Below are 71,675 nucleotides of genomic sequence, written 5' to 3'. Positions count from 1 at the left end.
TGGCCGAGGACACACTGTGTTTTGGCGCCCACCGTGTATGAATCCGGGTGAGAGGCGGTTACGTCATGTTTGGGTGAAATTACAAACCTACCCCTAACGAAACCTATAGAAATCCAGCATATAGGCTTTGCATGGCAAGGATAGGCAGTAGTGATTTCCATATCGCGGATTTTGGTTTCGGGCGGTTACTGCGACTTTCCCCGCTTTGTTCAAATTTTGCAGAGTGCATGTTTACCGTGCCAACTCAATTCGAATCCCGTTTGTATTCTATTTTTCTCCGGGCAGGATCCATTTTCAATTGGAATTACATTCTATATACATCATTTTATATATATATATATACTTTCAAAAGCACAACAAAGAATTCTGCTCCTTTATATGTATAATATGATTTACAAATACAACGATCTCGAAATCTTAAGGTTGAATTCGAAAAAAATAACCAAATTTTGTTCTACTAAAATGTATGGATCAGTAATATCTACATATTAAATAACATAGATGTGTGTGAATTCATATGAGTATGCATGTTTGATAGATCAATTTTGGTTCGAGTATGGATTACATGTATCATCATCTCGAATTCAAATATTTGAATCCCTTTTTTGTTCACTCCTTTCACGCCCATCTCTCTCGCATGCATGCTCCTTTAGGTAGCTATCACTCTCTTTTCTCCAGCTCACCCGCACGCTCACTTCATGTTGCTCCTATCCTCGCAAACATGGTCTCTCGACGTCTCCCTTGAGAAGTGTCACACTCTCCCTATTATTATAAATTACACGGTTTTCATTATCTCTCACGTCTCTACTGTTCTCTGGTATCACTCGGTACCTAAGCTTTATTTTTCACCGCCGAACACACAGTCTCCACTCGTCTTTCACTTTGTCTTTCTCTCTATGGGATTCTCTCACACACCCTATATGTCTCTACATATGACTCATACCACTAAAATTACTCTCTCTATCTCTCTTGTAGACACAACATTTGTTGCGGTCTCCTTTTTGTCTCCATCCCAGACTGATATTATTCATTTGTTTACCGATCAGACAACCCCGACTACCGTCTCCTCTCTCTCTCTCTCACAAACACACACGCACAACTCCTACCACTAAAATGTGAATGGAAAACGAGATTTTGTTATACCAAAACAAAAAAGGACTGGAGGGAGTGATTGCTCTGACACGGACGCGACCTCTCATAGCACAGGCATTGAACCGGCGCGCCGACCAAGAGGGCCGCACTCGCTGCAGGCCCGGCTGAGCACGCCTCCTCGCTGCGTGCAACCAGCTTAAGACTGCCCCACCTGCCTTCATTGAATCTGCGCGTGTGCCGGCAACACGTCCTTCCGCGAGCTGGCAGACATTTTAGAACACAAAAAATGACTACAATATAATTAATTTAAGCATGGTCTTGACTTGTTGTGCTCGCACTGGTAGCAGGAACTAGTAGAGGATTTTCTTTATTTATAACTCTCCTCACATTTTTTGGCTTTGAAGTGAATCATGGTTGTGGACATTATGTATGAATGTGCAGATATCTGTGAACATGAGTTTGATGTGGAAGTTGAACTTGGAATGTCGGGCTTGCGCGTGAACTATACCATGTCCAATGCTTCGTCTGTTATTGTTTGGAAAGTAATTGCTGTTATTACATGACCCGAAAAAAGCATTTTGTGCCACATCAGTAGATGCACGGACATCACAACAGGCATGCTGACTGGATAAACATTTGAACCTAGCTATTATGAAGAAAATTTTGTATTGACAACAGTTTTAGATAGCAGGAGACGCCTAGCCTGCTCTGCCTCTGCTAGCTTATTTCTGGCTTCTTCCATCTCTTCTTTGGCTTGGGTGAAGAGAGCATCTGATTGCTCTTTTCGCTTCTTCAGGAACTCAGGTACATTCTCAAGGGCTGCTGCACGCTTTCTTTCAGTCTTTACTAATGCCACGAGGACACGAACAGCTGAGACTCTACCTGGCTTGTGTGTAATCCAACATCATCTGGGAATTTGCACCTTGTGTCTAATCCAGCATCATTAGGGAACTGGCACCTTGTGTGTAATCTAGCCTCATTTTGGAAACATGATCTCGAGGTTGACCATACTTCCCTCCTCACAGGAACTGCATCCTGACATGAAGTTACTTCTTTTTTAGATCAATACTCAGAGCAACCTAGATCCATTTAGTAGAAGCCAGATAAACAGAACTCGGAGAAGTGAATTCAAAAGGAATAAATAGATAAAAACAGACTACAAGGTGAGAACACCCACTTCCTACATCAAGCTAAAAACGAAAGCATTAGGACGATTAAGACTCTTCTTATTACACATCGAAGAACACCACGCTTAAGAGAAACAGAAACTACAACATATACACATCGAAGAACACGAGGCTACACGAAAGTAATTGAAAGCGTGTTACTTACCAAAGCTCGTTTTACAGGTTCAGTGCAGCTCCTCTTTAACTTGCCACGCTCCTTGAAGATATCCTGAATATCCCGTGTTTGATCTTCATTGCTCCTCTGCATGTTCGCACTCGTGGTTTTAAAATCTCAACATGGCAAGAAAAATATACTACTAGTAATACTCGCGCATCTTGTGGGCAACATTAAAGCACTTGTCTGCCATGTTAGAGCATCTCCAACAAGATAAACTACTCATACAAATGCATCTTGATGCGTGAAATGCATGGGCATTTTGCTAGTTCTAAAAACCTTTCCATCATTTGCCACACTACTGGTTCCCAGATGAAAAACCTACCCAAGCACAGCGCGATACATGAGCGACGCACAATTACAAGCTGATATTCTGTTGGACAATGGAGGCTATAACCAATTACTTTTACGGGAACAATAGCACCCAAGAAATTTGAAGGGTAGGTATGAACAAAATTGGAACTGCACATGTACTGCTAAGTGATTCAATACACACATTACCAATCGAGGAGGAGAACGATGGTCGCGGTGGCCTATGTGAGTCATGGTAGGCAACGGGAGTCAGTTCATTGTCCACGACGGTGGTACTTCTGCGCTTGGCGTCGGCTTCCGAGAAGCAGATACGAGACCGTGGAAGATGATGCCGGGGAAGAGGCTCCATGTACAACGACGATGGTGGACCAGCTCCAGTGCGGCGTACGAGGTCGTCGATTAGGCAGATGCGCTGTGGTGGACGAGTGCGCCGATGTAAAGGGGAGGAGCACGAAGGCTGCGGTGCCGTGGAGAAGTCTATTTTGCGATGGGGATAGAAATTGGGGAGTATTCAGGTGTACTACTCTGGGTGCCGGGGTGAGGTTGGCTGGGTAGGGTGAACCTGAAGTTACGAAAACAGCCCCCTACCAAGCGTCATCCGTAGGCCTGTTCCGAAGGCTATGATGGTAACTTCCCACTGCTCGAATCAGGGTCGTGGGAGATTTTCCCGCCGACCTCAAAATTTTGTGACACTGGACTCCCCGTGTGGCGTGTTGAGTGATTCGGCTAAGCAACTAGCGAGTAGTAGTAGTAAACTCTGCATATTAGGTTTGACCGAAGTCAAACTTCCTAAAGTTTGACCAAGTTTATAGAAAAATATAAATATTTACCATAACAAATATGTATGATGTGAAAGTACATTCAATAATGAATCTAATGGTATTTATTTGTTATTGTATATGTTAATATTTTTGTTATAAGCTTTCTGAGAGTTTACAAAACTTGACTTTGACCAATGCTAATACGCGGACTTAAATAAAAATGGAGGGAGTACACATTTGTTTTCTTAGTTTGTAGTGAACTAATAATTTGTTGAAATTGTGAAATAAATATATTAGGCTATTGACTTCGAATGTAATGGTCTATAAAATTCAATAGTTACAATCATTGTCGAATCCCAAGATGTATACAAGGTCTATAGTACTTCACAACATGCTCAAACTCACATAATCCCAGTCAAATGAGAATCTAAATGCATTTCATAGTTATTACTTTGTAGGATGCAACAAGAACAACCATAACTCTACATCAGCCATTATAAAAGCAACATTTTGACATATCCCAATGTGTGAATGAAACATGCAGAGAGAGCTTTTGAAGATGGAGCAGATAGGGCGGGAAAGATTGTATGTATGTGGACGAGAGAGTAGGAGACAAACCTAACGAGACAGAGAGAGAGAGAGGAAGAAGTTAGGTCAGTGAGAAAGATGCATACATGTAATATACATGAGATGCGTGTGCATCTGGATTCTGTATACGTGGAAGGAGAAGAGACAACATGTTTGATGAGAGAGCAGGAAAAACATGGACGAGAGGGGAAGGATCTCGTGGGTTGAGGGATTGAAAATTTTGTGCGGGGGAGAGAGGGATTGGTAATTTTGTGCAAGAGAGAGAGAGGGTGGGGGAGGAGTCAGTCAGCCGTCGTCACATCACCCTGCTTTCAAATGACCCCGCATTCTCTAGCGCGGTGTGGTCGCCGTCTTCGATCTGCTCGTTGCCCTCTTTGAAGACAGAGGTGTTGTGCATGTTGGGGTGCAAAGAAGTACAAGCGAGAGTGGTCGCCGTATAACCTTGGATGGGGATGAATTGTGTGCTCGGGGGAGTGCTGCGTGTGTCTCTCTGTGTGTATGTGTGTGTGTGCATGTGTGTGTCAAATATTGAGAGAAAACAAACCTAAGGAGAGAAATGGGTATTCACGAAGAGATTGTGCGGGCCTTGAGGTGGGCAGGGGCCGGGTGAGGGTGTCAAAATGTGCGCGTTGATGCATGTGTTGCATGCGGCCGTGCGAGGGACAGACGAATCGAGAGAGATGGTTGTTGCGTTACGGATGCTCCTCTCTATGTCTCTCTCTCTCTCCCTCTCTCTCTCACACACACACAAGTAAACCAGAAGACCGTTCTCTCATGTATACACAACATATCGGCATCTGTCTATGTCTCACTCATGCACTATCATTTGCACATTCACACCTCTCTATGTCTGTATCACATGCACACCGTCTCCATATTGCCCTTCCGCCACAACACACATATGGACACATACACACGTTCTCTCTCAGTCACACACACAAAATCAGTATTGAAAGGATCGAGAAGAGGTGTCTAGAGGGGGGTGATTAGACACTAAGTGCCAAAAGTTACAGTTTTTAATATTCTTAAGTTTAAGTGGAGTTTAAGCACAAGTTTAACAAACACAATACATATCAAGGAAGCATGCAATGAGTATATGAGCAGCGAAAAGTAAAGCATGCAACTTGCAAGAATGTAAAGAGAAGGGTTTGGAGAATTCAAACGCAATTGGAGACACGGATGCTTTTGTCGTGGTTCCGATAGGTGGTGCTATCGTACATCCACGTTGATGGAGACTTCAACCCACGGAGGGTAACGGTTGCGCGAGTCCACAAAGGGCTCCACCCACGAAGGGTCCACGAAGAAGCAACCTTGTCTATTCCATCACGGCCGTCGCCCACGAAGGACTTGCCTCACTAGCGGTAGATCTTCACGAAGTAGGCGATCTCCTTGCCCTTACAAACTCCTTGGTTCAACTCCACAATCTTGTTGGAGGCTCCCAATTGACACCTAGCCAATCTAGGAGACACCACTCTCCAAGAAGTAACAAATGGTGTGTTGATGATGAAGTCCTTGCTCTTGTGCTTCAAATGATAGTCTCCCCAACACTCAACTCTCTCTCACAGGATTTGGATTTGGTGGAAAGAAGATTTGAGTGGAAAGAAACTTGGGGAAGGCTAGAGATCAAGATTCATATGGTTGGAATGGAATATCTTGACCTCAACACAAGTGTAGGTGGTTCTCTCTCAAAAAATGTGTATTGGAAGTGTAGGTATGTTCTGATGGCTCTCCTATCAAATGAAGAGTGGGTGGAGGGGTATATGTAGCCTCCACACAAAATCTAACCGTTACACACAATTTGCCAAACTCGGTGGGACCGAATGGTTAAACTCAGTCGGACCGATTCAGCAAACCTAGTGACCGTTAGGATTTTCGGTGGGACTGAGATGCAACTCGGTAGGACCGATATGGTTAGGGTTAGGGCATAACGTAATCTCGGTGTGACCGATTACACAAACTCGGTGGGACCGATTTTGGTAATAAGCTAACCAGAGAGTTGGTCAGGCAAACTCGGTGAGACCGATTACACAAACTCGGTGGGACTGATTTTGGTAATAAGATAACTAGAGGGTTTGCATTGTAATCTCGGTAGTACCGATTGCTCAAACTCGGTGAGACCGATTTTGGTAATGGACATACATAGAGAGATTACAATCCCATCTCGGTGAGACCGAGATCCCTATCGGTGAAACCTATTTGCTAGGGTTTTTGGCAGTGGCTATGCCATTTGAAACTCGGTGGCGCCGGATAGATAGAATCGGTGGGGCCGAGTTTGACTTTTGGTTTAGGTCATATGTGGATGTGGGAAGGTAGTTGAGGGTTTTGGAGCATATCACTAAGCACTTTGAGCAAGCAAGCCATTAAGCAACACCTCATCCCCTCTTGATAGTATTGGCTTTTCCTATAGACTCAATGTGATCTTGGATCACTAAAATAGAAAATGTAGAGTCTTAATCTTGAAGCTTGAGCCAATCCTTTGTCCTTAGCATCTTGAAAGGGTTCCACATCCTCTAGTCCATGCCACGCCATTGTTGAACTTATCTGAAACATACTAGGTAAAAGTGTTAGTCCAACAAGAGATATGTTGACGTTAATTACCAAAACCACCCAGGGAGCACTTGTGCTTTCAATCTCCCCCTTTTTGGTAATTGATGACAACATACATCAAAGCTTTAGATAAAGATATAGAGAATAGCAAGTAAAGCTTTGGAAAGACATGTAACATGCATAGGCTCCCCCTACATGTATGCAATCATGTGAATATTGAATGTAGGAGCATGTGAATGCGTAAACATGACAGAGTAAGCAATGTGTTACATGTATCTTGGCTATATGCATCAGAGCAAATGATGTGAATGTGAGAAATGTACATTCATGCTCATGAGTCCTTCTTGCAAACAGTATGTACATCAGCAAGAATTTCTCATTCGCATGACTGTGATGCATATACTTACCTTGTGGTCTTGAGTTGGCTTAGGATGGGATGAACCTGCGCAAACAAGGTTAAATAACATAGATACACCTACTGACCAGAGCAAGCAAGAGAAACCACAAGAGAACCAAGACTAGGATGACATGTAGAGTGAGTACTAAGTACCACATTGGATATAGACATGTCCCCAAAGGTAAAGATATGCAATAAAATCAGAGATTTCCTTCCCTTAGATGTCTTGCTCCCCTGAATCTGCATGGGATATTGGGAGAAGATAGGGAACAGAAAATCAGAGCAACAAAAAAGGAAACAACAGAGCTTGAGCTAAAGCAAGCAACCAAACATGTCTTTCCCCTCTTAAACACATGTGACATCTCTCCTCTTGAACACCAAGCATCTAGGGTCTTTGATGATATTACTTTCTCCTAGTTGAGAAACTCTCTCCCCCTGAGTATTCTCTCTTTCTCTCCCTATAGGAAGGATTAAGCTTTGGTGTGATCTCTCTCTCTCCCCCTTTGACATCAATTTCCAAGAAGGGCTCTTCTGGACATGTGATACAAATGGGTTGGTCCTCGAGTCACAAAGCAAAGCAGCATGTCTAATATGATGCTGGTAGAGGACAAGAATCATTGAGTGAAGCTGGAGCAAACAGAAATCAGGAATAAGTGGCAAGTTGGTTTTCCTATGGTGGAATCGGTGACTCCGAGTTGTGTGCTTCGGTTGCACCGAAAGATTTTGGTTGGGCCAAAGAGAACAAACCGGTGTGACCGAGTTCATTAGAGTGAAACCACTTGTCACCTCAGCTCACTAGACAAGTAAAATCTCACAAGGATATGCAAGGAATTTACTGAAAGATTTGCAATGAATTGGATGCAGAAAATGCAAAACAAAAAAGGAAAGAAAAGAAACTAAAAGTTCTAGATGAAGTTTTTTTTTGAAAGGGGAAACAAATATGCAAGAGACAAAAGCACAGAGAGACACACGAGAACTTCATCTAGAGATGGTCGGCGACAAAGTCACCTATGTTAGAGTATATTGACTTAGGAGTCAAGTGAGAGCACTTGATCATAGGTCATACTCATCGTTTAAGTTCAAAATAGGGTTACCATTTTTTGTTTAAGCCTTTTGATGTATTCACATCTTGTCGAGTTGCTTTGACTCATGACTTGGAGTAAAGCTTCTCTAAGATGGAATAACATACCTTGGGTGGTGGTGTTGATCTTGCTCATGTGGTTGAACTTGTGCGGGTTGCTCAAGGTTGATGTAGTTCATCAAGGATTGGGAGCACCACTTGGAGTTTGAGTTCATCTACCTACATGGGTTAGCTTTGCAAGGAAGAGCACTTGTGTATCCAAAATGACAATCATGAGACTCAACATAGAATTTGCCAAAGGATATGTTTGAATGGTTTCGTGCTTCCTTGTCTTCAACCACCATTGTGTAGAGACATGGTGATGTAGAGATTGCTCAAGATGTGAGTGAGTTGCAATCTCATAGATTTAGATTCAACCAAGTACCTACAGGGTTAGATAACATGCAAGGTACAAATATATTCAAGACATATGAATAGCATCATAAGAGAAATATCGAGGATTAGTCATAGGCTCATGCCCCGCATGTATCAAATGGAGTTCCTACTCCAAGTTTGAAGCATCAATGATGTTCAATTCACCTCTCAACCTGCAAAACACTTTCTCATCAAGTGGTTTAGTGAATATATCCGCCAATTGCTTATCGGTGCGAACATGCTTAAAGTTAATGTCCCCTTTTGCAACATGATCTTGAATGAAATGATGACGAACTTCAATATGATTAGTTTGAGAATGTTGCACGGGATTGTGAGCAATCTTAATAGCACTTTCATTGTCACATAGCAATGGAACATGTTTCACATATATTCCATAATCTTTAAGAGTTTGGGTCATCCAAAGTAATTGAGCACAACATGAACCAGCGGCAATGTATTCCGCTTCGGCGGTGGATAAGGATACCGAGTTTTGTTTCTTGGAAGACCAAGATACAAGAGATCTACTAAGGAATTGACAAGTACCCGAAGTGGATTTTCTATCAACCTTGTCTCCGGCATAGTCCGAATCGGAGTAGCCAACAAGATCAAAAGAGGACCTCTTAGGATACCAAATGCAAAAATTTGGTGTATGGATTAGGTATCTCACTATCCTTTTCACAGCCTTAAGATGACACTCTTTAGGAGCATCTTGATATCGTGCACACATGCACACACTTAGCATAATATCGGGATGAGAGGCACATAGACATAACAATGAACCAATCATAGAGCGATAAACCTTTTGATCAATCGGTTCACCATCTTTGGTCAAATCAAGATGTCCACTAGTAGGCATGGGTGTAGTCATACCTTTGCATTCTTGCATATTGAACTTCTTGAATAAGTCCTTGGTGTACTTCGTTTGAGAGACAAAGGTACCTTCCTTAGTTTGATTGATTTGCAAACCGAGAAAGAATTTGAGTTCACTCATCATAGACATCTCAAACTTCTCCAACATTAGCTTTCCAAACTTCTCACTAAAATGAGGGTTAGTTGAACCAAATATGATATCATCAACATAAATTTGGCACACAAATAGTTCTCCATTAACCCTTTTAGTAAAAAGAGTAGAATCAATTTTACCAATTTCAAAGCCTTTTTCAATAAGGAACTTGGTCAAGCATTTATACCATGCTCTAGGAGCTTGTTTAAGACCATAAAGGGCTTTGTGAAGTTTTTAAACATGATTAGGTTTCTTAGGATTGACGAAGCCAGGAGGTTGCTTAACATAAACTTCCTCCTCGATTTTGCCATTTAGAAAAGCACTTTTAATGTCCATTTGGTACAAGGTGATATCATGGTGATTAGCATAAGCAAGTAAGATGCGAATGGACTCAAGTCTAGCAACGGGAGCATATGTCTCACCATAGTCCATACCTTCAACTTGTGTGTAGCCTTGGGCGACGAGACGTGCTTTGTTGCGAACCACTTGTCCATCTTCATCTTGCTTGTTGAGAAATACCCATTTGGTACCAATGATGTTGTGGTTGTTGTCGGGCTTCTCGACCAATGTCCACACTTGATTTCTCTCAAAGTTGTGTAGCTCTTCATGCATAGCATTTATCTAGTCCGGATCCTCCAATGCTTCTTCAACCTTCATAGGTTCAATGCTAGAGATGAATGAGTAATGTTCACAAAAGTTAGCTAAACGAGTTTTAGAGCGAGTGATTCTCCCGGTTTGGATATCATTGTAGATTTGCTCGACGGGATGATCCTTAGCAATTCTTGCTCGAACTCATGAAAGCTTTTGCTTGGGTCGGGGTGGAACATCCTCTTCATCTTGTGCTTCTTCTTGGCCTTCTTCATTGTTGACATTGTCGTTCTCTTGCCGTGGTGGAGAAGGAGGTTGTTGATGTTCATCTTGGTGCGCTTCCTTGTTTTCTTCATCTTGGCGTGTCCCACTTGTGGATGCTTCTGTATCAACTCTTGGTTCACCTTGTCGTGAGGTAGAAGCTTCCACTTGGACGGACGAGGTACTTTTCTTCACTTCCGTTGGACGAATCTTGCCAATGGACAAGTCTTGAATTGCTTCCGAAGGGTCTTTGTCTCCTACATCAATTGGCAATTGCTCTATTTGCGAGCCGTTAGATTCATCAAACTTCACATCTACCGTCTCTTCAACCTTTCGGGTGAAATTGTTGTAGACACGGTAAGTGTGAGAGTTTGAGCCATAACCAAGTAGGAAATCTTCATGAGATTTAGGAGCAAATTTAGAACGACGATGCTTATCAAGAATGTAGCACTTTGAGCCGAATACTCGAAAGTATCCAACTTGGGGTTTGTTACCGGTGAGGAGCTCGTATGCCGTCTTGCCGAGTAGCTTGTGAAGATACAAGCGATTTGTTACATGACAAGCTGTCTCAACCGCTTCCGCCCAAAAGTGCTTTGGCGTTTTGTACTCATCAAGCATCGTTCTTGCCATCTCGATAAGAGTCTAGTTCTTCCTTTCAACAACTCCATTTTGTTGAGGTGTGTACGTAGCCGAGAACTCGTGTGAAATCCCTTCTTCGTCAAGAAAGGTGTCCGCATTTGCGTTCTTGAACTCCGTTCCGTTGTCGCTCCGAACCTTCTTGATCTTCACGTCAAACTGATTTTGGGCCTTCCTAGCGAAGTTTTTGAAGATCTTTTGGACCTACGATTTGTCATCAAGAAAGAACACCCACGTAAATCTTGAAAATCATCAACTATGACTAGACCAAATGAGTTACCACCGAGACTCTTGTAGGCATTTGGACCAAAGAGATCCATGTGAAGTAGCTCGAGTGGTCTTCTTGTGGTCATGATGTTCTTCGCGCGGTGACTTCCTCCAACTTGTTTCCCTGCTTGACAAGCACTACAAAGTCTATCCTTATCAAATATGACATCTTTTATTCCAAGGATATGATCGCCTTTAATAAGCTTATCAAGATTTCGCATACCAACATGACCTAGTCTTCTATGCCACAACCAGCCTTTAGAAGATTTGGTAATTAAGCAAGTTCTAGGTTGAGCCCTTTTAGTGAAATCAACAATGTAAAGATCTCCTCTACGTACACCGGTAAAGACCATTTTATGATTGTCTCTACGAAACACTTGGCAATCTACTTCAGTGAATAAGACATTAAAACCGAAATCCGCAAGTCTAGAAACTGAAAGTAAGTTGTATCCAAGGGATTCAACGAGCATGACATTTTGTATGGAGCTATCATGTGAGATGGCCACCTTACCAAGGCCAACCACCTTACCCTTTGAATTATCACCAAAAGTGACATATTTTCGAGGGCCGTCGTTTTCAGCAAGCACACGGAACATATCTTTATCTCCGGTCATATGATCAGTACATCCACTATCAAGGACCCATTCCTTTCCTCCAGCCATGTAGCCGCGAAGATTTGCCATAAGACCAAAATGCCTCATTGCATCATCAAGATCATAGTCACTATCATTATATTCATCATAGTATCCATGTTCAACATCATCTTGTGATTGATCAATTCCTAGAGAGGGTAATTCATTAGATAAATGATCATCACAATGGTTACCTTTATGAATTCTAATAGCTTCGGATATGATATCGCTAATGATTCCAACATTTCCTTTAGCACGCATGAGATTGGTAAGCTCAAATAGACAATCACCAAAGCTAGGATCACTAGAGTTCATCTTACTCAAGGCAATAGACTTATGGAGAATTTCGTCTAAATTTTTCAAGGAATAATCTGAAAATCGTTCCTCAAGAAATCTCCATATGGTGTAGGCACACTTGAGAGTAGGCAAACATCTAATCAAGTTTCTAGGCAAGCCTCTAATGATGAGCTCAACAGTTCTAAGATTGCGAATCATGTCAATATCTTCATCTAGGGTAGGGTGCAAAGGATCAACATGAGGTAAACAAGGGCTAGTAATGTACTTGTTCAAATGATATTCATTGAAAATCTCAAGCATTTCATTTTTCCACTCATGAAAATACTCTCCATCAAGAATAGGCACTCTATGTCTAGGACTCCCCAAAGTATACACATCCATCTTCCTCCAATGGTGTTTAAACCAAGGCAATGGAGACCAAAGCTCTGATACCAATTGAAAGGATCGAGAAGAGAGGGGGTGATTAGACACTAAGTGCCAAAAGTTGTAGTTTTTAATATTCTTAAGTTTAAGTGGAGTTTAAGCACAAGTTTAACAAACACAATACATATCAAGCAAGCATGCAATGAGTATATGAGCAGCGGAAAGTAAAGCATGCAACTTGCAAGAATGTAAAGAGAAGGGTTTGGAGAATTCAAACGCAATTGGAGACACGGATGTTTTTGTCGTGGTTCCGATAGGTGGTGCTATCGTACATCCATGTTGATGGAGACTTCAACCCACGAAGGGTAACGGTTGTGCGAGTCCACGGAGGGCTCCACTCATGAAGGGTCCACAAAGAAGCAACCTTGTCTATTCCATCACGGTCGTCACCCACGAAGGACTTGCCTCACTAGCGGTAGATCTTCACGAAGTAGGCGATCTCCTTGCCCTTACAAACTCCTTGGTTCAACTCCACAATCTTGTTGGAGGCTCCCAAGTGACACCTAGCCAATCTAGGAGACATCACTCTCCAAGAAGTAACAAATGGTGTGTTGATGATAAAGTCCTTGCTCTTGTGCTTCAAATGATAGTCTCCCCAACACTCAACTCTCTCTCACAGGATTTGGATTTGGTAAAAAGAAGATTTGAGTGGAAAGCAACTTGGGGAAGGCTAGAGATCAAGATTCATATGGTTCGAATGGAATATCTTGACCTCAACACAAGTGTAGGTGGTTCTCTTTCAGAAAATGTGTATTGGAAGTGTAGGTATGTTCTGATGGCTCTCCTATCGAATGAAGAGTGGGTGGAGGGGTATATGTAGCCTCCACACAAAATCTAACCGTTACACACAATTTGCCAAACTCGGTGGGACCTGGTTAAACTCGGTCGGACCGATTCAGCAAACCTAGTGACCGTTAGGAATTTCGGTGGGACTGAGATGCAACTCGGTAGGACCGATATGGTTAGGGTTAGGGCATAACGTAATCTCGGTGTGACCGATTACACAAACTCGGTGGGACCGATTTTGGTAATAAGCTAACCAGAGAGTTGGTCAGGCAAACTCGGTGAGACCGATTACACAAACTCGGTGGGACCGATTTTGGTAATAAGCTAACCAGAGGGTTTGCATTGTAATCTTGGTAGTACCGATTGCTCAAACTCGGTGAGACCGATTTTGGTAATGGACATACACAGAGAGATTACAATCCCATCTCAGTGAGACCGAGATCCCTATCGGTGAAACCGATTTGCTAGGGTTTGTGGCAGTGGCTATGACATTTGAAACTCGGTGGCGCCGGATAGATAGAATCGGCGGGGCCGAGTTTGACTTTTGGTTTAGGTCATATGTGGATGTGGGATGGTAGTTGAGGGTTTTGGAGCATATCACTAAGCACTTTGAGCAAGCAAGCCATTAGGCAACACCTCATCCCCTCTTGATAGTATTGGCTTTTCCTATAGACTCAATGTGATCTTGGATTACTAAAATAGAAAATATAGAGTCTTGATCTTGAAGCTTGAGCCAATCCTTTGTCCTTAGCATCTTGAAAGGGTTCCACATCCTCTAGTCCATGCCACTCCATTGTTGAACTTATCTGAAACATACTAGGTAAAAGTGTTAGTCCAACAAGAGATATGTTGACATTAATTACCAAAACCACCCACGGAGCACTTGTGCTTTCAAGTATTAAAAAAACTAGGGCGCACCTAAAACGTCCAAATCCAAATAAACACGAACTGGAGCTAAATTCAAATATATGGAAATATTGCAGCTTCAAGAACTTTCACAGGAAAAAAAAGTTGAGTAGTATTCGAGGATTGTTTTCACACACACAAAAAGGTTCGGTGGATGTCCTTCGAGCGCGACACGGTGACGCACCGTTCGATCGACCGCGCGGTCGCGGTTCACGTGCTTGCACAGGATTCCGTATCGTGGTCGTGGTACTAAGGCTGGTCACAATGGGCAAGAACATAAGCTAGTAACTAATAAAAGCTCTGCCTAAGTCTAATGTTTACGTGTACTAGTATGGTTTTCTTTTAAGTTTGACCAACCTTATATATAAAACTAAAGTAAGCTCCCACACGCGCACTCATCAATATGCCGCCGCCATTGTGCATGCCGGCACCCGCCTGCTCCAGCCAACAATTTCTCGCCCATCACCGCCGTGTCGCCGCCATCCCTGTGCCATGAAGCCGAAGGCTCGCCCGCTCACGTCGTCTGCAGTCCCTCCTCGCGATGCCACCGCACTTCCAAGCACGCGAGCAGCTGGTGGAGCCGCGTCTATGCACGCAGCGTATGAAGATGAGGACGAGCGCGTGCTCCAGCACACCGGTGAGGAGGAACTAGCGTGTCATTGTCGTCTCCGCCCACGCAGAGGAGGCACGCACGGTGGCTGTCGCGGCGGAAGCCGGTCGTGCGCGCGTCGAGCCCGCAAACCGGGTGCGGACGCGGAATCTACCTTCGAGACCTTGAATGCCACGTGGATCCTGCAATCTGAAGGAGCAATTTGGGTCAGTCGACTCATGTGAGCCGTTTGATGCAACATGGATGGCTAGAAGGGCTTCTTCCACCTCTTCTGCCGTCTTCTTCCTTCGCTCCGTCGAACTTTTTTCACAAATCGACTGACCCAAATTATACTACTAGTACGAACGTATTAAGTACAATAAGAACACGAAGATACGAGCAGTAGTACCAACTGCAAGAAGAACAGTAGTAAGACATAGTGCTAGTACTACTATACGTACTAAAGAGTTCAAATAATGAGAAAGAACATAAACATAGGGGCTGTTTGGTTCCTAGCCACACATTGCCACACTTTGCCACACCTAACCTTAGGCAAGTTCGACCAAGTTAGGTAGGTGTTTGGTTCTAGCCACACTTGAGACAAGGAATTTTTTATGAGCAGTGAACCCCACATGTCATAGACACAAAAAGTGTGGCAAGATTCCCTTAGGCAAGCCAAAGTATGGCTAACAATTTGAGCAACTCAAGTAAGGCAAGTGTGACAAATGTGGCAAAAATCATGTGGCAACATATGGCAAAGATAGTCACAATCCAAACAGCCCATAGTTCCGCTGGGGCCTCAGCACAACACACCCTTGAAAATAAACTAATAAGCAACTAGTCTGCTTGACACTACAGTAGAACCAGCATGAGCGACGGCACTGCCACCTACTTGGAGTCCGAGTCCACGTCCTCGACTTCGTCCTTGTCCCTCTTCCTCTTCCTCTTCGCCGACGCTTCTTTGCTTGAACCAGACACTGGGCTCTGCTTCTTTATCCAACCCTTGTAGATATTTAAACAAAGGTAGGCATCCATTGCTGCGTACAGGATGTGATCTTCATCTAATGTCTTCGACTCCCATGCATGATGAAACTCGTGATGAGGTATCTTCAGTTTAGCGTACGAAGGATCAATCATGGCTGCTGCTAGGGTCAGCATTGAAGGTTGAGAGGAGGACACCAGGCTTGCCTTCTGGAGATCGAAGGGCTGGCCTACAACAAGACCGATCCGACGCAGGACGTCACTGTTGTTCTTAAAGCCTACAGTAACGAATTTCACTCTTTTGTCCTTGAGGAAGTTCTTAAAATCCTGGCACTCAACATCGGCATGGCATATGTGGTAGATCAAGCAAACGTTATGTACGCAAACCTGGATCACGGCAGGCTTCTTCCTCTCTTCGTCCTTTAGATCCTTCTCTCGTCCCAGGACTGTGGTGTACTCAACATCTAGCCCAGCGACCCACTCATCCGTTGAAATGTTGAACATGCATAGGAAGCGAGCAAGCCATGCTTTCACCGTCTCGGATCCACGTGTGTAGATGACGATGAACTGATCGCCGGTGATGGCTCTAACCCGGTACTCAGCGGCGACCATGAAGATTTGGGAGGCCATGGATTTTGGAGGAGGGTTAGGAGAAGTTGAACTGTTGTACCCCGCAAAAAAAACTGGGAGCGAACTAATGTGAAAGGACGGGACGACTAGGAGCGAACTGTTGTAAGGTAGAAGACGGGGACGAGTAGGGCGTGCAAACGGCGTGGGGTTGCTGGCTTGCCCGGTGGATAAACGGCTGCAAGCCCCCAAAGAGTTCTCGAGAACTATGCGGGACCCACTAGATGTCATGTCTACTAGACCCATATCATAGGCCTGATGGTATAGCTTCTGCCTGTTCGCACGCCATGCTGGCGCGTGGAAGTAACTTCACTTAATTCTGTCAAATGTCGCGCCTCCCACGACCTTCGCCTCCCTCGCGCGGTCGCGCCCTTTGAGACTTTGACCGGCTATAAATGAGCTTTTTTTGCCCTTTTTTTAGACAAGCAATTTTTTTGCCTACTCCGCATGCATGATACTCCCTCTGGTCCTTTTTACTCCCGTCAACCGTTTGCAAAGTGTTTAACCAAATTTATACTTTTTTTGAACACCACCTTATATTAATTAACCAGCCACACCAGTACACTCATTCAATACAATATTCACCACACAGGGCGGTACGTTATTTACAAGAATACCATCTAATCTATTGTCAAAGCTATACTTAGCGATTAAGTGTGCCACCTTATTGGCCGAACGGCTAATCTTTGACAATTGAAGATTGTTGATCAACTTCGAGATGCTCAACGCTTTCATCTTCAGGTCACGCATAGCAGACCTGTCAACGCTTTGACAGGCATCAATGAAATCCCATGACCAAATTTATAAAATATCAATATCTACAATACTCCCAAAACACTTAGGCGCGGTGCATTAACTTCTACCTCGTTTCTTGTTTCTTGACATATCAACCAATAGGAGATGTGGGTGTGCATGCTTTTAATGACTTGAGACTACCAAACACGACATGCAGTGGTTAGTTCATTGCATGCAATGCTATTAATTAGCAAATAAACATTAAGATCTCTCGTTTTCCCCTCCTCCTTGGTCACAGTGCACAATCTAAGATGACTTGCTCACCTAGCCGGAGGGAGTACTGATTATAATGAGTGTAAAAATATTGATTTCACATTGTGAATGTTGACACGTTGTGGAATAGTTTTTGAAGTTTGCAAAAGTACTCAACTAGTGCTGTCGTTCTCCATAAAAAAATGTGTTTACCAATGCATGCATGAACTCTAGGTACTCTAACCCCCCTCTCTTCTTTAATTCTTTGCCACATCAGCATGTTTGCTATTCCCGTGTGCATGATACCAGCTAAGATACCATCATTATGGCCAGCCTTAACCATCGCATGCAATAATTTAGTGCACCTTGAAATATGAACATGGGTGGGGCGTGTTTGTTTTTAATGACTTGAGACTATACCTAGCCCGGCATGCAAGATGACTTATTATGCACGGTTCCCCATACCTGCAGGAAGCCCGTTCATCTCCAAAAATTTTCCTCTCCATGTGTGGAAACAATATGCCTGCCAAACTCTCCTTCTCCCTCCGGCGGTCCCACCACTCTACCCCGTGTGAAAAAAATCTGCATGCATGACTCTCCTCCCCGCACGCTCGTCCAATCCGTTGTGACCAGCAATATTTCCACCCCTTCGCTCCCCCGTAATTTACTCCAACAAATATGCCCACGTAGTTGTTACTTAACTGCAGGTGCATTCGGTCACTGACATATGGGCCCAACAGGGGTCTGGCCCATATGCCAGTGACGCAACTGGACCGGCAGTTAAGTCAGTGCAGCTCAGTCCATATCTTACGTAGGTGTGCCATTGCTCGCTATAAATACTGCGCCTCCCACGACATCGTTATCTCCTCCCCCTCACGTTCACGTTCATCGCTATCTCCTCCCCTCCCTCTCACGTCGACCACCATGGCATCGCCCCTCCCAAGCCCTAGGAGCCCCTCGCTGCACCGCGCGGATGGTCACGCGTCGCCGTTCCGTTCCTCGCCGCCACTAGTCGAGGAGGACGCGTCGGTGTTCCGCTCCTCGCCACTACGTGACGCGTCGCCGTTCCGTTCCTCGCCGCCACTAGTCGAGGAGGACGCGTCGGTGTTCCGCTCCTCGCCGCGACGCGTCGAGGTGAACGCGTCGGCATTCCCAATCTCGCCAGCACGCGCACCGGAGGACGCGTCGCCTCCCCGCTACGAGGATAACGCCGCGCCGCCCGCCGAGCCCCCGGCCTTGAGGAGCTTTGGAAAGAAATGGATGTCGCCTTGTGGGAGGCTTTGCCTCCAGCAGAGCGCGCCAAAATAGAGGCGGAGAAGAAGGCCGAGGAAGAGAAGCGCACCGCGGAACAAGCTGCCTGGGAGGCCTATGTCGCGTCCGAGAGAGTCAGGCAATTGGCTCTTTGGCAGAAGGCTCGTGCGAGGGTCGTGAGGGTGGCGGAGGACGCCCGTGGCGACGCCCTGAGTGCAGTCGGGCCCAAGCGCCTCATCTACGCTTGGAGGTACGTGGACCGGGTGCACGCTTCCAGCGAGGAGGAGTACCTGTTGGCGCCGGATCACCACACCGGTGAGATCGCGCTCGCCCGCCGGCAAGCCACCAATCAGCAGCTCGCGAGTTGCGAGGCTGAGGAAGATGCATTGTGTCGGCGCGCTGGGAAACGGCCGCGCACCAGGGCACTCGTGGCGCGCTGCAAGCGCTCCTGCGAGCGTCGTGGCTTTTAGGAGGAGTATAATTTTTGTTTCGTAAGACGATCTCATTAGTTTTGGGACGCAAATGATAAATCCTGAATGTTCAGGAATTTTTAGCGTCCTTAATTAAGTATGTAAAATGGAAAGTTTGGAAACCTTGTGTATTCGTACGCATTTTGCAAGTACGTGCATACAGCACAAACTTTACTATATACTATCGCAGGAAAAGAATTCTATGAGACCAGGTCTCACGCGAGACCCATCCTGATGGATGACACGTGACATTCACAAATCACAAAGCATCCCCCACCCCCACTTAAAAGCCACGTGTCATCCATCAGGACAGGTCTCACCTGCTAACCGTGAGACCTGGTCTCATATACGAGTAATTTTTTTTCCACTATCGCACTACACGTCTCTCTCGATATATGCTTGCAGACTGTGCTACTCCCTCCGTCCAGGTCAATAAGTCATCTTCGATTGTGCACCGTGACCAAGAAGGAGGGAAGACTTATACACCTAGACGGAGGGAGTACTACTATTACTTATGTACGTGCAAATGCACGTTTTAACATTACGATACGGTTTTTGTAAAAGTAGAAAAACAACACTAGTCAAGCTTGTGAAACGATTCAATGCAAAACAAATGCAAAAATGCTTGTTTGATTGTTTACTTTTAGCTTCCTTCTCTGTGGTTATTTCTCTGTCGTACTTTGTACGGAGTATCTCACTGGTTGGAAAGGCATGCAAATTTCCAAACCGCTTCCTACACCCTGTATCTCACTGGTTGCCGGCGTTGACGTTGTCGCCCATGTCATCGAGGATGAGGTTGCCGAGGTCGGGGAAGAAGTCGTCATTCACAACTAATCATGTGGACTAGCATAGTAGTAGGATATAGAGTAGAAACATGAATTTTACCACGATTTCGAACAGGAAGGACAGAAACACATAAGGTGCAACGGGAGCTGCACCGTTGGCGTTGAGGTTGTTGCCCATGTCCAAACACCACGTAGAGACGGTCTTTGAGCACGGTTCGTAGTCGTTCCACGCTTGGGCATTGAAGTTTGTAACTATTTTAGATTAGAATATACTACTCCTCCGGTGCTAGTAGTAGAGCAGAGTCCTACTCTACTACTCTACTCAAGCAAGTTAGGGCATAGCATTGTAGGGAGTACCAGTACTGTGATCACTCAAGCAAGTTGTCTGGCATCGACATGACCCTATGCTGCTGGTATGTGTCTCGTAAGTCAAGCGGCGTGCTGTAGTCATCATCACCTGTCCACTTCCCGCAGCACATATTCGCTTCTCCATCTTTGTCCGCACATAATCTCATCCAATTTTCCATCCCCGCTAAGGCGCCTCCCCCCTTGTCCAAAACCCAAGCACTAACAATGGCAGAACCGAGCAGCGTCCGCCGAAAGAGTGGTTGGAATTCGCTCCCCACAGAGGTAATCAAGCTCATTGTTTCGCGTGTGGACAATCTCAGTACCATGCCGCTCGCCGCGTGCTCGTCGGGGCTGTACCGTTTACTCAAAGCCCTCAGGCCGGAGCTTTTTAAGCCAGCTCCTTACTTGCTGATGCCGCCTGATCTTCAGAAACGGCGTGTCACGCAGCATAACGATCGTAGGGTGGCGAGCATCGACCCCCTTGACTGCGATCCGATCCCCGTCAGCCTCAACTACATTAACGGTATGTACTGGGTCGGCATGAACACGTCTTGGATGGTGCTCGTCGACGGTCGCGGCAGCTGGATGCTCGTGGAGGTCTACACCCGGCGATTGATCCCCCTTCCTTCGATTAACACTGCACTGCTTTGGCACCGCGGCCCAGAATACTCGAAATCTTACAGTAGCCAACATGACACCAAGTTTGATTTGCTTAAGGTTGTAATCTGCCAAGTGCCCACAAGATCTGCGAATTATAAAGACTTCAGGCTAATTGCGTTCTTCAACCGCGGTCTCGCCTATCTAACAGGTCACTACGGTAAGTGGATAAATCTGCACGTCCATCGCAGGATCATACATCCTCCATGGTTCTCTGATGCCATTGAACACAAGGGCTTCATTTACGCTATCGACTCCTTCTATGGCTGGACGTATTGCTGGCCTACTCCAGTCATCGCTACAAACGGCTGTTACAGCAGTATGTTACTTTCCTATGATATCATGATGGCTTGCTTATATTACTGTCAACATTTGCTGAAAAAATATTCATGCTCATAACATGTTGTTCTTAAGATTGACTAAACCAAGAGCCCTTTTTTATTTGACTCCAACTTGATATGATGTTGTAGGCCGCCTGGTGTCCCTACCCTTCCTAATCCCAGAACCTTTCAAAGAAAAGCGGCATGGCAGTTGCAGGTGGTTCCTGGCTCGATTAGACGACGGCGAAATATTGATGATCGTTCGCACGTACCGGACGTGTTGTTTCGCGGAATACAATCACAGTCACTGCAAGGTCTTTGAGCAGGATCCCAGCTTCTTTGGGCCTTCAGGAATTTTTGACTGGAGGCTGGTAAGTAGCCTTGGTACACGCTCTCTGTTTGTCGGACTAAATTATCCGATTAACCAGGAGATAACTGACGACAAGGATCATGATGGCAGCGCGGTTTCGTTCATCAGGCAAAACTGTGTGTACACAGCATACCATGCGTCTCTGCATGCACCATACCCTGATATGTGCCACCACGCTCTGCAGCCCAAAGTAGGAGAGAGGATCGCAAGTATCAGACTTCGACCTGCGGGCTGGAGTTTTCCCCGTCAGGCACCCATCTGGTTCAAGCCGTCAGGCCAATCTTCACAGCTTAATAAATAGTAACGTCTAACTGAGCCAGTTAGTTAGATGCGTACACTTGGTGTAGTAGGATCTTTATTTAGTTTGATGCATACACTTGTTCTTTTTTGGTAGCCTTTTTGTAATGATGGCTGATGTTTGGTTTGGAAAAGAGAGCTGCGTCTTCACTCTCCTGGCCTGCTTACTGCTTCTGTTGCACCCCCAGCCCTGGTTGCTGCTGCTGCTGCTGTTTTCAATGTATAATCAATAGTATATTTCGTCTGTTGGTTGAATAAATATGTTTTTAGAATGACAAACACAATGTTTTGAAAGTCGTTGCACGGTTCAATCCTTTAGTGCCCCGTACCGTACGTAGCGTATACTATTTATCGTACGGAACACATTTTTTTTGAAACTCGAAACACATTTTCCACTTGTTGATAACATGTAGTCCACTGATGAAGGCCCAATAGAGAAGCCCATAATTAACTGGAAGGGAGGCTCTCACATGAATCCGGCCCAGGTACATGCTCATGGTCCCCTAAACATAAATAAGTAAATAAATAAATAAAGCTAAATGCTCATGCACCAGTTCTTTGGGGAAATAGGTAGCCCAGTATTTCTTTTGAAGAATACCCAAACTAGGCCTATTTGTTTTCTCCGAATTACTGGGCTGCAAATCTTTCAAGACGAGGAGGGATGCATTCCGGCCTGGCTTAAGAGTATGATTAATATCTGTTAAAAGTAATATCAAAAGGGGTTGAAAATTTCAAAAAAATTATAGCAAATGGGATATAAGTTTCTTTTTTTGTTATGTTCTTCACTAATATCTTATACGTATTTCATTGGATTTAACATGACATAGTACTAATTTATTTTTTAATTTGTTTTAGTATGGCTATTAATTTTTGGATTAATAATATTTCATTCCCCAGCAAAAATTTACGAATTTTCAAAATTTCCCACATATTTAGTTAATTTTTTGACCCTGGTACTGACCAGAAAATGGCCAGCAGTTCTAAAAATGGAAAATGGGCTGCAATAAATTCCATATGAATTAGAAAATGAGTAAAATTTATAAAAATAATAGCAAATGGGCTGTACACATCACAGATTTCGAGGCTGGCTTGTTTACGCAAGGCTTTGTCAGTGAACACATGATTCTAGCAGCAGTTAGTGTTGGATGTCCATCCAACGGCCGACGTGCTTCTTCAATCTCTGATCTTCCTGCTCCAGCCGCCTAAACTAGCGCTGGCGGGACTGCCTGCTCCCTCCTCTTGTGGCCCGCTGTGATGCCGCGCAAGCTTCCCCGGCCCACCCTACTCCCTCCGCTGGCCTGGCCGCACGCAATCAACTGCCTCCTTATTACGCGAAAAAAATGATTCCTCCCACTGACATCTGGGGCGCACCGGTTGAGAGGCTGCATGTGGGCCTACTAAGTTGACGCGTACGTAGGGCTTGTCAACTTAGTCAACAAACGATTCTAGCAGCAGTAACCATTGCATTTGAATTGAACGGTCCTGCTGCTTCTTCAATCGCTGCTCTTCTTGCACCAGCCGCCCAAACCAGCGCCGGGGAGACCGCCTGCTCCTGCCTCCAGTGGCCGGCTGTGCTGACGATGAGGCCTCATCGCCCCCTACTACTCCCACCGCTAGCCAGGCCCTGCGGCGACGGCAGCCTCACACCACAGCCGAACCAGTGAACCCTCGTACTCCTCTCCGCGTGGGCATCCACTGCCGCGTCTTCCCCGGCTCCGCGTCGTCCCCTTCCTAGGCCTCGCCATCGTCCACCGCCATGATGCTCTCGGCGCGGCGTGGTCAACGTGGTCAACGACATTCCATCGGAAGAGTACTGTACGTGGAGAGGCTGACAGCTGGGTCCACGGCCACAGCCCAGTTTTTTGTGATTTGCCAAGTAAGTCGCTTTGTCAGGCCTGTTGGGCTGCAAATCTTTCAAGACGAGGAGAGTTTTCATTCGGCTGGTCGAGAAAATGACCCATCAGTAATGAGAAATGGGTTGTACATTTTTAAAACACATCAAACCGGCAATTAGTTTCAAATATCTTTTCTTCATTTCGAGATTTGAAATTACATTAATTTTTATGCGTGAAGAATTTGTTGGATTTTATATTGATATACATTTATTTTTAAAATCAGTTTGAATGTGAGTCGAAATTTCAGGATTAAAAACAGTTCAGACCGCACCGAAATATGCAAAATTTCGTATAATTTTTTAACCGTGGCCATAATATGGGCTGTAATGCTAATAAAAAGAATATGGGCTCAAAAAAACCCTTAATAATTAGCAAATGGGCTATAAATTATTAGAAATAATGGCAGATGGGCTGTATGCTGTTTTCCACAGATTTGAGGCTTTCCTAAAAAAAGGTTGACGCATAAGCAGTGACTGTTGGATGGCCATCCAACGACCGTCGTGCTTCTTCAATCTCTGCTCTTCCTGCTCCAGCCGCTCAAACAGGCGCCGGCGGGACTGTCTGCTCCCTCCTCCCCGCGGCCGGCTCTGCTGCCGTGCAAGCCTCACTGCCCCACCGTACTCCCATCGCCGGCCTAGCCATCCCTCTACTCACTCACACCTGCTGTTATTCTCCGGCGACGGCAGACAAACCAGTAAACCCTTGTACAGTCGTACTCCCCTCCGCGTGGGAAACAACTGGCGAGTCTTCCCTGCCTCTGTGTCGTTCCCTTCCTAGGCCTCGTCGTCGTCCACCGCCCTGGTGCTCTCGGCGCGGCCTGCTCAACGTGGTCAACGATCGACATGCATCTGAAGTACTGTACGTGGAAAGGCCGACAGCTGGGTCCACGGCTGCATGCAAGGAAATGCCTTCTTATTACGCGCAAAATAATGATTCCTCCACCTGACATCAGGGACCCATCGAAAGGGCCTCTGTATTTCGCGAAAAAAATGTTACCGCCACTGACAGCTCGGACCCATCAGCTATATCTTCGCACGCAAGGAAGTGCCTCCTTATTATGCTCAAAAAAATGAATACCCCCTGCTAGCCGGGACCCACCTTAGTGGGAGGCTGACTTGTGGGCCTACTAAGTTGACGGGGACGGAGGGCTTTGTCAACTTAGTCGATATGCACGATTATAGCTCCAGTGACCGTACGATGTCCATCCAACGGCCGTAGTGCTTCTTCAACCTCTAGTCTTCGTGCTCCTGCCTCCCGTGGCCGGCTGCGATGCGGCGCAGGCCTCACCGCTCCCTACTACTCCCACTGCTGGCCAGGCCATCCCTCTACTCACCCACACCCCCTGTTATTCTGCGGCGACGGCAACCTCACACCACAGCGAACCAGTGAACCCTCGTACTCCACTACGCGTGGGCATCCACTGCCGCATCTTCCCCGGCTCCGCGTCGTCCCCTTCCTAGGCCTCGTCGTCGTCCACCGCCCTGGTGCTCTCGGCGCGGCGTGGTCAACGTGGTCAAGGAACAATTTCCATCGGACGTGGACTGTACGTGGAAAGGATGACAGCTGGGTCCACGGCCGCAGCAAGGAAGTGCCTCCTTATTACATGCAAAATAATTATTCCTCCACCTGACAGCGGGACCCACCGGACAGGCCACCGTATTTTGCGAAAAAACGTTTCCCCCTGACTGCTGGGACCCACCAGCTATATCTTCGCACGCAAGGAAGTGCGTCCGGGCAAAAAAACGATTCGCCCCCTGACTGCTGGGACCCACCAGCTACATCTTCGCAGGCAAGGAAGTGCCTGACAGTCGGGACCCACCTGGTCGAAGCGTACGTAGCGTTGTCATTCTGGTCACGAACGTGTACGTACATACTGGTCGATGTAGAGGCGTTCACGTGTCGTAGTAGAGACGCGCACGTGTCGTAGTAGAGGCGCGCACGTAGCATTTACGCGTACATATAGCGGCCAGGGTGCAAGAAAGAAAATACGGCCACGTATGTGTACATACGGGCGGGGTCTCAAACACCTACTCGCGCATACGTACGGCCAGGGCTCGTGTACATGGCTGGGTCGGAACGGAGAAACAGCGTCGTCGTCGTGTTCATGGGGAGGCAACGGAATGCGTCGTGTTCATCGGGAGGGCTTGGACGGAACAGGTGATGGAAACGAGGCCTGGCGTACCGCAGAACGGAGGAAACGGCCTTGTGTTCGATCGGCCACGTTCGAAACGGGATCCTGTTCATCGGGAGGGGTCTGGCGTACCGCAAAACGGAGGAAATGGACCTCCTACGGTCGAAACGGGGATCCTGTTAATCGGGAGGGGTGTGGCGTATCGCAAAACAGACAAAACGGACTTGTGTTGAAGCGCTATGGTCGAAACGGGGGTCCTGTTCATTGGGAGGGGTGTGGCGTACCGCAAAACCGGACTCCACGGGATACTGTTCATCTACACCGTCGACCTCCTCCAGCCTCCACGGGCTCCTGTTCATCCAGCCTCCACGGGCTCCTGTTTCACTGCGCGCTACTCCACCGGCTACTGTTCAACCACCCCTCCACCGTCTACTGTTCATCCAGCCCTCCACACCACGGGGTCCTGTTCAACCACCCCTTCACGGGCACCCCTCCACCGTCTACTGTTCATCCAGCCCTCCACACCACGGGGTCCTGTTCAACCACCCCTCCACCGTCTACTATTCATCCAGCCCTCCACACCACGGGGTCCTGTTCATCCACCCCTCCATCGTCTACTGTTCATCCAGCCCTCCACCACACCACAGGGTCATGTTCATCCAAAGGCAACGCCACCGCTCACTGTTCATCCACACCCCCCCCCCCCGCAACGCTCACTGTTCATCCCATCGATCGGCTTCAGTTAGCAGCAGTAGCGAAGGAATCGCACGATCGGGTTCAGTTAACAGCCATCGATAGATCGCTCGGGTTTAGTAACGCGTAGCCTGCACTGCAATCGCTCGGGTTCAGTTAGAGCCCAACGCCTCGCTCGGGTTCAGTTCGAGCCAACGCCTCGCACACACGCACGTACGTGTACGAGAGAAACGTGCATCGCTCGGCCCCCGACCTCCCACCATAACCGGGAACTCCCCGAAATTTTCCTCCCCCTTGCTTCTACCACGGTTTTTTCCGTCATGGACGGCCCAAAGAATGTCATGCAGCTGCGTCTCCGGCCCGCTCAGGATGAAAAGCCCATTTTTTGTCATGATTTTTTGTCATAGAAGTAGGAGCCCACCACATCTATGATGATACCGGGTTTTGTCACAATTATCGTCATAGAAGTGTCATATGTATGACAGAAAAAAATTTCGTTCGGCTCAAAATGTCACGGATGTGTCTTTTTTTTGTAGTGTTTGCAAGGTAATAAAGGGCGCGTAAATAAAAGCTAGGGGGCTGTTTAGATAAAGACACAATTAAATTAGTTTTAGTAAAGAGTGTTTTGTTACGAGAAAGTTATTTGTCCCTAGGCAATCGATAACTAGACCGATAATCACTATTGCAATTTTATTTGAGGGAGAGGTATAAGTTAACATATTTTCTCTACTTGGATCATATGCACTTATGATTGGAACTCTAGCAAGCATCCGCAACTACTACAGATCATTAAGGTAAAACCCAACCATAGCATTAAAGTATCAAGTCCTCTTTATCCCATACGTAAACAACCTACTTACTCGGGTTTGTGTTTCAGTCACTCACGCAACCCACTATAAGCGAATCATGAACGTATTGCAACACCCTACACCGGGGATCCCTCACGCTTACGCGACACGGAGAGCACCATAGGACAGCACCAATAATAAAACATGCAACTCAAACCAATCTTGATCATCAAATAGCCCATAGGACAAAACGGATCTACTCAAACATCATAGGATAGCCATACATCATTGGGAAATAATATATAGCGTTGAGCACCATGTTTAAGTAGAGATTGCAGTGGGTAAGAGAGATGTTACACCACTGCATAGAGGGGGGAAGAGTTGGTGATGATGGCGGTGAAGTTGTTGGTGAAGATTGCGGTGATGATGATGGCCACGGCGGCGTTCCGGTGCCACCGGAAGAGAAGGGGAGAGGGGGCCCCTTCGTCTTCTTCTTCCTTGACCTCCTCCCTAGATGGGAGAAGGGTTTCCCCTCTGGTCCTTGGCCTCCATGGTATGGGAGGGGCGAGAGCCCCTCCGAGATTGGATCTGTCTCTCTGTCTCTCTCTATTTCTGCGTTCTCAGATTCTACCCTTTCACCGTTTTATATATTCCCGGAGATCCGCAACTCTGATTGGGCTGAAATTTTAACACGATCTATCCGGATATTAGATTTCTTGCGGCGAAAGAAGGGCATCAGCCACCTTACGGGGTGGCCACGAGGGTCAGGGGCGCGCCCCCCTGCCTCGTGCCCCCCTCGGGCATCGTCTCGCGTGGATTTTTCTTCCCAAAAATCATATATATTCCGAAAAAATCTCCGTCAGTTTTTATCCCGTTTGGACTCCGTTTGATATGGATATTCTGCGAAACAAAAAACATGCAACAAACAGGAACTGGCACAGGGCACTGGATCAGTATGTTAGTCCCAAAAATAGTATAAAAAGTTGCCAAAAGTATATGAAAGTTGTAGAATATTGGCATGGAACAATTAAAAATTATAGATACGACGGAGACGTATCACTACGGCATGGAGGGGCGATGCAGTAGCATCACACTGGTCTGGCCGACGGCAGGGAAGACCTTAGGGCGGCGGTAGGGACCGCGTGCCACACTCGCTACAACCCAAAGGAGCGACGCAGTGGCAGCGCGAGGGGTGGTGCAACCGCGGGGGCGGCCTGAAACGGCAGCGTGGACCGCGTGCCACGACGCTACGACCCAAAGGGGCAACGCAGCAGCATCGCGCGGGTTGGTGCAACTGCGAGGACGACCTCGGGGTGGTTGTGGACCGGGGCTGTGGCACTACAGCCTGAAGGGGCGATGTAGCGACAACGCGCAGGTCGGAGCAACCGCGGGAACGGCCTCTGGACGACGGAGTGGACAGCAATGTCGCGGTGCTATGGCCCGAAAGGGCGACGCAGGTCGGTGCAGCCGCGTGGATAACCACGGGGCGATGCAGTGGCAGTCTGTTGCTTGATCGGTGGAGGGGTACGTTGTACTCAGGGACAGGGCGGTGATGGCCGGCGTAGAGAGGCGGGCGGGTAGACGCGTGGGCGACTACCATGACGAGCCACCGCGTCGCGTGAGGCTGCCGGGTCGAAGAAGAGGCCGGGTGGTCGCGCCGGTGTCGGAGTAGAGGCGCGGGGGTCGATGATGGCAGCGGGCGATGCAAGCCGATCTTAGATTCCCCCCTCCCCCTCCCCCCGAGGACCAATAAAAACACCGATCAATATGATCAACGGGAGAGAGAAAAACCAGATCATAGGACTGCGAAAAAAGACTCTTTAGAGCAGCCGATCAACGCGATCGTCGGACGAACCCAAAGTACGGGCGCCGTGGCCAGACCCCTGGTGGCGATCATGGAGATCGATGCCCCGAGGGCGGCGTGGTACGGAAGCGGCGACGGCAGCTTAGGGTTGTGGATTAAGTTAGGTTGATACCATGCAGGGCCATTGAAGGCCATGTGCGAGCTGTGCGCTCGCATAGGGCCCCCAAAATCAGGGGGGCAATTAGGGTCCTTATACGTGTATGGACAGTATGAATTTTTTTAGTTTTAGGCTGAAAGTAGTCTCTGTTTGTCGCCTGAAGGCTAAAGCACTCGTCTCGGCCTTTTTGTGGGCTTGGTCCGCTCAAAGGCCTCTAGCCAAACTCTGCCAATCGTCGTCGCTTGGATCGATCCAAGTGCGAACCAATCTGTGGTTGGATGGTTAGAGGGACTATGATATCGCCAACCCACCAGGATTTAAATTCTGATGCTCGCATTTATTCCTGGATTTATTTTAGGATTTTCGGCGATGCGCATTCAGTGGAAGGAGACGTTTCTATCGACGACGAGGTGTCTACGTTGACTTCGTAAATTTCAAGACGATATGCCGGCTTAGTCTTTCGAAGATGCTCATAAAAATAGAGTGTGCGTGTGCGTTTATAGGGATGAGTGTATGCGCGTGTATATAAGCGCTTGTGTCTGTGTTTATGTTAAAAAAAAGATCGATCCGAGTGATCGTAAACGAAACGATAGCCCCAGTGCATTACGTGTACGTACGTTTTCGTGAAATCTGCCGTTCCTTATTCCCTAAATAATCGCTTCGCTTTCCATCTCGCCACTGTGCGATCAATCTTTTCGCTTTGACTGAATCGGCGGCTTGGCAGCAATTTCTTTGCAGCCAGGCGACGGGCGGAAGAAGAGCTAGACTTGCTAGCGTCGGTTGACACTGCCGCGGTGCCGCCGAATAGAAGACGAACCGGTGCCTCCACGTTCCTCCCCTTTCCTCTAATTTTGATACAAACCGCAAAGTTTTATTACGATCTTACTAATATTTTTTGAAACAACTTTTTGTCTAGTTGTTGAAGTTCAGAAGTTGTCAGTCTCACAGATTCAAGATTTTCAATAGTTGCTCGTCACGTCGTCCAAGTCCAAAATCAAGGTTCAATCTGATTCTAACTATCTATGCAAGTCACAAGCCTATAATTGATGTGGGTTCATCAGTCCAAATGCATTGATACTATTTTTGTTTGGTTAAAAAACAAAAACAATTATGCATTCTAGTTCTAGAAGAAAGTGTGATTATGGTGCCTTAAAGCGTAAGAAGAAACAGAAGACACATAAATTAAAAGAAGAGTGGAGAATATAAAGACATTCATGGACTTGAATTGTTTTGTGTGTTTGTTTTCATCCAGGATTTAGTTAAGAAAGCTATGGGCCCTGTTGATATTCTTAGACCTCTACCAATGCAATGGTGCTTAGATGAGGTGCTAAGTGCATTAAATATCTTAGCAACTCAACTCTTCAATGCATAGGTACTTAACTTGTTGTTGCTAAGCACACTTTATTTAATGAGTTAACACCTAAAGTCTTTCATGCATTGGTCAAATTGCTTCATTTAAGTGGTTTGCCTAGATTCTCGCGCTTGGCATTGGTTCTTCCTGGGGTCACCAAAGTGCTCTCTCCCCTATTTAAATGATGTGCCATGTCATTTTTTCGCTTATGTGGCATGCTTAGCACCTGTCCATGATGGAGCACTGGAAAGGGCCTTAGTTGTTGATGAAGCACCCCTTCTATCCTAATGCTATTATGGCGTGCAAGATTTTGTTAACAATTCGTGTAACTGTTGCATATGTGGAAATGAGCTTTTCAAAACTCAAGTTGTTGAATTCTACTATGACACAAGAAAGACCCAATGGTTTTGCAACGATAGCACTTAAAAATGATGCCTTGGAGAACATTAATTATGCAGACATAATTGAAGATATCATTTTAAGGAACACGTGACAAATGGCCCTTTTCAATAGAGCAAGAGGTCAGTTTGTTGGTCTTACTCTTTTGCGTTGCTGCTTGAGAATCTACTATATCTAAATAGAAGCCCCCCACTACTTGATTTCTCTGCGTTCTCATGCATCCACGTCACCATAATTATTTTCGACCATTTAATTCTCCATAGATGGCTCAGATCTGCAGCTCGAATTGATCCCGGTGCTTCACGTGGTCACACCCATTGGGTTGACCCCTCCTTCTTCGACCCCACGGAAGCTGAAGCGCGGAGAAGTGAACCGTCGTCCTCGAGTGGAAACGTCTGTGCAGAATGAATCCCTCGCCGTCTCCCATTCATCATCCCTTTCTCTCCCCAACGACACAAAACCCCATGCGGGGACGGACGCAGCAGAACGCAGTTTCATCTAGGGTTTGCGGCCATTGTCTGGGGTAGAATCGACGGCTACGGCGGCGATGGCGCGGCAAGATCGCAAGGCGGTCGATCTAGAGGATGAGAGGAGCCGTAGTTCAGCCACATCAACAAGCTCATCAACATCCGTGAGGGCAAGCTGGAGCCGCAGTTCAGCTCCGAGTTCTCGTGGTTCTCTACAGGTAAGTTGCCTCTCTCTCTCCTCCCTCTGGCCATGCCTAGGCTGGCCCGATTGGATCTGATCTAGGGTTTGCAGACGCCCCATGTTTATCTCTTTTTGTGGCGCAACATGATATACAAACAGCACCAAGAGCCCTTCATTTTCTTTCTTAAATTTGCCAAGCCAAAGGAGAGGCCACCCTTTGATTCTATCCTTTGGGCCACCCGCTTCTATTTACATTTTCGCTACTTGATTACCAACTAGGAAAGCATCCGCTGCTTCTATGCGATATGTATGGGGATGATTTGTATGCTATGATCAAAGTTTCAATTCGTTTTTTCACATGGCCTTTCCCATATGGAGACTGCATTGAGTGGCAGCGATCTGAATGACTCCCAACCCACGAAGCAGCGTGGATGCCAAGCATCACATGATTGAATGCCCGATGGTCATGGTACGATCTAGTAGGTCCGTGCCCTATCTCGACTCTACTATTATAATTTTTTAGGTTGCTTTTCGGCATATGTTTTTCTTAATATATTATTGTTGGTGCATTTTTATAGAATTGTTTTTTGATCTTGCGGCAAATACTCTATGTTCGGCATGTAGATTACTGGAATCCATTCTCCGTCAATTTGTTACTGATATTATCTCATCAAAAATCTTGCCTATCAGGCCTAATACACAATTCTATCATTTGTTACCCTGTTAAAGGAGAACGTAACTTTCTTGCAAAAGAATCATTTTTTCATGTGCTATCTTCTGAATACACTACTAAGCGAGTTGAGACTAAGTTTTCCCCTCCTAATTATGTGGTTGTGTCTCTTCTCTCCTGTACCCATTTCGCATTTTTTATCCATTCCCTTATTTGTATCGTCTTTATCTCACATTTGTATTCGATAATTTTCATTTTTAGAGAAAAAGCTTGAAGCAAGGGCCCATGTATACCTGAGCATGTGTGTTAACCAAGATGTACATATAATCTTTCAAGCTAGCACAAACTTCATGTGTTTATTTGTTTTATTGAGTTATATATGATGATATATTGATATGAAAATAACCAAATTATGAACATTCTTCGCCATGTTTGCCAGACATGAAACTACTACGGGGTCTGTTGTTATATAATACTAATTCCAGTTACTAACAATTACCCGTTGTTAATGTGTGTTTCATCTGACATTTCATGCTAACATGCTTAGAAAAAGTAATGCTATCCCACACCAATGTTCCGCAGCAACGCGTGGGGCATCATCTAGTTTTCTAAACATTGTACTACTAAATAACTTAAGTTTGAATGGTATAATTAAGTGATTATGCTTGAGTTATATTGGGCCCCATTTTGTTTTTTTTTTTTGCAGCTGGGCCCCGAATTCCTAGAGACGGCCCTGATACCATGTAAAAGGAATAGAGAGAAGATTGACGTAATATGTATTGCTTGAGCCTTGTAGGCATATATATATAAAATACATAATCTATTTAAAATACAAGATAAGATAGAATAAATCATATCCTATCTTTTCTAACTAATCACGATACTCAACAGAAGCTACTACCGCCACAACCAATGATGCATAGCTTGAACAATACTAATCCGAAATTCGTAAAAGGGGATAGTAAACTGCAAACAATATAACACTGCAGGTTGAAATATTTAAAAATTATTAAACCGAAAGCCCTCTTGGCAGTTGGCACGTACCCTTGCTGCCGATGCCAAGGCGTCCGTCCGTGGAGACCGACAAGCCAGCAGCAAAACGCACGGACCAGTTGCTCGCTCCCTCCCGGCAATCACCAGAACGCCACGTACACCCGCTAGCCCCCAAGCCGCTGGGGCCCACATGTCATTAATTTTCAAGTAAAGCGCAAGGAACAGCCAAACAGCGACCGCACAGCGACAGGGGGTGCTCTTTTTCTCGGAACCACGCGGCGCTCCTTCCACGGCCAACGCAGAGTTACCGTTTCGCCCCTCACCCTCCTCTTCCCATACACCAGCCTCATGCACCAGAGACACATCGCGCCGTCGGTACCACGGGCACATTCGCGCCCTCTGGCAGCACCGTCGTAGACCGGGTTCAGTCAAACGTCGGTGCCCCCCGAGGGGAATTACTGCCACTTCACACCGCCGGATATTCTTCCCCTCCCTGCACCCACCGCACAAGCCATACGCCGTATCAACCGTGCACTCAACCTCGTGATGCGCGCGTGTACCGTCCAGTTCATGCACCGTGTCCACGCCGAACCGAGGCGCAGCCTCCGCCTTCCTCCACACTTTGACTCTTGTACCAGCCCCCCACCTCGAGCTCCCCCGACGCATACGCCCACCCGCATCTACTCCCCCTCCGGCTCCGAGCGAACCACGCGCCGACCGGACCTTGACCGCCGCCATGGACCCGCGCTTCCCGCCGCCGGCGCCGTCCTCTGCTGCCGCGGGTGCGCCGCGCGGCCACCGGCGGGCCCACTCCGAGACCTTCATCCGGTTCCCCGACGCGGACCTGCTGCTCGACCCGGACAGCGACTTCTCCTTCTCCGACCTCGACTTCCCCTCCCTCTCCGACGACTCCCCCGCCGTCTCCTCCGACCCCACCCCGCCTCCTCCGCCGCTGCCGCCGCAGCAGCAGGGGGCTGCCGCGTCCCCGGCGCCGGCGCCGCGGCCGCCCGGTGGCGGGGGTGCGCATATGAGGAGCCTCTCGCTCGACGCCGCCTTCTTCGACGGCCTCGCGCTGCAGGGGGGAGGCGGAGGCGGAGCTGGGCATAAGAGGAGCGGCTCCATGGATGGAGCGAGCTCGCCGTCCGACGGCGAGTCTGCGCTGTCCGGTGGGCTGCCGGACTACGCCAAGAAGGCCATTCCCGCGGAAAGGCTCGCTGAACTCGCGCTCCTCGACCCCAAGCGCGCTAAGAGGTGAGGTCCTCTTCAGCTCTTCCCCTTTCGCTTTATCCGTGGAGCGAAGCTTGATAGATCCAAAAGGTAGTTTGCTGCTAGTTCTAGTGCCCTGCGTTACTGACATCCAGCTCCTTGCTCGTGCTGCCTAATTTTGAGTTTCCAGGGTGTCCTGTGGTTCAGTCGAGTTATATTTTAGGTGTGGTTTCATGGCGGTAGTCTCTGGTATGCAGGATTCTGGCCAACAGGCAGTCGGCCGCGAGGTCCAAGGAGAGGAAGATCAAGTACACCGGCGAGCTGGAGAGGAAGGTGCAGACGCTGCAGACAGAGGCGACAACGCTCTCTGCACAGCTCACGCTTCTTCAGGTGTGTATAATTGATCTGTGTTGTTTGTAGTCCGTAAACCGCAAAGTATGGCAGCATGATTGCTTGAGCCAAACCTAATTAATTGACTAGCTGAAGCCAATATTCTGTCTGATCAGTCTACATTAGTTGGTTGCTTTCCTTAATTGTTGGACAAGTGTGGAAGCTGCATTGGTAACACTAGTATGGACCTGACTAATTCAAAGCTTGCGTCCTGAAAGAAGCAACCAGGATAAACAAATGATTGCCTTCGCTTACAACTTCTTGTCATACTGCTTTAATATCTTAACTTATCTGTTCCCCTCATGAACAATTCTCATTACTACAGTTGTTGACATTTCTATGAGCATTTCCTTTAAAAAACAGTACTAGCTATTTTCTCTTCTTAGAGTTAATAAGGACATTCTCTTTTTTTATTCTCCGAAGGGAATTTTGTAAGATTACATTTCAATACTGTCCACTTTTATTTTATTATATCTGAGGGTCACAACATATACTGGGTCCGAGATGATGTGTTACCCTCTGTTTTCTGATTCTCATCTTCCATTCAGTGAGGATTGTGTATTTTGACCCCACCACTTAGTTGTTTCCAATTGTTGAATTGGTAGAGCTTTTGATAATTGATTGTTCAAGTGTAGTGGACGGCATGATCCTAATGAGTTTAACTCTCCGTTTGATAGTTAGTTTACACATATTGCTGTCTGTCACTACGAAATACAAATATCAATTCTGCTTCCTGAGGACTCACCATTTTGTTATCAACTTGTTTTCTTGCTTGTCTCACTTTTGCTTGTTATAGTATATAGATCTTAGGATGCATCCACACACCTTTAATGAATGTGTAGGATAAAATTTTATCATAATTATGTTGAAAGCTTCCTGGCCACGCTGAAGCTATAAACTTATCAGTCTATGTGAAGAAAACTTGTTGCACTAGGTTAGCTCCCCAAGGTTAATTTGTTGTTTTTATGGCAATCGATAAAAAATATCGTGAATCAAGTACTTCTCTACCTGTATATACTGCCTATTTTCTTTTTGTTTGAATTCTTTCCTTACTGGAGAGGGGCCCGGGGCTGGAAGAGAAGAACCTTACAATACTACTCCCTCCATCCCAAAATAAGTGTCTCAAGCTTAGTACTCCCTCCGTCCCAAAATCCTTGTCTTAGATTTGTCTAGATACGGATGTATCTAACACTAAACGTAACTAGGTACATCCGTATTTAGACAAATCTAAGACAAGAATTTTGGGACGGAGGGAGTAAATTACATGAGCATGTAGTGGATTTCCTGTATAGCCCTTGAATAGCTAACTGTTGATTTCTAGTTACACACAGATATTGTTAAGGGAAACGTATGACACATGTACATATAAATGAATGCTCTGGAGCATAAAAAGCTAGGAACGCAAACAGACACGTCCGCGTTGTCCGCCTACGTCCGCGATGGCAGGAGAGGAACTAATGTGTTGTTGCTTTAATAGTGATGCTGCTTTAATTATATGCTTGCGGATGCTATGCGGACACTGTCCGCCTGCATCCCTATAAAAATCTGGTCCTGTAGTTGATGTGACTACTAGATGATTTGTTGCACCCAAAAGTAGGTGGGATAATGCAGGCGCCTCTGCTTGATGGCTGGTCATGTCAAAAACAGGGGAGGTGATGCTCTATTTGAAAGCTAATTTGATTGAAGATGTTGGAACCAAATGGGTGGTGTTAGGGTGAAGCTTTGGCTTGGTGGGCAGGGAGATAGTAACAGAAGATTCATCTTTTTCTCTAGAAAGTTTGGCCAGTGCTGAACATCTTATTTACGCTGGAAAAAGAAATATGGAAGCGAAAAAGATTTATTAAGACCTGATCCATAATCAATACTAATAAAAGTTTGTAGTAGAGCTAGTGAACTTTGTATTCTTGGTAATGCTATTTTCTGAGTATGACGACATCAAATTTATCAGGACTGTGATAACCAATATTTTGTTGCATCATCTTACAGTCTCTGTGTTGATTTTTTTTTTTTTGTAACCCAGAGGGATACTTCCGGTTTAACTGTTGAGAACAGAGAGCTCAAACTCCGGTTGCAGTCCATGGAAGAACAAGCCAAACTTCGAGATGGTATGCCCTAGTCTTGTTTTTGAAGTTTGCTAGTCTTTGTAATATATAGGCTCAGAACAAAAACCATCGTCTTCCCTGAACATTTAAGGCATCTGAGGGTCGACCAGTGATCAATCAGTCACCTTGTGACCATGTATCTGTTCCGTGCAGCTCTGAATGATGCCCTGAGAGAAGAAGTCCAGCGGCTTAAGATAGCGGCAGGTCAAGTTCCAAACATGAATGGAAACCCCTTCGGCGGAGGGCTGCAGCAGCATCAGCAACAGCAGCAGCAGATTCCGAACTATTTCTCGCAGCAGCAGATGCACTACCAAGGTCATCAGCATCACCACCCCCAAAACCACTCCCAGAATTCTTCGAATGGAGGCCAGTCGCTGAGTGGTCAGTCTCTAAGCGACTCCATGGATTTCATGTGAGGAGTCTCTGGGCAACCTCGGGGCGCATACCGACCACAGTTCGGTAGTTGTAAAGATAACTGATGTATACTGTATGCACATGAATCATTCGTAGGGTAGCTAGATGTTCTTTGTACCATTAATCAAGAGAATTCATCCGTGTGTGTCGCAGTTGATCATCTCTCTTTCTTTTGGGGTTCATGCATGCCTTAGCCTGAAGTCTGAACGAACCATGCTTGACATGTTGCCTGTAGTTGTCACCCTGTAAAGGTGTTATAGTGAATGGAATGGTTTCTGGTTGGAAGTCTTGAATTTTTATGGTTTCCGGTTGGTGAGTCGTCAACTGGCGGTGCATACAAAGATTTTAGCTACCGGTTTAGGGGAAATACCGGTAGATTTGACTGCCGTGGGTACTGCCGGTATCGGCAGTTTTACTGTCCAAGAAAAGTATATGCAAAATTCAACTGGCTTTGTCTAAATTGTCAAATTCCTTTCACATCTGCTTGAAATGCTTAAGGTGTGCGGTTGGGCTATCTCACTCGCCTGACGGAACAAAGACCATATGTCGGGAACTGATGTGATGAATGATGTGTATCCACCTGCAAACATCTGTTCGTCCAGTGTCCACTTTTCTCTCGTGCCTTTCGGCGCGGAAACTAACACTGCCTGGAGACACCTTGTCGCTTTCGCGTTTTTTTAGGTGCCTTGTTGTTTTCTTCTCTCTTTTTTTTTCCTGAGAAAACTGTGTTATACTGTACTACTAGATCATCGATGGCGCGCGTTGCTGCGCCCGTCTATTTTTCGTTGAAATAATAGGAATCTCATAAATATAAGAGAAATGAAACATAGAAATTCAATTACATAAAGTATATCATTCAGTAATCGAAAAAGGATATTCTTATGCTAATGTATTAGGCAGTTGTGACAACTGATAGTATTCTCATAGATAGTTTAAGATAAATGAAACAAAGAAATTCAATTACATAAAGATATGTTGTATCATTACATATAATTACACAGTATTCTCATAGATATGAGATAAACTTAATGTAGCACACATTTTACATGAAAATATGAAATGAAACTGCAAAAGTTACAGAAATCAAGTAGCCAAGATGTGCAAGAACCAATGAAATATTTTGGAGGCGAAGCCAAAATGAAATAGGAGCGAAAAAGCATCTCTCGACAGATCAAAACATACATTATCTTCCATACTTGCTAACTACTTACATCGGACGATTCATAAGCATCAGAAATTTAAAGAAAGAAAAACATACATGTGATATCCACATATTCATGTAGTGCAGCTTCTTAAGAGCCTTCGTTCTAAGGTCAAAAGCTTCTGAAAAGCCTACGATTATCTAAATTTCTCGTAAGTGGCAGATATGAAATTTGCTTCAAAAAAATCACAATTAAGAGTCTATAGTACAGCTCGAGCAAAAACCAGTGGTTCAGTATAGAATCATGAAATAAGAGTACCCTTGCTGAAGATACAGTCAAACAAAAAGTAGTGTTGCTGAATCAATGGTCCAGTTTAGAGTTAACATATGTACTGGCAGTACCTCAATAACCAAGCATCATCTGCAGCAGCTGAACTGAACGTTTGTGAATAGACAACTTATAATTATACATGAGGAAGAAAATCTGCATGAACTCTCCCAGCGGGAACTATGAAATTTTACAGATTAAGTGATCATCTCCCAGGGAATACGTATACAAAGAACACATCAGCTCCACCATGACTCAGTGCTTGGAATCTGTTTCAACTCTCCTGACCTGGTGTTCAATTAATTAAGAAATACCAACTTAAATTCGTTCTTTGCATCCCAAGAAGATGTGCTTGGAATCTGTTTCAACCCTCCAGACCTGGTGTTTATAGTCTCTGAAGATTTGTACCTACTTGTAAACCTTCGTTGGCGTAACATGTAGAGAAACAGAAGAAAAAAATCAGGAGAAACTTAATAAAGGCCAATAACAGGGCAACTTGCTACCCAAACGAGAGAGACAGGAGAGATGGGGTTGTGAGATCTGGTTAGAGGTCTCAGGAAAAGATGGACGCAGTTGAGAAGCAGAAAAGGAATAGCTAGAAAAAAAACTCAGTCTCACCCTATTATTTCCCCCATCTCTCTTGCCGCTGATCACTGCTCTACCATGAACAGTAAAGCCGTCAGGCGTGGCCACCATGCTGCAACGAGAAGGTGCTCGCGAAAAGATATGCTGCCGGAGTGGAAAGCGTGAGCGTCTGAGCGAAGAGTGGTAGGGAAGGAAGAAGAGTTATGTAGACGTACTTGCACCACTCGGCGCCGGAAAGGATCAGCACATCACTCGCCATGAATGGGCGCTCAGAAAATGAAGTATAACGGCCGAAGTATAATTGCGTCTTTCAAGTCTCAATGGAGCAGTTTCCATCAGATGAGGCGTCGACCATCGCCCATGTCCCCTCCCTCGTACTCCACCTTGCAGGTAGATTGCCTGCCTCGGCTCGATGGAGCGGCCCTTTAGTCACCCTCATCGCACGCGTCCGCTGGATCCCCACCCGCACCACACATCTGCTGGATTTCCTTGGGCGCATCGGCTGGATTCAGCGGAAAGGATCTTGGTCAGAAGACCAATCGCCCGCATCATGCGCTCGTCGATTGGATCCCCTCGCAGGATCTCCTCCTCTCCACGGGCGCTGGATCCACTCTCTGTCGCACGACTGACCCGTTTCGTGCTGTGTCGAGCGAACAGTTTTTTTTCCGGATAAGGCAACACGTCGTTGGTCCGTCGTCGGTTACCCAAATGGGCTTGTATAGCAGCCCGTAGAAGCCCAATTAACCACAGGCCTCCGAAAAGGTCTCCAGAATAGCAGCCTATCAGGACGGCCAGCCCAAATCGCGGTAAACTATCCTTAGAGAAAGATCTGATGGCTAGAAACTGATCAAACACGAAATCCGATGGCCAGAAACATTAGGGGCGTGAGAGAGCTCGCTTTAGGCTCGGTTTTACTGTCCTTAATACCTATTATTATTATTATTATTATTATTATTATTATTATTATTATTCTATAGCTACACCTAATATTAACGCCGGCCAGTCTTGTTGGTGCTTGGAGCAAACCACATGAAGGGGTCACCGATTCCTTGATCATGGAGGCGTTATCACCAAGAGAAGGTGTGATCTTTGCAAGTTTTTCTTAGCTTTTGGACAAAAAATTCAGGGAAAATTATTTTTGCGTGAAAAACACGTTTTTTTTCTTCCGCTAGAATCACGGACGTGTCTTTCGAAAATGAAAAAAATGCATTTCTATTTTACTTTGATGAGAGGCACAGTCATGCCTCTTGGAAATTAAAAAAAAACATGTTTTTCCCTTCCGCGAGAGGTATGGATTTGCTTTCACTAGAGACACGACCGTGCCTCTTTATGAATTTTGATTTTGCTGACCACATTGAAACGAAAAAAACATGTTTTTTCTCTTCCGTGAGAGGCACGGATTTACATTTCATGAAAGTACGGATTTGCTTCAGTGAGATGCATGGTCGTGCCTCTCTCAAGAAAAAAAAACGCATTTTTTATCGTTTTCGAAAGAGGCACAGTTTTGCTTCCGTGAAAGGCACGGTCGTGCCTCTCTCGAAAATAAATAAAAAGCATGTTTTTTATCATTTTCAAGAGAGGTACGGATTTGCTTTCGTGAGAGACATGGTCATGCCTCTTGGAAACATTTTTTTCTTCCGCGAGAGATACGGGTTTACTTCTCATGGAGGTAAGTATTTGCTTTCGCGAGAGGCACAGTAAACGCGCATTGGATTTGATTTTTTCATTCGGTTTTTTCCATGAAAAAAAGGTTGATCAAACCTATCAACATGGGATCTATTTTTAAAGATCTCGATGCAAGGAATCCAATGATGAAAACAGTTTGAGATTTGAATGCACTGTTTAGAAGATAAAAATATTTTGAATAAAACAGATCTATGAGAAAGAAAAAGGGAAACGTTTATACACGCCGCACCGGCCGAACCGTTGCGCCGGACGCGCGCGACGCGTTCGATGAAGGAGCGATCCTGTGGCCCAGTGCGCTCGTCCCTCTGTAGGCCCACCTTATCCCCTCTTGGTTGTCTTCCTCCTCAACCCGTCTCCTTTTTTGCATCTCCATGGCCTGCTCTCAGCCATGGACGTGACACCCTCAAGCTTGACCTCCCCCCTCCTATATCTCTATCTTCCCACCAGAACCACGGTTTTGCACGCTCTCACCACCGCTGCTGCACGGCCCACCCCTGCTGCTACTACTCCAAGCATTCCTTGTCGGGCTTTTGCAGCCGGCGACGGTGCTGCGAGCGATGACCTTTTTCTTGCTTCTACCGAGTAGCGGCTGTGAAACGAGACTAGGGCGGTGCTGCAACCGGCAACGTTGGAAGCTACAACCGGCTTTGGTGAAAGCTACAACCAAAGAGTAGAAAAATGGAACCAGCGACAAAAAAGCTACAACCACCTATACGAGTGTTACAACCATTGACAAAAAAGCTTCAAGCCTATATAGAAAAGCTTCAACCATCAACGGAGAAAGCTTCAACCAGCCACTATCAACTGAAAAAGCTGCAACCGTTAAGAAAAAAGCTCCAACCTTAGGTGAAAAAAGATTCAATCAAAAGACATACAAAGTTTCAGCCGGGCACTGCAAAACGAAAGAAGTTGCAACCGTTTACAAAATAAGCTTCGATCGTAGTTGAAAAAAGCTTCAATCAACATGATGAAAAGCTTCAATCTGTGAAAAAAGCTTCAACCACCATGAAAAAAGCTTCAACCGGCGTGATAAAAAGCTTCAACCGGCGTGCCAATGATGCGAGCGGCGGCGTTGAGAGCTGCGGTCGGCGACACGACAGTGCAGCGACAGGGTGTGCTAAGACTGGTGGTTGCTTAGGTGCCGCAAGGACAGAGGGCATCGGCGTGCTTCAAGGTGGCATCCTTTTCTGCTACAAGGGGAGTGAGGCTTCCTGCTGGACCGACGGCGACAAGGACGGCAACGAGAACGGCGAGCGCATCCAGCAGTGTGGGGCAGCGGAGGAAGGAGGTCCAAGTGAGGGGGTGGTGACCGGCGGCCGGTAGAACATCTAGACGGCAGGAGCTGCGCGCGAAGAGGAAGAAAGAGATGGGGGAAGTCAACGCGAGCAGATCGAACGGCTGAGGCTTGTTGTATCGGGCGACTGGGATGCGACCGGTTGAACTGTTGGGCCGATGCGCCGGCGCCTAGCACGCGCCAAAGAAGAACTCTCAGATGCGACCCCTCCAAAAAATACTACGGCCCATCTAAAACAGCCAATCCCCACCCCCGCCTCAGCTTACCGATGCGACCCCTCCAAAAAAAAAAAAACTCACCGACGCGTGTAAGCTTCTCGGCTCCTCCACTCGCCGGTGCGCGTCACCATCTCCATCTCCGCCGACCACGCGGCTGCCTCTCCGTCCATCGCGGTGGCGCCGGAGCCGGTGAGGCCGATTGGACGACCGAGGAATCCCTTCCCGCCCCTCCCACGCGGCCTGCTCCGATCCCGATCCCCCCTCCCACGCGGCGCCGAGTCAGCCGACCACCAACCCCTCGCGAGGTAGGTCACGAAGGTATCTCACCCCGAACCCGAAGGTACACGCACGCGCTGACGCCTGTTCCGCTCGGAGCCTTGCGTCACATACTCACATGGTGGCGCGGTGCGCACATGGAAGATGCAGAGATAGTACCTGCGTATCCGCGCGCGACCAAGCCGTGCAACCGCAGGTGCAAAGCATGCCAATTGGGGTTCTAGCGATTCCCGCGTAGTATAAGTCTGGCGTGTTGGTTCACCACGCCCGACGCAAAGGATTCCCTCACATTGGGATTCTGTTTCATATTTTACCGTGATGATGCACTGTCCCTAGATTTTGGGTTCTAGCGGTTCCCGTGTATGGCTGGTCATAGTGGAAGTAACTTAGCGACTAACATAACACACTTCAAATTTTTTTTGCTTATGTGACAAGTAGTTAATGAGAAGTAGTAACATAGCACTTCCCAATACAAGATGAGTCTACAAGCTAATAAATGAAGCCATCTATGACACTATTACTATGTTACTTTGCACCATGAAGGTAGTAACTTAGACTAGTGTCATATGCATGACACTAGTATAAGTTACTCCCCACTATGACCAGCCTAACATTGGCGTGTCGGTTCGAGGAAACCGTGCTAATTAGCATGCGATAATCATGGGGTTCTTCTTAATACTAGCTACAGTGCTTTTATTTTAGTCATTCGAGAGTAGTGACGGCAGGACAAGTGCAGACAAACTACATTGGTCGTGAGATTCTGTTCATATGTGGTGGTGATGCAGTAGGACTAAAATTATCTCTGAACATGACTTGAACGTTGGGTTCTAGCGGTCTACATGTTTAAGAGTTGAAGGAGACAATGCTAATTAGCACATGATAGTCATGGACTCTGTAATTTTGCATTCCGTCTGTTTTAATTCTGTCAGCATTTTGTTTTGCTAATAGTTGTGGGGAAGGATTGGAACACGATTATATATATTGCTTCCAGAAATGATGTCAATTTTATTCGATTCAAACGTTTAATTGTCAGCAAAACCAGGTTAAGCTTTGCTCCGGAATGGTGCCTACATGACGTTCCTTCCCTAATATTTTTTCCTGGTCTGAGTCGCGAGTCAGAAGGTCCACGTTAACTGAAGCGAATCAGATTTATCTGGAATATTTTGACTTTGGAGAATGGCTCCGACCTTAGCTTGTCAAGCTTGTTTAGCAGGAATCTACCCCTCTTGCAGCAACTTGCCAGTACTTTAGTTTTCTATTGTTAGGCAGCTTGGATTATGCAGGTGATGGTGACAAGTTTCCACAGTACTAGTGGCTGTTATCTTCCCATTTCAAAGTTCAATGTACTTCCGATCTCAACAGTAGGACTAAAATTATCTCTTAACATGTCTATAATATGGGGTTCTAGACTTCTAGTGGTCTCCATGTTTAAGAGTTGGAGGAGACCATGCTTGTTAGGAGTACATGATAGTCATGGATTTGTAATTATGTATTCCGTCGGTTACAATTTTCTCTCAGCATTTTGTTTCTCTAATATGGGGAAGGGTTGGAATACGAGCATGTATATTGTTTTGATAAATGACATCGAATTTATTCGATTCAAACATCTAATTGTTAGCAAAACCAGGGTAAGCCTTCATGACATGCTCCCCTCATATTATTCGTGGTCTGAGTGGTGAGTCATACGGTTCATATTAACAGGAACAAATCATATTTATTGCTCACTAAAAAAATCAGATTTATCTAAATTTTTTTGACTGGAGAATGGCTCCGACCTTAGCTTGCCAAGCTTGTTTAACAGGAATCTATCTTGCAGCAACTGGCCAGTACTTATGTTTTCTATAGCTAGGCAGCTTAGATTATGCAAGTGATGGCGACAAGTTTCTACAGTACTGGTGGCTGTTACCTTCCAATTTCAAAATTCAATGATTTCCCATAATTGTTGAAATTTCCGGCCGTCTAGCTAGGCTCATATTTCAGTAATGTCTCAGTCATCTGAAAGAGAAATCAGTTGACCATGCATTGCCGCCCTTGGACTGTAATATATTGCTTACTCAAACCTGAGTTTAACCATACACAAGTCTATGTGGTAGGATGCAAACAAAATATTGACCTCAGTTGACAGTGAATTTTTACTTTAATGTACACAGGCCTCAAGTTGTACTGTAGTTTACCTAGAGGAGAGATCGGTTGTCTTCTATCGTGACCGTGGGATTCTATCTTGAGAATAAGGCATATTGCAGAGGTTTATTTTTGAACTGCATGAGGTATGCATTCATTGGACCATGCTGTAATATATCTGACCCCTTGAGAAATTTGTTTTGGCTGGTAGTTCTTAGTGAGTTGATATGCTAGCCAACTAGTAAGTGATGCATCAAACCAGAAATTAGCATGTCCTCTAGTGTTTGCTAATCTCAATTTTTTACCTAAATGGAAGACAAACTTCTTGTACTAGAACTAAGTTTCGTTCTTCAGAGGAGGACAGCACACAGCCACACAGGCAAACCACGTTATTCTAGCATGCTATGTCTAATCAATGGCATCGGAACCTTCTGCCTCCCTCTCGTCCAGATAAACCAAACATATACTGTACAGTGCTAGTGCGTCTTCGTTTGTACTTCCCGTTGGCATCCATGTTGAGTAGTATACCGTGTATCTTATGAGGGATTAGGGAACATATCGATAGACAAAGGATGATGCTTTAGGTGACTTGCTAACTAGCTGGGGATTAGGAGACCAGCAAGCTGATGCTACAGAACAGAAAGCAACAGTTTGTTTTGCTGCTCTTGTTTTCAGCAATTGCTGTGAGAGGCTCCTCTCAACTACCGAACCCCATAGGGCTTTGATTGGTGGAATTCTCAGTGATCTTTGTCCACTGTTCTTTCTTCACATATTTTGACAGACGTTAGGCCGCATTGCATCAGTGAAATGCCGACAAGTGTCATTTGAGAAGCTCTCTATTATCAGCTTAAACCCTCTGACATCTGCCACTTGTTTCAAACCTTTATTCTTATTCTCACCTGGCGTGGTCATTGGATATTCGAATTGCCCACTCAGGAATTTTAGGCAAATGCTGGCTCCATCAATGTATTACCATATAATACTGCATATTTGATTTATATTGTCTAATTAATAGTTTCTTTCCTTGTCCAGCAGCAGTGCTTACCAACTATGATTATGATGATAATTAGGTATCCACCTGCCGTCCTTAACTCATTTGATGTCAGTGAGCATGTTTCCTGAGCATGCTAGGCTCTCGCATCGTTGACAAAATGGACCATACAACCATTCCTGTTAGTCTCAAATCTCAAGGAATTAATTTGAGCCCTCTATGACGAAATCTTGTAGGGTGTGGTGGGGGCATATGATACTTAATGTCCGGTTGTGAAGGCAGTTGTACTGCTGGTTGTGATGAAAAGTACCATGCTGCCAAGATCCTTTTTAAAGTGATTATTTCTTTTACATCATATTGTCTACACTCTTACAGTTGTACTTTGGCATCTTTTTCTTTTTCTGGTCGAACACAACAATATTCCATGACCAAGTAAATTCACAATGTTACTCTTGACAATGTGCAGATGTTGCCAGCTTTGCTTGTCCTGTAATAAAGACATCTCAGCATAGTGCAGGAAAAAATATTTAGTTACCTCAGTGGAATCATCCAGACTCTCTCCAGAGAAAAAAAAATTATACAATGCTGAAAGCTCTCTCGAACACACCATTTGTGCACTTGTAATCTGAAGTTCTGAAATAGTCAGTGAAAAGCTGGACGTGGTTGGACTCCATCCAGATTTTCCTGCTGTTGGTAGTTTCTGGAAACGATCATTTTGGAATTGCCAGTCGGGAAGGCAGGAGAAACATTCAGATTCGTAGCAAGAGGCAGCCTGGAACCAGGAAATCTGTGTGGCCTACGCTTGTGTTTTGTAAGTTCCACTTTGCAACAGCTCTACTCCTTGAGACAAGCAGCTTTGCCCTCTTTTAGTTTTACTCTATTGTCTACATCTCATAACTCCATCAGAATCTGCCAATAATTTGTATCACCTTACAATAATGGGCTTTATGAATACCTGATTGGTACCAAATAAAGAATCCAGTTTGGGAGAAAGTTGGTGCCATGAATTTATTACACCACAAATAATTTGGACACACATTAGCATGACAAAATTAACTTGGTTTGGGCTGGTCAATGATCATGAATAATGTTTAAGTATTAAACGTCAACATTAATTCTGTATCAGACTGAATGAAGCGGTGCTTATATTTTTAAAGAGATATAATATAGTACTAAGAAACCATTTCTTGAGCACAAAAGTTCAAATCATATGATTTGCATCTAGGTCGCATTTTGTTGCCGCTCTACGTTGCCATTGGCACATATGTGCAGGCCATAGCAGCTTTGAAGTAGCAACAGCACATAGTCCAACAATTGACTAGATGCTGCCACGTAGCAAGAAGAATTCTTGGAATATGCCATTAGCGTATTCGCAGTCCCTTCTGTTTCATTCTGCCAGGCCAGCAAAATGACACATTGCACACGTATGCTTTTTCTCTTCTATTTTTATTGTGATGTTTTGGGGGGTATGTATGTATGCTGTGAAGTTGGTGGGGAACTACACAAGAGCCAATCACCTCTAGCTCAATCCATGTTGCATTAGGCTCCAAGATCAGGACAATTTAGCATGCATCAGCCATGAAGGTGGGGTCCACACATTCTCTTTTCTCCACTGCTAATCTCTTGCCCCTCCGCCATGTGGTTTCTCTATAAGACACGGTGTGAGGCTACACATCAAGGCAATTCTTATCGTAGATAGCAACTAAAATGGAGACCATGTCATATCCTTGTTCCCCTCTTCTCTCCCTCCCCACACATGAAGAGAGCAGCTTTTTCATGTGGTCTCCTCAAGTAGCTCTCCACGAGAATGCCACCATCCATGTTGATCATCCCACTGATCAGCAACCTGATAATGTGTTCTTGGACACTGCAGCTCAAGATTATGCTAATGATTGGCATCAACAAGATGCTTCTGATCTTGGTGTGTTCACCTATTGTGATGAGAGGATTCTGGGCCAAGAGAGTGGCAACTTGGTCGCGATCCAGGAAGAGCTCATGGAGGAGAACAGTTTAACTGATCTCCTCCTCACTGGTGCAGAGGCGGTCGAGGCGGGGGATCCAAGATTTGCCTTGGCAGTGTTCTCAAGGCTTGATGGCCTCCTCCTTGGCAGCCCTGAAAATGCAGCAGCCGGCTCTTTTGATCGCCTGGCCTACCACTTTGCCCAAGGTCTGCGGTCCCGGATCTCCAGTGCAAGCACCAGTTGCTCTCCGCCGGAGCCACCGGCGTCTGACAGAATGTCGGCGCAGCAGATTATACAAGAGCTGTCACCGTTTGCCAAGTTTGCGCACTTCACTGCCAACCAGGCCATTCTAGATGCCACCAAGGGCGATACACATGTGCACGTTGTCGACCTGAACATTGGCGAGGGCATCCAGTGGCCATCGTTCATGTCAGATCTTGCCCGTCATGGCGGCATGTCATTCCACCTCACGGCGATCACAGCAGACGCCGACTACACCGACGGCGTTCACCATGCATCTGCGCGGCGGCTCTCGGAGTTCGCTGACTCCTTGAACCTCCCGTTCCAGTACAGCTGTCTCTGTTTACATAGTGATGAAGACCTGCATGAATTCTCCAAGAACTGTAAAGGTTCGGTGATCTTCTCATGCGACACAACAAGCATGCCTTACAAGTTGCTGAGCAAGTTACCGGCACTCCTACCTGCCTGTGTTAAACTGTTACAGCCAAAGTTAATGGTCGTCGTAGAAGAGGAGCTGGTTAGAATCGGAAAGGAGGTGCCTCTATGTAAGGCCTCCTTTGTCGACTTCTTCTTCGAGGCATTGCACCACTTTACCACGGTGTTCGAGTCACTGGCCAGCTGCTTCGTTGGTGGTAACCAGGGGGCGTGCCTGAGACTTGTGGAGAGGGAGATGGTGGGGCCAAGGATACAAGACTTTGTGGGGCAGTATGGGTCTATGACAGTTGAGGTCACTGCTCCTCGGGTTTTGGAAAGGTACGGGGCTTGTGACCTGAGTGGTTGCAATGTTGCTCAGGCCAGGATGCTGGTTGGGTTGTTCAATAGGGGGTTTGAGGTTGTGCATGAGAAGGGTAGGCTTGTGTTGTGCTGGAAGTCCAGGCCATTGACCTCTGTGTCTGTTTGGGCTCCAATCTTAAAAGAAAGGAGCTCATGACGTTCTTTTTTTTTGTTGTTGTAAGCGTTGCAGTGAAGAATTTCGAGGAAAACGTATTTGGTTAGTGAGCCACCTTATTTGGTTTCTATCTCAGCCTGTCTCTCTTGCTCTTGTTGGCTTCTCATATACTACTCCGTCTCATAATGTAAGATGCTTTTTCAAGCTATCTTAGCTTGAAAAAACGTCTTACATTATGGGATGGAGGGAGTATCTCCTAGGGTAACTTCTAGTGATGAATAGTCTCAAGTAGCAAGTGGAAAAATGAAATTTGCTCACATATGAGCTCTGCTGATTTTACTGCAAGAATGCTCATTTATCTAGTTGTTTGTTTTGCTCTTATGAACCAGGTGTCAACCAGCGCAAATAGAGAGGGAGGGAGGAACTGGGAGAGAGTGGCTGGCTGATGCCCAAGTTGTATTGAAACCATGCCTTTTAGGTCACCCCGAAATGATTTATCGTAGTTGTCATTATTTTATTTGAAAAATATAACATTTTTTTGCCCGTCTGCACAAAATAGAGAAAACATCAAAAAGTCTGAAAGTGACACTCTTGTAAACACAACAGTGCCTGGGCCATTGCATTTGGTCCATTTGTGGGGTTAGGACTGATTGAAGACTAGCTCATATTTAAAATGCACACAATGTTTTCTGCAGCCGTATTCATGAAAAGGTGGAAATAAGTGAGCCGAAAGAGACATTTTGTATTTTGTAGGAGCATCCAACTGTGTGAACTGCTTTCAGTCACCATCATGATGCCATATGTTTCTGGCAAGCTGCAGACTTTGACCTCATTCTATCACCTCTGAAACAGTGTTACTCTTTGCAAATTAACTCCCATCTGATCACTTACTCCCAGGGAGGGCTCGTCTCAGCTCAGTGCGGAGGTTCTGATTTCAGCAGTCGCAGATGATCTTGGCAGCTGTTTCATCTCATTCCTGGCTCACATAAATGGCACTCAAACTTGTGAGGATAATGATCGTAGAAGGCTGGAACTCGTGTTGCTAAGGATCCACACTGTTGTTGTGGAAGCAGAGGGGCGGCACATCACAAATCGAAGAGTGTTCTTGCAGCTTAAGGCACTTATTCAGGGTGTGTATCTCGGGCATTACATGCTCGATAGGCGCAAGGCAGACTCAGGAAGTACTTGTTTGTTGTGGATTTCATCTATGATGTGGATGAGGCGACATGGACAAACTTCCAACCTTATTTGCAGAACTTGCCAGGCACTGAGATCAAAATTGTAGTGACAGGCAGAGCAGAGTAAGTTGCAAACTTGGGGACTGCTCAACCCATCAGGCTGAAGAGTCAGTCTCAAGAAGAGTACTTGGTACTACTAGAATGCACTTGCCTTTGGAAGCATGGATCCTGATGAGCATCTGAAACTGGCGTCTTTGGGTATGCAACTAGCAACACTCCTACAGGGATCATTTCTTGGTGCAAATATACGAGCCACTAAGAGCGAGCCCAAATGCTCAATTCTGGCGTGGTGTATTACATAGCATAAGGGGACTGGCTCACAAGCACTTGAGATCCTTGGGCACGCATCCAGAGGAATTTCTGGAGAGAATGCTCCTCTGAATTACACAAATGTGTCCTTAGTGGGTGGTAAAGCTCAAGGATGCCATGTATATGATCTTAGGGACGCGAGCTGCCAAAGCTGAGGATAGGAAAGCATGGCATGAGCCCGACCACTGTCGCCGCTCGCGTCGCTCCCGTGCGAGCGACACGGGCGGAACCCAGAAACCTAGCGCCCCCACCGCGAGATCCACCCCTCCTCTCCCGCCGCCGCCGGAGGAAGCTGCAGGGCGAAGCCGCTGCAGCCGACGGCGGCGGCGGGGGCCTTGCTCGCGTCGTGGGATGGCCCTGGTCACGGCCGTGCCTCCCTCGGTGACCGCGGCGGCGGATTTGGCAAGGGCGCTCGGATTCGACTCGTCCGGCTCCGGTGGCCTGCCTCATCGTCGACATGAAGGTGCTGCTGCTCGAGCGCGGCCCGTGGTCTGCTAGATGGTGGAGGGGCGCTCGGGGGTGGCGCTGGCGCCCAGATCCACCTCGTCCTTCTCAGGTGCGTCGGGGGCTGGCCTGCTCCTTTCCTTCGGCGCTGTCTCGATCCGGCCTGCCTCTGTGCGCCGCTGCATCTTGCGGCGGCCCTCGGCTTCTCCGGCGAGCGGCTGTTCCAGCTCGGGGAGGCGCGACCCTGGCTGTTCCTGTGCTCGGTGGGGCAGACTTAATTTCTGCCCAGATCCGGTGCGCGGCGATGTGGTCTTGCAAGATCCGGGCAGCACACCCTGAAGATGCCGTCATGGTTTGTTGGTTGCTCACGCTCCGGATGCAAAATTCTGGGTCGACTTGGTCGACGCCGGCGGCAACGGCGGCTGTGGCTGTCGTTTTCCTTGCGGAGGGGCCGCCGTGGAGCTGTTTTTCAGCCGCAAACCTCCTGTTTCGTTGTTTTCCGGGTGAAAACCTATGGTCGGGCTTGCCGGATCGGGTGGCGGTGGTGTCTCTGGCATCATTCCCTTCTTGGAGGCGCCATCTTGGAGACACGAACTTCGGCTAGTGTTGGTGTGTGTGGATGAAGGAGGTACGGCTGGTGGTCTGTTTGTGCGGCCGACTGGGGTCGACGGTGGTGTGTGATGTGGTGGTGGAGTGGTGGTGGTGCGGCCGGCTTGCGCTGGTGTGCACGGTGAAGCGATCCGGGTGTAGACTCGGCTCCTTGATGCCCTTCGGCTTCGCCGGCGGTGCCGCTGTTGTGTTGTAGCCTCGGCTGCGTGTGACTCTTCGTCCGGGTGTGGACTCAGTCGCTCATTGCCCTTCGGCTGCACCAATAGCCTTGAGGCACCATGGATGGTCTCGGTTGATTGGAGCTCTTTGTCTACGGTGGTGGTGTTCTCGTGCAGCTCAGGTTGGTAATGGTTGCTCAAGACCCTCTCATGGTTGCCATTGTGTTGCGGCGAGCTTCATGCTCTTGGTGTTGCCTCAGCTCATCTTTGCTCGAGGATGGCGCAAGATGCCTTTCAAACTTGCTAATCGTTCCGATTTCCTGTGGCGGAGCCCCAGTCAAAGTTCGTGTCTGGGATGACACTCGTTGATTGTGGATGCTCCTGAGTTGTGTCGTGGGGGCTGGTATGCTCGCCGATGTGTTCGGCTGTTTGCAAAGTCCTGGTATTGTGATCTCCCGACGACACCCCACATCTACTTGCGTCTCTCGTGGTGATGGTCTTATGCCTACTAGCTTGGTCGTGCCTTGTACGGTTTTCAGCCCGGTTTTCCTTATAAACAGGTCAATTTGTTCAGGTTTTCGATCCGGTTTTCCTTATAAACTGGATCACTCCTCTGGCATTTTGGCCACTTTGAGCAATATATTCAGGTGGAGGAACTCCTCCCCCGGTGATTCTAAAAAAAAAAAACTGACATCGCAGGAGCTACTGACACCCGTCCTGAGGTGTTCCTGTCGCAGATAAGTTTGAGGTGTTGGGATGGAGATCTCGGATCCTGCCTTACTGTGATTATGTTTTTTACTTACAAGAACAGAAGCACCGTCGTAGCATCAGCAAGAAGAATCACCTGGCACATAAAAAACATCAGCGTGAATGTTAATTTGGCCAACAGAGGTGCACGGAGGAGTTATCTGCATCCCCATCCTTAGTCTAGATGTAGTTTGAACCTTTTTGCTGATATGCAGTTGTTAAATGGGATATGTAAAGTGCAGTCAGGGACGTGGAGTTTCTACACCTGAGCTCATATGCTCCTGCTATGAACAGTAAAATAAATAAAATAGAAAAACATTTCAAAAAATTCTGAAATTTTTTTGTGGCATACTTTAAGAAATGTTTGTTGTGCATGCAAAAATTCGTCATGAAATGACATGGGTGGAAGGCATGGTAAAAAAAACAAAATCGATACTCTAAAAATGTTACTTTCAAACGCATTTTGGAGCTCTGATTTTGATTTTTTTTTTTGCCACAACCTCCACCAATGTGGTTTGGTGATGAAATTTTGCATGCACAACAAACATTTCTTAAAGTATGCCACAAAAAAATTCAGAATTTTTTGAAATGTTTTTCTATTTTATTTATTTTACTGTTCATAGCAGGAGCATATGAGCTCAGGTGTAGAAAGGTACTTTCGTGCAGTCACTTCCTATTGCTACATTGAGTCGTGTATGCCATATAATTCTCATGAAGGAAAGTACATCACACTTCTGACTAGTCTAATGTGTATGGTCAATTCAGTTTAACCCAGTATGTGTCGATGACTAACTGGCTTCAGCCACATGCCCACACCTTTGAATCATTGTGCTGGCAGTTCCATTTCTTGACTTTTAGCCACCTTAGTGCTATGTTTCTTTTAAAGAAAGAAAAAGTTATGGATAATTGCTTCCTGGTCAAGGCTCACAATATAGATGCTTATCTCTACAGTTGCTAGTGATGGAGGATGACCTGAAGAAGCTGAGGTGCTCCAGCCACTGATCCTCACCATCGTCGACCATTATCGAGAAGGCGGAGGTGCAACAGAAAACAAACTGAGAAAAGGTCCTCCGGCTCAAGGGGCTCAAGGTAGAAACAAGTTACAAAAAGGAAACTTTGTACATGAGTGTTAGAACGAGCCACCTCATCATATGAATTTATTTCTGTCGTTGTCATATAACCCTGGGTTGCTGTCTTTCTTGACCTTGTTGTCATATAACCCTGGGTTGCTGTTTTTCTTGACCTTATTTCCCCACCTTTGAAACAACTACTTTCTTTGCAAACTAAAATCAGATCTTGGCATGGAGGTTCTGATTTCAGCTGTGACAGGTGATCTTGTCAGCCGGTTCATCTCTTTCCTGGCGCAAAATTATGGCACTCAAGCATGTGAGGAGGACCGTAGAAGGCTGGAACGCATCTTGCTAAGGATGAACATGGTTGTTGAGGAAGCAGAGGGGCGGCACATCACAAATCGAGGGATGTTCCTGCAGCTGAAGACACTCATGGAGGGCGTGTATCTCGGGTACTACATGCTTGACAGGCTCAAGTTCCAACCCCTTGGAGAAGAGAGCATTGCAGATGATGAGGTGAGTCACTGGAGCCAATCTCTTGCCGTTTCTACTTTTAACACCGCCAAGCGCCTTCGTTTTGCTGTTGCTGCTTCTATGATGAAGAACACACCGATAGCATTTGGTACCAGGAGCTCAACAAAGTTGAAAAGTGTTCTTGAAAGCTTAGAGGCTACGACTGCAGATATGAGAGAGTTTGTCGTGCTCCTCGGCAGCTGCCCTCGTCTTCCTCGCCAGCCATACTGTATGTACCTATACATGGATAAGTGCATGTTTGGTCGCCATGTCGAGAAAGAGCAACTTATCAACTTCTTGCTATGTGATGACAGTCGTCACGATTGCACACATATTAGCATCCTGCCGATCATCGGCCCACACAGAATCGGGAAGAAAACACTGGTGCAACATGCTTGCAAGGATGAGAGGGTGTGCAATCGTTTCTCCCACATGTTTTTCTTCAAAGGAGATGATCTAGCGAACGGAGTATTTGCATTGAACAACCAGGCAGCCTCAGGGAAGTACTTGTTTGTCGTGGATTTCATCTTCGATGTGGATGAGGCAGCATGGACAAACTTCCAATCATATTTGCAGAAGTTGCCAGGTGCTGGGATCAAAATTGTAGTAACAGGCAGAGCAGAGCAAGTTGCAAACTTGGGGACTGCTCAACCCATCAGGCTGAAGAGTCTGTCTCAAGAAGAGTACTGGTACTACTTCAAGGCACTTGCCTTCGGAAGCATGGATCCTGATGATCATCCGAAACTGGCATCTCTGGGCATGCAACTAGCGGCGCTCCTACAGGGATCATTTCTTGGTGCAAACATACTCGGCGAGCTACTAAGAGCTAATCCAAGCACAGAATTCTGGCGTGGAGTATTATCGAGCATAAGAGGACTAGTTCGCGAGCACTTATCGTCCTTCGGCACGCACCCAGAGGACCTCCTTGGTAGAAATTTCCCTGTGAATTTCGGCAGTGCGGCCTTGGTGGGTGGTCAGGCTCAGCGATACCTGGTGTATGATCTTCGGGAGGCTGGCCCTGGTCAAAGTGAGCTGCCAAAACTGACATCGCAAGAACTACTGACAGGCCGTGATATACCTGTTGAAGACAAGTTTGAGGTGCTAGTATGGAGATCTCGGATCCCGCCTTACGGCGACTACGTTGTTACTTACGAAAAACAGAAGAATCATGTGGCAGTGAGAAAACGTCAGCGCAAAAGTTAATCTGGCAAACAGAAGAGTGCACAAAGGACTTAGATCCCCTTCCTTGTAGTTTAGTAAATTATTGTTCCCCTTTTTTGAGAACCTATTATTCCTTTTTCTATACTGATATACTATGTGTGTATATGCACTTTTTAGATGGGGTATGTGAAGTGCAGTGAGTTACTGTTGCTAGCCTGAGTTGTGTGTACGTACGTAATTGAAGCCTCGTGTAAGGAAACTGCTTAAAACTTGTGACTACTGTGTCTCTGTGTGTGAGCATTTCAATGTAACTCCCCAGTATGTGTTGGTGGCTAGTTGGCTTTAGTCACACCAAGTTCCACGTAGTCTTTGCCTTCCTTGACGGCCACAGTACAGCTGCCGTAGGTTGCTTTCATGGTCAATGCCTCTTCCGTTTGATCTCCTTGAGCCAGAAACACGAAGATGCTTGCTAATCTTGTTAAAGCATATCTAGTCGATCCCTTAAAACCTTTTAACTCGTCAAAATGAGGGTTAAGGGCATCCTGAGGGTTACCGCAACTGTCTGGACTACACGATCTCAACAGTTTAGCCATCCGACATGGTTTTGTATCGGTCCGCCGAGCATCCGGATGCACTTTTCTCGTAAACCCGAGACAAACTGGGGGATTTTAGGAGTCCGAACAGCAGACACATAGGACTCTTACACCCCCGGCCCACCCAAAACCCCTCCCGGACCCCGCACCTCCATCCTCTCCTTTTCTCTCCTTCCTTTTTTCTCTCTTGCTTTCGTCATCGGTCCACCACCCCGGCCGCCCAACCACACCCCTATCGGAGCTCGGCAAGTCCGTCACCTCCAATGGTACACCCGGGCTCCAAGCCGCTTCTCCTCCTCCGCCATTCCACACCTTTCCTTCGACCTCCGTGCAAGTATCATCAGCTCCTACAATACTCACCATGTCCGGCAGTTGTTCGATGAAATGCCCATGCTAATTTTTTTTGTTTCTTGTACTTTGAAGCAATGAATTCGGATATGGAGTACATATGCGAGCACTATGTAGAGTCGTCTGACAACTCGCCCGACGAGGAGGACTACGTGGATGAGATGTTGATGATGCAGGCGGTCCTTGCAGACGCGGAGCGTGCGGAAGAGCATGTTCTCAATTTCAAGGTATCGATCAAGGGTCATCGAGTGCTCAATTGCAACATGGTGCACGACCATTTGATGTTGATGGACGACTACTTTGCCCCTGATGCCCTCTTTACCGATAATTTCACCGTCATTTTCGAATGCGCAAAAATGTCTTCGATTGTCTTTACCATGGCATCTAGTCCTTTGATGACTACTTCATCTTGAAGAAGGACGTCGTGGGAAGGATTGGTTTCTCTGGTTACTAGAAGTGCACGGCCGCACCGCGGATGCTTGCATATGGTACGACCACTGATTCTTGGGACGTGTCGTGGTTTTGTCACGGCAGATGTCCTAGAGAAAGGACTTAGTCGTGGAGCCATCTCGACGGGTTAGCTTGAAGGGGTTAAAGCGAACACAAGGACGCAAGAGAGTTTATACTAGTTCGGCCCCTTCAAGGAAGGTAAAAGCCTACGTCTAGTTGTGATGGAATTGATGGGGTTTTGATGACTAGGGAGCAAACAAGCTTCGCCTATGTCTCGAGTTGTTGTCTGTTCTCCCTGAACCGCCGCCAGGTCGCCCCCTTATATACACGGGTGACGCCCGCCGGTTCAGAGAGTCCCAACACCGGTTCATACTCGTATCCGGGTTGGTCCCTCCTTGTTCCTAACTTACAGTACAAGTATATGCACAAACGTCGATGTACGGCTACAGGTTGTAAACCGACTACGGGCCTTGGGCCTTTATCTTCCTCTTTAGGCTTTAACACATTTGAACTACTGATGAAGTTAATCCGGCCCAGGTAGGCCGGTTTATGCCCAGTAGTAATATCCCCAACATTAGGCCCCAGATTGATTTGAACAGGTTCATGTCAATCCTTAGCAAAAATCTTCGTCTTCAACATCTTCTTGTAGTTGTTGAACCGCCGTGATGTCATCTTCTCTGTTTGCTGTAAACCGGCGTGACATCATCTGTCATAAAGAAAACATCCATGATATCCTCTTGTTTAATAGATTCGCAATGACCGAGGTGACCGCTCCACTTCCAAAATCTGCGGTCCCTTGATTCCCGCGCCTGACACATATCCTTTGCCTTATAAATAGGCCCGAAGGGTCATTTCTTTTCTTCCCTTCGTGCCCTTCCTCTTCGTCTTCCTCGCGTCGCCAGTCTCAGAGCTCCCCCGCTGCCGTCGTCTTCTGCATCACCCTTGGCCACTGCATCAACTTGAACGCACCAGAAAGCCGCGGCGACCTTCCGCGTCTTCCTCAGCTCTGGTAGGTCTTCTGTTCTTCTCAACATAGATCTGATCTAGGGCTTCGTGTTCTTGCGGTGTTCATCATTTGTTCATACTCACGTACTAGCTCCTGGATGCACATGTGAACCCTTGCTTTGTGTAGCGGTAACTTTCAGTATCCGCCGCTAGTTTCCTGCCCAAAACCATAGATCTCACATATACTTCTGCTCATTGATTCAATACTGTTCTGCTTTGATCTTCGACTATTTTTCTTATTTTCTGAATTTGCTTCAGACCCAACGCCGTAATAAGATCTTGTGAAATCTGTTTCTGCATACTTAACCATCCGCAATCTCAATTGCTTCAATGTTTAGGTCAGGCGGTTTAACCTTATAGAAAATTTTCCAAACCGGTATATGCCATTAGTCCCCTTGTTGAACCGCCAGATGTAGGTTGCTTCATGAAACTCTGGTTTAGATAGGGCTGTTTCCGGTTTAACATTGTACATACCAGTGCATTTTAATCAATGCATTTTTGAACTGGGATCTTTTACCTTGTAGATTCCATCATGGCCAAGCAAGTGTATGAGTGCAATTGGGTTCCTTCTCGCGTCACAGAGGCTGAACTGGACGATTTAGTCCTGATTGGTGCTTTAGGCAGTAAGGATACAATCCATTGGAGGGCTCCTGGCAAAGAATGCCCTCCCACACCTCGAGAAGGAGAGGTTGTTGTTTTCGTAGATCACTTAGCCCGGGTCTTTAAGCCGCCCGGTTCTAAATTTTACCGGGATGTCTTAGCCGATTTCCAGCTCCATCCATAAGATACTGGCCCCAACTCTGTTACCAATATGTGTCACTTCCAAGTGCTCTGTGAAGCGTTCTTTCAAGACGAGCCCACAGTGGAACTGTTCAGAGACCTATTCCATCTAAACCGTCGTACTGAATTTACTGACGGCTCCAATACGGAGTTGGGTGGTGTGGCGATTCAGAAAAGGAAAGAGGTCACATACCCTCACGCAAAATTGCATAGCCACCCCAAAGAATGGAATCAGACATGGTTCTACTGCAAAGACACCTCCCCTGCTGGTGAAAATCCCTTGCCTGGCTTTCGAGCGAAGCGGCTCAGCAACACACACCCTTCTCCACAAAGATTGACTGCACAGGAGAGAAGTAAATATGCTCCTCAGCTATCAAAGCTCGGAGCTTTTATGGCCAACGGTTTAACAGGGGTTGACCTTGCTCGCTGTTGGATATCATGGAGCATACTGCCTCTTAGTCTGCGCTCCAGTTTGATGTGCCAGTATACTGACCGTGTTGATGACCCACTGCGACACTCAAGACTCCAGCTCTCTGGTGAAGAAATCACAGAGGCTGTGCGTAAGATACTGAATGAACCGGAACACATCTGCGCCAGAACCGGCCTGATTCCTTTCTGTGCCACCAACAAACCGCCAGCTGTAAGACTTTGACTTTTCCCTTTACTGAATCTGTTATTGATATATCTGGTCATTGTTTTTAATATCAGAGTCTGCACAATCAGGGCGATGATCCGTTTTGGAGCAAAAAACTGCCGCAGGAGAAGTCAGAAAAACCAGACAAACCGGAAAGAGCAACCCGACAAAAGACTAAAGCTGTGAAGAAGACTGCCCATAGGAAAAGAACCACTGCCTCTTCTAATCCGGCTCCTGACGATGAGGTTGATAATTCGGACTTTGAGGTAGAGCTTGACTCGGTTTATTTTTCATGCGTCTTATAGATGATGATATTTGTCAGGATGATGTCGAAGCTAGCCACGCGGATGTTGCCGAGGTAATTATTCTCTCTTCCGATTCAGAAACTTTGCCTTCACAAAAAATCCGTCAGGCAAACCGGAAAGTTAAATTTTCTCATCCTCTTGCTTATTTGGATCCTAAACTTCTTATGAAGACCCAACAACACGAAGCTCGCCGCACCACCCGGCACAGCGGCCAGGTAGTTACCTCCGCCGGTTTACCGAATAGTCCAGTTCGGAAACACCATTCCGAGGTCTCTAATTTGCTTGTCAGTGCTTGTCCTAAAGAGGGCTGCTTTCATCAACCTCTTACTCCGTCTGACTCCAATTATCAGGTTACTTCCCACTCATCTTCTGGCGAGTCATCGGCTACTCAGCTCCCACCGCTCAAAACGGTGTTTGGGTAAGCTATACTTATTGTGATGTTTGCAGTACATTGCCTTAGAACATATTCTGTATTTGATTTTGTTATCCTTCTCAGGGCCAAACCTAGGCCAAGCAAGAAGGCCCGCCTGGATAAAGCGGCCGAAGAGGATGTCGTTCTTGAAACGGACAAGACACCCAATGCTGAAGCGGCTATTCCTGAGGATATTCCCAACGATCCACCGCAGCAAGATGATGATCTTATTGCAGAAGAGAGACCTACTGACACCTCAAGTCCTACCCATCATCCTAAAGGTTCCATCCGGATTGAAAGCTCCACCGGTCCAGCAAATCCTACTGACAAGCCAATAGCTCCAGTGCAAACCGGCGGTACCAAAGATGATGAGGTTGTCATTACTGGTACTGGCCATACCGAGCCAAACAATCCTGTCGCTTTATCCAAACATTCTGCCAAGGAAGAACTTGCTGCCTTTGGTAAAAGCAAGTGGAACACTGATCTGACGACTTACGCTGCTCTGAACGCCCAAGATATCCATTCCGGCTATCTGAACTGGCTGTATACCAGCCGTGACTATGAAGCCGGTCTGGTCAACATGATGAAAGACAAATATGAGGTAATTTCCATATGCTCCTTCCTGCTTGTATGCTTCCATTCCTGACTCTCCTAGCCCCCAAGGGCCGGTTTGGAATATTCTTTCAAACCGGGACTTAAATAATGTAAATCTTGTTGCTTTGAAATTTGCTGATGTATCCCCCAAGGGCCGGTTCAACTTTAGCGTAGTTAAACCAGTACTTTAAGTAATTGAAACTGCCGTTTCAGAATATATATGATCAAGTAGCCATTAGCCCCCAAGTGCCAAGTTGAAAACTTGTATTGATCTTGGGACTTTGTAAACAATCGAAAGATGAAAGGGGTAAACCGAAGGCCGCTTTAGATCAAATATGCATTAGCCCCCAAGTACTAAGCGCATAACTTGTTATGTGGTTGGTACTTGAATCCTTCTACCAATTTGTTAAAGCATATATCTGTATGCATGCAGGCGGAGCTGAAGACGAAAGAGAACCAAGTCATCGATCTTCAAGAAGCCCTGAAAACCCAACAAGCTGAAACCTCCAAAGCAAAAGAGGAATTGGCCGGTGCTTTAAGCGCCATGGAACAACTTAAGGAGAACTTCAAGAAGAAACGGGCGGACTGGGCCACTGAGAAATCCGCTTTGATCAAACGAGCAGAGGATGCTGAGGCTGCACTAAAACCAGTGGCAGATGAACTGACCAGCATAAAGCGGCACGTGCATGCCATGACCGCTGCTATCTTTGGTAAGCCAGTTTTCCTACTGAATTGGCTCTACCTTCTGACAAAGTCGCCGGTTTATTAACCCTTTATGGTATTTCAGGGACACGTATTGGTCACTTGGGGTCAGATGTATAGAAGAAGCTAAAAGCCGCCTATACATTGGTTGAACAATTATATACTGGTGCCCAGCGGATCATCTGTACCGCCTCTCATAACAAACCGGCGCCTACTTTGATTCAAGATACTCTGATGAAACTGTCGGTGCTTCCTGCCCGGATTGAGGAGCTAAAGAAATCTGCTGCTCGAACCGGCGCAATCAATGCTTTAATCCGGGCAAAAGCCTGGGTGCCGGATTTTGATCCTATTGAAGCGGCTCAGGGCTATCCTAGCCTGAAGGAAGACGGATCAGAATTCGGTGAAGCGGATCTGCAAGCGATAAACCGGGAGGTGCGTCCACTAGCTTGTCAGTTGCCTGAGGAAGCAGACTTATCTCGTTATCAAGCGCAATATGACAATCAGAACAAGCGAATAGCTGCGCCAATCCATGAATCGGAAAATCTGATTCCTCCAATCCGTAAGCATACTTACGCTCCCGATATTGACCCGTCCTTGCTGATCCACGATGAAGCTGTTTTTCAAGCATTAATGGGAATCGACTGGACAACTGTGGATTTCCAGCCACTGGGTAGGGATACGGAGGCTGAAGCGGCGCAGGACGACCCACAACCATCAGGCCAGGCTGGTGACCAAGCTTGAACTAGACGCCGGTTTAAAACTGCCTCTTCTTCGCGAAAAACAATTATATTATTATGGGCACCGTGTTGCCTTGTAATAGGCTAGCTGATACCTTTGATGTTGATATGCCTTCGTGCATAATTTGTTCTTCCTGTGGCAATGAACTTTCCAAAACACTTTCTGAAATGAAAAATTCGTCAAATGCCACCGCGGTTGTACCTCAGGCGGAATATGATGTCTGCATATATGAAAACAAAATTTTAAGTATGACAAATTTTGAGATACATGATACCTGCCGTCATTGAGCGTGAAGTTGGCTTGGCCAATCTTGAAGTGGAGTTTTGCAAACCCATACTGTTGGAGGAGATAACAGCTCCTATATATATATATGACGCTGGTTTACCATGTAAACCGTGTCGGGTTATAATAAACACCGTGTTACTCCATAAGAGGATGTTAACAACACGGATCAAACCGGTCAAATAGCCTCCGGATTGACGTGAACTGTGTTCCGTCAATTGAAAAAAAAATTGTCAGTTTAAGAAACATAATGAAAAGCAAAAAAAAACCCTTCAAAGAAAAGTGTGAAGCAAAAGAAAAGTTTTATTTAAGCTGATCAAATGGCGTTACCATGGCTAAACACGACCAAGTTCTCGTTAGGTGTAACTATGGTTCTAATCAGCCAGGTCCCCAGATGAAACCGTGGCATTTATGCCGACCAAATGGCGTGGTCATGGTTCGGGTTCGACCAAGCCTCCAAGTGATTCTGTGGCCTTAGGCCGACCAAGAGGCATGACTGGTTCAGACATGACCAAGTCCCCAAGTGATCTGGTGGCTTTCGCCTATCAAGAGGCATGGTATTGGTTCGGACACGACCAATCCTCCAAGTGATATAACACGATGCCTTTAGTAAAGCGAACTCAAGGGGTAAACCGGAGGCCGCTTTAGAGCAACTCTGTGTAACCTCACATGATGTAAAAGAACAGATACCCCGCTTTAGCTGAGGTTCCAGTTTATTATATTTAATCATAATATATACATTGTCGTAATATGTACATAAGTATAGCCAATGGCTCAGGTGTAGTAAGGCCGAAGATGAGCTATATTCCATGGCCTGTTAGTCTCCTCCTCTGATGTACGTGAGTCCTTATGCTCTCGAATATCGATCAGATAGTACGACCCATTGTGCAGATTCTTGCTGGCCACGAAAGGCCCCTCCCAAGGTGGGGATAGCTTATGCATGTTAGTCTGATCTTGGATGAGCCAAAGCACCAAATCTCCTTCCTGAAAGGTTCTGGTTCTGACCCGGCGACTATGATAACGACGAAGATCCTGCTGGTAAATTGCCGATCAGGCGGCTGCGATGTCACGCTCTTCATCCAACCGGTCCAAAGCATCTTGCCGTGCTGTCTCGTTGTCCGCTTCAATATAAGCTGTGACACGAGGTGAATCATGACGGATATCACTGGGGAGAACCGCCTCCGCTCCATAAACCATGAAGAACGGTGTGTATCCTGTTGATCTGTTGGGTGTTGTATTGATACTCCATAGCACAGATGGTAATTCTTCTACCCAACAACCCGGTGTTCTCTGCAAAGGAACCATGAGCCGGGGCTTGATGCCTCTCAAGATCTCTTGATTAGCTCTTTCTGCTTGACCATTGGACTGTGGATGTGCCACTGATGAAACGTCGAGCCGGATGTACTCTCGTTCGCAGAACTCCTTCATAGCACCTTTGGATAAATTGGTACCATTATCTGTGATAATACTGTGCGGAAAGCCAAACCAGAAAATCACCTTTTTGATGAACTGAACCGCCGTGGCCGCATCACACTTGCTAACAGGTTCTGCCTCCACCCACTTTGTAAACTTGTCAACCGCCACCAGGAGGTGGGTCTTCTTATTTTTGGACCTTTTGAAAGGCCCAACCATATCCAGCCCCCAAGTCGCAAATGGCCAAGTAATCGGAATCATTCTCAATTCTTGAGCCGGTACATGAGCGCGCCTTGAAAACCTTTGGCAACCATCACACCGTCTGACCAGATCCTCCGCATCAGCATGAGCAGTTAACCAATAAAAACTATGGTGAAACGCTTTAGCCACCAGAGACTTTGAACCGGCGTGGTGACCACAATCTCCTTTGTGGATCTCACGCAAGATTTCACGGCCTTCTTCAGGAGACACACAGCGTTGGAAAGCCCCTGATATACTGCAATGATGCAACTCGCCGTTGATGATAGCCATGGACTTGGATCGCCGGATTATCTGCCTTGCTAGAATTTCATCCTCTGGCAACTCACCCCGGTTCTTGTACGCCAGGTAAGGAAGCGTCCAATCCGGAATAACATGAAGAGCCGCCACCAATCGAGCCTCCGGATCAGGAATAGCCAAATCCTCTTCACCAGGGATCTTGACCGACGGGTTGTGCAGCACATCCAGAAAAACATTGGGTGGGACCGGTTTGCGCTGAGAGCCCAGCCGTCTTAAAGCGTCTGTCGCTTCATTTTTCCGCCGGTCCACGTGATCCACCTGATAGCCTTTGAAATAACCTGCGACAGTATCCACCTCACGACGATATGCTGCCATGAGTGGGTCCTTGGAGTCCCAAGTGACAGACACTTCCTGGGCCACAAGGTCCGAGTCACTGAAGCACTTAACTCGACTTAGATTCATCTCCTTAGCCATCCGGAGACCATGGAGCAAGGCTTCATACTCAGCTGCATTGTTAGTACAAGGGAACATTAAACGGAGAACATAACAAAACTTATCACCTTGTGGGGAAGTTAATACGACTCCAGCCCCCGAGCCTTCCAACTGCCTGGATCCGTCAAAATGGATGGTCCAATACGTATGATCCGGCTTTTCTTCAGGTGCTTGCATTTCCGTCCAATCATTGATGAAATCAACAAGTGCTTGAGACTTAACCGCTGTCCGAGGCACATACTTCAAACCGTACGGCCCCAGCTCTATGGCCCACTTTGCAATCCGGCCAGTTGCTTCCCGGTTCTGGATGATATCTCCCAAAGGAGCAGAACTGACCATCGTAATTGAGTGCCCTTGGAAATATTGTTTAAGCTTCCGGCTTGCCATAAAGACTCCATACACCAGCTTCTGCCAATGCGGATACCTTTGCTTGGACTCAATGAGCACCTCGCTGATGTAATAAACCGGACGTTGAACCGGATGCTCCTTACCTGCCTCCTTTCGCTCTACCACAATAGCTACACTGACCGCCCGAACATTAGCAGCAACATATAGCAGTAACGGCTCCTTGTCAACGGGAGCGGCGAGCACAGGCGGATTGGCCAATTGTCGCTTTAAGTCCTCAAATGCTTCATCAGCAGCAGAACTCCAGACAAACTGATCCGTCTTTTTCAACATCTGATACAAAGGGATTGCCTTCTCACCCAGGCGACTGATAAACCGGCTTAGCGCAGCAATCCTGCCTGCCAGGCGTTGAACATCGTTGATACACTTCGGTTTAGCCAGGGAGGTGATAGCTGTGATCTTCTCCGGATTAGCCTCAATTCCCCTGTTGGACACTAGAAAACCCAATAGTTTGCCTGCCGGTACACCAAAAACACACTTGTCCGGATTAAGCATCATCTTGTATGTTCTCAGATTATCAAAGGTTTCTTTCAAATCATCAATCAGAGTCTCCTTCTCCCTGGATTTAACCACGATATCATCCACGTAAGCATGTACATTACGGCCAATCTGCTTGTGAAGACAATTTTGTACACACCGTTGGTAAGTTGCCTGGGCACTCTTGAGCCTGAAGGGCATAGACACATAGCAGAAGGCTCCAAAGGGAGTTATAAATGTTGTCTTCTCCTGGTCCTTAACTGCCATTTTGATCTGATGATAGCCAGAATACGCATCCAAAAAACTTAGACGCTCACAACCCGCCGTAGCATCAATAATTTGATCAATACGGGGGAGGGCAAAAGGATCTGCTGGACAAGCCTTATTAAGATCTGTGTAATCCACACACATGCGCCAGGTGCCGTTTTTCTTGAGGACCAACACCGGATTGGCAAGCCACTCAGGGTGAAAAACTTCAATAATAAAGCCATCTGCTAAGAGCCTGGCTACCTCTTCTCCAATCGCCTTGCGCCTTTCTTTGTTAAACCAGCGGAGGAACTGTTTCACCGGTTTGTATTTAGGATCCACATTAAGTGTGTGCTTAGTGAGTTGCCTCGGTACACCTGGCATGTCAGAAGGTTTCCATGCGAAAATGTCCCGATTCTCACGGATGAACTCGATGAGCGCGCCTTCCTATTTCGGATCCAAGTTGGCACTGATGCTGAACTGCTTGGACGAATCGCCAGGTACGAAATCAACAAGCTTAGTCTCTGCTGCCAATTTGAAATTCAGGGCCGGATCATGCTCCGTAGTTGGCTTCTTCAATGGAGTCATGTCCGCCGGATCAACATTGTCTTTATAGTACTTCAACTCCTCGGTGGCACAAACCGACTCTGCATAAGCCACATCTCCTTCCTCGCATTCCAAAGTGATTTTGCGGCTTCCATGAACCGTTATTGTCCCCTTGTGACCCGGCATCTTGAGCTAAAAATATACATAACAGGGACGAGCCATAAACTTGGCGTATGCCGGTCGCCCAAACAGGGCATGATATGGACTTTGGATTTTCACCACCTCAAACGTCAATGTCTCCGACCTGGAATCATGATCATCCCCAAAGGCCACTTCCAGAGCTATCTTACCAACGGGATATGCTGATCTGCCAGGCACTACACTGTGGAATACTGTATTAGATGGTTTGAGATTCTTATCTGTTAGCCCCATACGTCGGAAGGTCTCATAGTACAGGATGTTAATACTGCTCCATCCATCCATGAGCACCTTGGTAAACTTATAACCTCCCACCTGAGGTGCCACCACCAGAGCCAACTGACCCGGATTATCGACCTCGGGTGGGTGATCTTCTCTGCTCCATATGATCGGCTGTTCAGACCAACGTAGATAACGGGGTATGGCCGGTTCAACAGAGTTGACTGCCCGCTTCTGAACCTTCCGGTCTCGCTTGTCCAAGCTAGTGGTAAAGACATGGTACTATCCACCACTCAACTGCTTTGGGTTGCTCTGGTAACCCGACTGCTGCTGCTGTTGTTGGTTGTAACCACCCTGGTTGTTCTGATTATTTTGACCATTATTTCCGCCCGGATTACCATTAAACCCTGAACAGGAACTTCCTCCACCGTAACCCGGCCCGGACCCTGAGCCATCGCCAGATTCGCGATCATACCGGAAATTATTAGAATTCTTGAATTCCTGCATAATAAAGCAATCCTTCCAAAGGTGGTTTGCTGGCTCCTCCTTCGTCCCATGTTTTGGACAGGGCTGGCTTAGCAGATAGTTTAGGCGGTTTGGGTTAGGGTTGGGCGCCCCACTATGATTCCTTGGCCTACCCTTGCGTCACTGGCCATTGTTCTGTGCGTTGGTATTAGCCACAAAGTCCATGTTACTGTCCGATTTACGCTTGCCTCCTCCGCCATTACCTACCCAATGATGCTGCTGACCTTTGGAGCTGTTGTTCTTTTTTCCCTTCCCTGTCTTGTCATCATCAGATTCGGGATCCTTGGTACTATCAGAATCAGCATATTGCACCAAAGCGGTCATGAGAGTCCCCATGTCGGTGCAATGACGCTTCATCCGTCCCAACTTCAGCTTCAGGGGTCCAAACCGGCAGTTACCCTCTAGGGTTAATACTGCGGTGTCAGCGTTGATGTGGTCTGAGGAGTGCAACACTTGTGAAACCCGACGCACCCAATGAGTCGTTGATTCTCCTTCCTCCTGGACGCATGCAGCTAAGTCCACTATCGACATAGGCTGTTTACAGGTATCTTTGAAATTGCTGATAAACCGGGCCCGTAATTGGGCCCATGAACTGATAGAATTAGCCGGTAAGCTTTTTAACCAAGTACGGGCCGTTCCTTCGAGCATCATGGTGAAGTATTTTGCACACGCCGCGTCATCCACATCGAGCATCTCCATGGCCATCTCATAGCTCTCCACCCATGTCTCTGGAGGTTGATCCGCCGTGTAATTTGGTACCTTGCGCGGGCCATTGAAATCCTTGGACATGCGCACGTTACGTAAAGCGGGGATAAGGCAAGGCACCCCCAAAGAACTGGAAGTAACACCAGGTTCAGTCAAGGTGGTTGGATGAACCGGCGTGAGCTGCCGAGCCTGATGCTGTGCGGCTAACTCGACCTCCCTGCGCGCGCGGGCCCGGTCCACCACTCCCTGAGCGTCATCAGCACCACCCGCTGGGTTGTTGTCCCGGGGTGCCCCACGTCATTCATTACTCGATGCTGCCGGTTCATCCATATGTCTGCTATAGCTCCGGCTTGGATGAGGGGTCGAGTGGATCCGGTCGCGGCTGTACGAGTATGCTTCCTGTTGGGCCAAAGAGGTCCTCAGAAGTTCCTTGACCCGCCGTGTCTGTACTGCCTGCGGCGAGTCACCTTCAATTGGAATGGCCTCCAGCCGTGCAGCAGCGGCAACAAGATTGTCCATTGGGTTGGAGTAGTGACCCGGGGGTGTTAAAGCAGCCTGAGGTACAACAGTGTTTTGACGAGGCGGGTCGATCTGACGAGGCTGAACCGGTGCACCGGTCCTAGGGGCTTTTGCCCGGTTCCCCTCCAGCGGATTTCCGGCTCTTGGCCCTAGAGTGTTGAAAAGGTCTCTGGCCTCGAAAACCGGAGGTAAGCGGGATCGGTGCTTCCTCCTCATGACTTCATGTGATGCGCTCTGGTCTAACATAAGCCTGTAGGCCTGTGCGTCTAAAGCAGCCCGCTCTGCGGCCATCCTGGTGTCCTCAGTCGCCAGATCCGCTTTGGCCTGGGTGATCTGTTCCTTTACCTTTGCAATCTCCGTATTGTGAACGTCCTGATCTGGCGGATTAATTTCCGCCATAAGCACAACCAACGCATCAAATAGCTCTGATAGAACCTGAGCCGGCGAGCGCACAGGGCCTCCTGCCCCGGCGGCCGTCGCTGCTGCTGAACTGGAAATCGTTGCCGCAGCTGTCGAAGAATGAAGCGCTGCTTGTGTTCCGGCCATGAATATTCCAACCCGGTTGGGCAGATCAGAGGGGTCCGGAATACTGTCGCCATCGGAACAGCTCCCAATCCGGCCATCTTGTAGCTGATAAGGAGATTCGGTTTCTCCGGTCGAAGATTCGTCACCAGAACAAATGACAGTCGCCCCACGAAATCCCGATCCATCCTCATGACTTCCTCCATGGATGACTCCCACGAAGGCACGCTTCATGGCCGGTTTAACCCGGGCGGATTGCGCACGCTGAGCCGTCTCGACGAGGTCGGTGCAGATGTCCGGCTCAGGGCCCGGTTCACCGATCTTACCAATGAAAACGTGAATGCTACCAAAGGGGACCCGGTACCTGTACTCAACTGAGCCGGCCTCGGGGCCCCAGCCTGCGTCGTCCATGTAGAGCCTGCTGCGACGACTCTTAGTCATCCGGCCTACATCATAGCCCTCGAGTCCTTTAAAGCGGCCCTCCAAGAACCGGAAACCATCGTGTGATAGCCCCAAGGTGGGCGCCAACTGTCGTGGTTTTGTCACGGTAGATGTCCTAGAGAAAGGACTTAGTCGTGGAGCCATCGCGACGGGTTAGCTTGAAGGGGTTAAAGGGGACACAAGGACGCAAGAGAGTTTATACTAGTTCGGCCCCTTCAAGGAAGGTAAAAGCCTACGTCTAGTTGTGATGGAATTGATGGGGTTTCGATGACTAGGGAGCAAACAAGCTTCGCCTATGTCTCGAGTTGTTGTCTGTTCTCCCTGAACCGCCGCCAGGTCGCCCCCTTATATACACGGGTGACGCCCGCCGGTTCAGAGAGTCCCAACACCGGTTCATACTCGTATCCGAGTTGGTCCCTCCTTGTTCCTAACTTACAGTACAAGTATATGCACAAACGTCGATGTACGGCTACAGGTTGTAAACCGACTACGGGCCCTGGGCCTTTATCTACCTCTTTAGGCTTTAACACCTTTGAACTACTGATGAAGTTAATCCGGCCCAGGTAGGCCGGTTTATGCCCAGTAGTAATATCCCCAACAGGACGAGTACCTACGGATGTCTGAGAGCACATGCGGAGATGCCATGGTCAGGTTTGCAACTGCCGTGGTCGAGGTGTTTCGACCTCATTACCTGAGAGAACCAACCATGGCAGACACCGAGAGGCTCTTGGCAATCTTGGAAGCAAGAGGGTGGCCATGTTTGCTGAACTCTCTTAACTGCATGCATTGGAAATGGAAGAACTGTCCAAAAGCTTTACAAGGGCAATATTAGGGTCATGTTAAGAAGCCCACCATCATTCTTGAAGCAATTTCATCACATGATCTTTGCATTTGGCACGCTTTCTTTGGCATATGCCCGGGTCTCACAATTACATCAATGTGCTGCAGTGATCACCATTGTTTGCTAGGCTGACTGAAGGAAAAGCTCCTCGTTGCCACTATACTGTCAATGGGCACGAGTACAACATGGGCTACTATTTGGTTGATGGTGTCTATCCTCAGTGGGCTACCTTTGTGAACACCATCTCTAACCCAATTGTTTAGAAAAAGTCTCACTTTGCCCAAAGACAAGAAACAACTAGAAAGGATGTTGAGAGTGCTTTTGGAGTTTTGAACGCATGTTTTGCAGTTGTTCGTGAACCTGCTAAACAATGGGATCCGGAGACCTTGTGGAGGTGATGACATGTTGTGTGATCATGTACAACACGATCATGGAGGATGAGGGTGAGGATGTTGCTACATGTCTTGAATTTGAGAACATGGGTGATCCTATCGAACTTCCTCACCAGAATCCGGCCACATTTGAAGAGTTTGTTCAAATGCATCAACAAATTCAGCATCGAGCAACTGAAGAAGGATCTGAGTGAGCATTTGTGGGCGGTTAAAGGGGACAACAATGTTGGAGTGTAATATTTGAACTTATTTAAATTAGAACTACTGCTGCATTTGAACATTTGAAATATTATAGACTATATATGAGGCTATTTGAGCATGCGAGCTTTAAATAAATTGGGGCAGGATGTATGCGGATAGCATTGGATGGCCGGCTCCATCATCCGTGTCTGTGGACTGCCCCCCCTATCCGTGGGCGGATGCGGGAGCAAATTTACGGATCAACATTGGAGATGCCCTAACCGTACCTAGCCGAACCTTCAAACGTGTAGCGGAGCAAAGTTTTGATGAGTTAAGCCCCAAACTATTTTTCTCGGCCGCAACAAGTTCTCGAGGAAAAATAATTAATTTCTTCTCTCTCGTGAATGACACCTCCTCCTTCTGCCTCCGCAGCCACCAACAGCCCCGAGAATGGAACCTGCATCACCCCCACACCTGCAGCCGTCCCTCTCCGATGTTCGAATCTCGCTAGTGCCGAGGAATTTCATGAAGTCAGCCGTCAAAAGGGGGTCCCAGCACGACGATGCCCGTCTGTCCTCT

At 46.8% G+C, this 71,675-nt stretch overlaps 3 protein-coding genes, 1 long non-coding RNA gene and 1 pseudogene across 7 annotated transcripts; 4 read left to right on the top strand and 1 right to left on the bottom strand.

Annotated features, from left to right (window-relative positions):
- The first annotated feature begins 34,173 nt into the window (after window positions 1–34,173).
- LOC125550901 (transcription factor VIP1) lies at window positions 34,174–37,948 on the top strand. The gene is made up of 4 exons (XM_048714017.2): window positions 34,174–34,794; window positions 35,007–35,139; window positions 37,160–37,244; window positions 37,395–37,948. Exons 1-4 carry the CDS (start codon window positions 34,280–34,282, stop codon window positions 37,655–37,657), a joined length of 996 nt encoding a protein of 331 aa, XP_048569974.1. The 5' UTR covers window positions 34,174–34,279; the 3' UTR covers window positions 37,658–37,948.
- Window positions 37,949–38,646: 698 nt separating this feature from the next.
- Window positions 38,647–42,803, bottom strand: LOC125553635 (uncharacterized). The gene is made up of 3 exons (XR_007304129.2): window positions 39,925–42,803; window positions 39,743–39,853; window positions 38,647–39,544 (listed from the first exon to the last, which is right to left on the bottom strand). It is a non-coding gene; the product is annotated as an uncharacterized LOC125553635 (long non-coding RNA).
- A 319-nt stretch (window positions 42,804–43,122) lies between these two features.
- On the top strand, window positions 43,123–55,910 carry LOC125550900 (putative disease resistance protein RGA3). 4 transcript variants are annotated; one of them, XM_087517945.1, is made up of 3 exons: window positions 43,123–47,106; window positions 53,842–53,979; window positions 54,184–55,910. In XM_087517945.1, exon 3 carries the CDS (start codon window positions 54,192–54,194, stop codon window positions 55,674–55,676), a length of 1,485 nt encoding a protein of 494 aa, XP_087374071.1. In that variant the 5' UTR covers window positions 43,123–47,106; window positions 53,842–53,979; window positions 54,184–54,191; the 3' UTR covers window positions 55,677–55,910. The 4 variants fall into 4 exon arrangements, with proteins under 4 accessions (XP_087374071.1, XP_087374070.1, XP_087374072.1 ...); XM_087517944.1 differs by lacking the exon at window positions 43,123–47,106 and adding an exon at window positions 50,863–51,488; XM_087517946.1 differs by lacking the exon at window positions 43,123–47,106 and adding an exon at window positions 50,863–52,325 and having other exon boundaries at window positions 54,220–55,910.
- LOC147975034 (protein NODULATION SIGNALING PATHWAY 2-like) lies at window positions 47,114–49,513 on the top strand. The gene has a single exon (XM_087517947.1). It carries the CDS (start codon window positions 48,003–48,005, stop codon window positions 49,425–49,427), a length of 1,425 nt encoding a protein of 474 aa, XP_087374073.1. The 5' UTR covers window positions 47,114–48,002; the 3' UTR covers window positions 49,428–49,513.
- On the top strand, window positions 50,375–51,087 carry LOC147975033 (uncharacterized; annotated as a pseudogene).
- Window positions 55,911–71,675: the final 15,765 nt, after the last annotated feature.

The sequence above is a fragment of the Triticum urartu genome, chromosome 4A (genome assembly GCF_056163025.1).
Source record: "Triticum urartu cultivar PI428250 chromosome 4A, HENAU_Tu73, whole genome shotgun sequence".
Lineage (NCBI taxonomy): Eukaryota > Viridiplantae > Streptophyta > Magnoliopsida > Poales > Poaceae > Triticum > Triticum urartu.
This window is presented reverse-complemented; position numbering and strand designations above follow the sequence as displayed.

Coding starts and splice junctions, on each gene's coding strand:
- LOC125550901 (XM_048714017.2), top strand. CDS start 34,280: ATGGACCCGCGCTTCCCGCCGCCGGCGCCGTCCTCTGCTGCCGCGGGT. Junction 35,140..37,159: donor CACAGCTCACGCTTCTTCAG/GTGTGTATAATT, acceptor TTTGTAACCCAG/AGGGATACTTCCGGTTTAAC. Junction 37,245..37,394: donor ACAAGCCAAACTTCGAGATG/GTATGCCCTAGT, acceptor TGTTCCGTGCAG/CTCTGAATGATGCCCTGAGA.
- LOC147975034 (XM_087517947.1), top strand. CDS start 48,003: ATGGAGACCATGTCATATCCTTGTTCCCCTCTTCTCTCCCTCCCCACA.
- LOC125550900 (XM_087517945.1), top strand. CDS start 54,192: ATGGAGGTTCTGATTTCAGCTGTGACAGGTGATCTTGTCAGCCGGTTC.